The sequence below is a fragment of the Rutilus rutilus genome, assembly GCF_951802725.1.
Source record: "Rutilus rutilus genome assembly, chromosome: 3".
Classification (NCBI taxonomy): domain Eukaryota; kingdom Metazoa; phylum Chordata; class Actinopteri; order Cypriniformes; family Leuciscidae; genus Rutilus; species Rutilus rutilus.
Genome location: NC_140211.1, coordinates 53,629,991 through 53,682,580, shown reverse-complemented (window position 1 = coordinate 53,682,580; position 52,590 = coordinate 53,629,991). Strand labels below are relative to the sequence as shown.

General features: G+C 37.3%; 2 protein-coding genes and 1 long non-coding RNA gene across 4 annotated transcripts; 2 read left to right on the top strand and 1 right to left on the bottom strand.

Moving 5' to 3' along the window:
* Nucleotides 1-10,879: 10,879 nt before the first annotated feature.
* LOC311288149 lies at nt 10,880-13,340 on the bottom strand. Its single transcript, XR_014626894.1, has 3 exons — nt 13,179-13,340; nt 12,436-12,528; nt 10,880-12,256 (listed from the first exon to the last, which is right to left on the bottom strand). It is a non-coding gene; the product is annotated as an uncharacterized lncRNA (long non-coding RNA).
* A 3,292-nt stretch (nt 13,341-16,632) lies between these two features.
* cyb5b (cytochrome b5 type B) lies at nt 16,633-21,498 on the top strand. Its single transcript, XM_084405774.1, has 5 exons — nt 16,633-17,034; nt 19,263-19,391; nt 19,515-19,541; nt 19,661-19,692; nt 19,782-21,498. The coding sequence occupies exons 1-5, from the start codon at nt 16,846-16,848 to the stop codon at nt 19,870-19,872; spliced, it is 468 nt and encodes a 155-aa protein (XP_084261900.1). The 5' UTR covers nt 16,633-16,845; the 3' UTR covers nt 19,873-21,498.
* A 2,665-nt stretch (nt 21,499-24,163) lies between these two features.
* dhx38 (DEAH (Asp-Glu-Ala-His) box polypeptide 38) lies at nt 24,164-51,471 on the top strand. Of its 2 annotated transcripts, none has more exons than XM_084405772.1 (27): nt 24,164-24,339; nt 25,082-25,457; nt 26,655-26,866; nt 26,950-27,111; nt 28,981-29,143; nt 29,267-29,385; nt 30,197-30,276; nt 31,324-31,479; nt 32,991-33,152; nt 33,248-33,355; nt 33,456-33,577; nt 34,624-34,761; nt 34,881-35,067; nt 36,102-36,287; nt 36,756-36,896; nt 36,973-37,083; nt 38,768-38,884; nt 38,965-39,072; nt 39,159-39,271; nt 42,525-42,733; nt 44,373-44,527; nt 44,613-44,768; nt 45,242-45,376; nt 45,470-45,595; nt 47,177-47,272; nt 47,577-47,698; nt 50,262-51,471. In XM_084405772.1, exons 2-27 carry the CDS (start codon nt 25,132-25,134, stop codon nt 50,341-50,343), a joined length of 3,792 nt encoding a protein of 1,263 aa, XP_084261898.1. In that variant the 5' UTR covers nt 24,164-24,339; nt 25,082-25,131; the 3' UTR covers nt 50,344-51,471. The 2 variants fall into 2 exon arrangements, with proteins under 2 accessions (XP_084261898.1, XP_084261899.1); XM_084405773.1 differs by having other exon boundaries at nt 24,185-24,419.
* Nucleotides 51,472-52,590: the final 1,119 nt, after the last annotated feature.

The following is a 52,590-nucleotide window of genomic DNA, read 5'->3' as shown; positions in this document are numbered from 1 at the left end:
TGAAATGCAGCAGGGAGATCGGGGCCTTTTCTGTACTTCAGATTGGTCCGTGAGGCTGAGAGAGAGAGAGATCTCTCAGCCTCATGTATTTCTTAAAGTTGGGTTTGCATCTTCTCTCTATTCCAGAGCATTTGATGTTTTGTATCGATTATCTTTGAATTGATTATGAAATTGGCATGATACATTTACCTGACATAATAAATTGTTACATTTGATTATTCTAACTGACTTTGATATTATTTTCATTGAAGAGTTAAACGGAATAGTCAAACATTCGCTCACTTTTAGTGAGGCACAGATATTATTAAAACCTTTTCATTTATGGAGTCTGTTGGATTACATTTTTATTAAAGGTTTAATTTAGTTTTTCCACTGCAATAGTATATAAACTGACAAAGTCTCCTTTCCTGCCAGACCTGTTTTCTCTATTGTGTTTTAAATGAGTCAGATCACTTGATTCTCACCTTTCGAAGCCCAGATGTTGAATCGTTAGGTTGATTTACTTTCACCTTTTCTCTTTAATGGCTCTGGGATGGCCCTTGGAATTGGAGCTCCTGGCCAGTATCAGCATGTGAATAGTTATGCTGATTCAATTGGACTCAGAGTAGGGTGTGTTCCTACTTCATTTGCATGCTTTGTTCAGAGTCTCCACCTCTATGTAATCCCTCCCCCTTGGAATGTATATAACTACAATGCATACTGTATTAGAGTTAGATTATGTTGGACGAAACCGCAGCCGCGCTCAAATAAAGAAACTCTTCTGTTTGAACGTGATCCCAACGTCTCCTGGTCTGCTTTGAAGAAAGAAAAACTTTACAACAGATGGTGCCGTGACCCGGATGGAGAAAAAGGAAACTTAACTCAAAGATCTCAACAAAGCCTGACTAAGTTCCAGACTGAATCTTCTGAATCCAGATTGAAAACTTCAAGCTCCAAAAAGATCTCAAAGACTGAATTTTTTCCAGACGGAATCTTTCTCTACAAACGAAAGACTTGGTGAGTTTCACTCCATTTCAAAGAACCTTTGCAGACCAGTACAAAAATTGTTTTCCTCTGCGCCGTTCAGAGAAGTAGTTAACAAACAGCTGTAGAGTTTGGTTAACTAAAGATAAGCCTCTAAAGTTTGCTTTTAGAGATGAAATTTACCCTCTGTTGTTGGCAGGGAAGATTAACAGTTACATGTTAATATTGTGTGTATGCTCTTGCTAGAGAAGTTAGCATCAAGTGCTAATAGTTGGTATCCTTTGCTTTAGGCAGAGAAGAATTAGTTTTACGTGCTAGTTATTTCTGTTGATCCTCTGTTCTTGTCAGCAGGGAAGTTAAGTGTGGTAATTTGGAAAGTTAACAATAGCGTCATGTGCTAATAAGATTGTACCCTCTGTTTGTAAGACAGTAGAGAAGTTTTAGTGTTTTGTGATTGATAAGTAACAAAGGAAGTCACAAAATGGTTAGAAGGAATGCTAGGCTGATACCCACAACATGGACAGACAATGAGTTTAAGTCTTTGTTATCAGAGCACATGGACACAATCGTGACTGAGAAAGTCAGATTGAATTTAACAAAGAAATTTGACATTGATGTAGACAAAGTATGGTCAATTGAAGAATGTAAGAAGGTACTAGGAGAAAGTATTCGCAAGAATGATGTAAAAGCCATTATCTGTTGTCAAAGAGAATTTAGCTTATCCATTGCACAAAAACAAGCTCTGTGTATTGCTAAGTTAAACGATCAGAACAAACAATTGCAGACTCACATGTCCTGTCTCAAGACAAAGGTAGGCCATAACAAAGCCTCAACCAAATGTGATTTAGAAGACCAACAGTCAGATGAAAGCTATCCTGATTTACAGTCTTTTGATAGAATAGAGGACAATGTCAATGCAGATGTAAATGCAGATGTAAATGCAGTTGAAGTGTGCGTAGCTAGACAAAAGCCTCAGGGAAAAGGTATTGATACAGTTTCATTTGCAACCCCCATATTGCAGCCACAAGCAGTCAAAACATCTTTAGGTCCTAAAGATATTGAGAGAATTTCTGAAAGTTTGCCATCAGTGCAAAGAAATTTTTCTGAGTTTAGGAGAGAGTTGTCCAAAAAGATGCGGCTCTATGATATGACTCTAGCTGAAGTCACTCAGCTAATATCACAGATCTTGACTGAGTCAGAATTCAATGATTTTGAAAGTGCTGTAAACAATTCTGAACTGCAACAAGCCAGTAAAGATGAATTGAGAGAGGAAGTTCTGAAAATTTTAAAGAACATTGTTGGACCGAACGTGGACTGGTCAAAAATAACCAATTGTGTACAGAAGAAGGGTGAAACTGTTTGTGAGTACACAGAAAGATTTTGCCAGACCGCTGCCGCTTACAGCGGGATTGCTGACACTTCAGAGAAGGTGCTAGGTGATAATGGTCCCCTAGTTTGCGCATGGTTTCAGGGTCTTCTGTCAGAACATAGAAATGCATTGCCTTACTTAGAATTAACATGGTCCAGTAGAACCCTACAAGATAACTTGGACAGTTTAGCTATTTGGGAAAGAGACTCTGATGTCAAGGCAAGAGTAAAAATTGCAGCAGCATCCTTTAAAGGGATACTCCACTTTTTTCGGAAATATGCTCATTTTACATCTCCCCCAGAGTTAAACAGATGAGTTTTACCGTTTTAGAATCCATTCAGCCGAACTCCGGGTCTGACGGTACCACTTTTAGCATAGCTTAGCACAGATCATTGATTCTGATGAGTCCAGTAGCATTTCTTTCAAAATGACCAAAGAGTTTCAATATTTTTCCTATTTAAAACTTGACTCTTCTGTAGTTAAACCGTGTACTAAGATCGACGGAAAATGAAAAGTTGCGATTTTCTAAGCCTATATGACTAGGAACTACTCTCATTCCAGCGTAATAATCAAGGAACTGTGCGGCTGTACCATGAGTGCAGCAGGCGTAATGATATGACGCAGCGCCTGAAAATAGGTCTAATAGGTTAGACAAACTTAGTCCCGGTCACGTTGGAAGAAGTTACCGAGCTGGGGACTATTTTCAGGCGCTGCGTCATATCACTACGCCTGCTGCACTCATGGTACAGCCACACAGTTCCTTGATTATTACGCTGGAATGAGAGTAGTTCCTAGCCATATAGGCTTAGAAAATCGCAACTTTTCATTTTCCGTCGATCTTAGTACACGGTTTAACTACAGAAGAGTCAAGTTTTAAATAGGAAAAATATTGAAACTCTTTGGTCATTTTGAAAGAAATGCTACTGGACTCATCAGAATCAATGATCTGTGCTAAGCTATGCTAAAAGTGGTACCGTCAGACCCGGAGTTCGGCTGAATGGATTCTAAAACGGTAAAACTCATCTGTTTAACTCTGGGGGAGTTGTAAAATGAGCTTATTTCCGAAAAAAGTGGAGTATCCCTTTAAGGCCAACTCAGAGAAGCCAAAGAAACGCAAAAGTCCTAGAGAAGCCAGTTGTTCTTACTGTGGCAAGCACGGACATTTTGGAAAAGAATGTAGAAAAAACAAAAATAACTTAAGACAAGTTGACAATGTTATGCAGCTCTTACTACATTTGTTTGCTACTTTAAAGCAACCCCTCCCCTCGTCATTGGACTCGTGGGTAAGCTTTTTGAGGTGTTAACCATTTGGGCTGTGATTGCTTTATCTCCCCAGTAACTTCCAACAAAGATGAAAGACTTAATTTTGTTTAATAGAACAAAAGGAAAGTGACTGTCTCAGCCTTTGTTTGAGGGACATTCAGTATACTCACAGCCTTAAATGTTATACAGCCTTAAATGATGCCACCGAATATTGCAGTCAGACAACCATCCTCTGTTAATGATGTTTATTAGGACTGATGTTTCACTGGAGAATGGAAATGTGCCAATTTTCTCACACACTGTACAGTGTGTACACAACACAGGGACAGGATAGGACACGGACAAGTGGGGTGCCCTGGGAGGATCTGAACGCAACATGCGTTCGGGGATGAACCCAGGGTGAAGACACTACCTCATAGGCCTTTCCCGATTTAGTCCATCCTTACCTCACTGGTCCATAGGTGTCAAATAAATTAAGAAATAGGGAAAGAATGAAATGACAAGAGTAGACTCTGAAAACGATAGAACCATAGTGTTTAAACTGCTACAACCGTAGTGTTTTGAAGAAATACTGCTCTCTGTTTTTCTGTTTTCTGTTTTACAGTGTGCAGATAAAACTTGAGGGCTTTTACAAGATCCATATGCAACGACCGTCTCATCTGCGTATGAAGCCCCAACCTCAAGAAGACAACCAGACCCACTGCTGAACGAACTATCACCAAAGAAAATGAAAAATACACAACGCAGAAAATTCACGGACCCTAATTGCATGTTATGTTTCTGTGTCAGCATGCAATTACAGATGAACAACACAGATCATGCTTGTGCCTGTAACTTTTTCAAGTTACAAGAATGAACTTTTAAGTGTACTTTGAAAAAAGTTAGACTTAAAACCACTATATGATCAAATGACTTATGGAAGGATGAAGTCTATGCATGAATATTGCTGTTCTGCTGTTTCTTTGTTTGTTTTCTTGTGTTACTCGTATGTGTTGATGTCTTCGCAAGCAGAAACCTGGTGTAAAGCATCACCTCAGATTTCCATGAACAAGTCCCATGAGGGACGAGTCATCAGAGCGACTCTACGTGGGAAATGGACGCTACAGGAAACAGACTTCACAGCTATTCAGGCGCCATGGACTTTCAAGAATTCCACTCTTATGCTACATGGTTTTCTGTGTAATCATGTAGTTTATATGACATTTTACACCCTGTGTCGCAGGTGTCAACAGTTATGGTTTTGAGAAGAACTATGACACTCATGTAAATCAAGGACACAACACAGAATAAGTTATACGTACCTGTAACTTACACAAGTTACAAGAATTAACTTTTAAGTGTATAAATTTGTATTTTTGTGAGAGTTATTAGAACTCTCAAAGGGGGAAGTGTTGGATTACATTTTTATTAAAGGTTTAATTTAGTTTTTCCACTGCAATAGTATATAAACTGACAAAGTCTCCTTTCCTGCCAGACCTGTTTTCTCTATTGTGTTTTAAATGAGTCAGATCACTTGATTCTCACCTTTCGAAGCCCAGATGTTGAATCGTTAGGTTGATTTACTTTCACCTTTTCTCTTTAATGGCTCTGGGATGGCCCTTGGAATTGGAGCTCCTGGCCAGTATCAGCATGTGAATAGTTATGCTGATTCAATTGGACTCAGAGTAGGGTGTGTTCCTACTTCATTTGTATGCTTTGTTCAGAGTCTCCACCTCTATGTAATCCCTCCCCCTTGGAATGTATATAACTACAATGCATACTGTATTAGAGTTAGATTATGTTGGACGAAACCGTGGCCGCGCTCAAATAAAGAAACTCTTCGGTTTGAACGTGATCCCAACGTCTCCTGGTCTGCTTTGAAGAAAGAAAAACTTTACAACAAGTCAGATGAAATAACGAGTAAATACATATGATCAATGTATTACAAATTTAACCAACCAATACTTTGCATGAGTGAGGACAGAACACGTGATACCTTCCCCTTGTATTGGCGAACCGGCAATTGGACCAATATATCGGGCCTTACACTAGTATCGGTGGTATCAGTTATCCTGATGTTTCTAAGCAGGTTTTAAATTATCAGTATAAAATGTGTCCTGCTGTTGTAGTGTGGTGGATGTATGACAAGTCTATAAAATGGTGCTGAGTAATGGCCAACGACAACACAAGAGGAAACCAGGGAGGAAGCAGAAACAAGTACAACCTATCATGGAACCTTGAATAATTATCTGATGAGAAATAGAAGCTTCTGTGTGCCCCGTCACAGAGTAATGTTGTGCAGTGTAAGCCGTACAGCAAAGCCGTGTAGTGTGGCACCTTGCCTTGCATTACCCTTTAGAGTGTTGAAATCTGTACAGTTTTCTGTTGCCGTCTGCAGAAACCGCAAGCATGTTGGGTGTACATGCTGGGCAGGTGAAGTGCTCCACATTTGCCATTTTCTCACATAGAAACTGGCAGAAAGTGTATTCCACAAAGCTCCTCTGAAATACATCTCCATGTATTTTACCCCTCTGTAAATGTGAAAATAGTTCAGAGAAAAGTAAAATGAAATAGCCAATGGTCTCTAATTAAGGAAATCTTCATCCACACGGATCATACCCTTCCAAACTGCTCTGTCCTCTGCTCTAACAGCCGCAAAAAGCCTTGTCTTGACAAACCCGGAGCAACGGTTTTCATCTCCTCAAATGTGCTGAATACATCCACCGAAAACAATGTTTCAGCGTTCACAGATGCTCGCCAATACCCACTTCTTATGAGGTCGCTTCTGTCAGGTGTCCATTGTGATAGACACACTCTGCATGCCAAATTGGGCAAGTACAAGTCATAACGACCTAAAAAGAATCAAACGTATGAATATCTTGTGACACTTAACTGCAAAACCAAAAAATAAAGGCTAAAACCTACCTAACATTTTATGCAAACCAAAATAGTTGCTCTGCCAGCAGATTCTGTGATGTTTGTAGGGTCACAGGTACACAGTCGGTCAGGTCTCACAGTAGGCAACAGCCGAACTAAAAATAAATTACACAATTTTGAAAAGAGCTTAAAGACAGACTGTCTGATTGAGAAATGTAAATACTACATAGAAGTAGTTCACACACACACACACACACACACACACACACACACACACAAAATTTGACCAAAATAATCAGAGCAGTACCTTGATTTTTTAATGTATATCTGCCATTTTCTTTCACACAGCACACCGTTGGCGGAATGGGCCAGTAAAATCCATCAATGCAGGACTCCCTGTTATGGAGTACCAGTTTTTTGTGGCAAATTAAATCACACTCCATACACAGCCACTCTTCTGACATGCAGGCTCTGCAACGAATAATGGCAGGAGATGAGCACTGACTGCATTTATTTTCCTTGACCACTCTGGGGAACAACAAGCAGTCCAGGTGGTAGGGCCTTGCTTTCTGCCACTCATCTTGGGCTGCAGACTGTCGCAAGCTCCATGATGATGATGTTGAAGAAGGACCATCTGAAGCTTCAACAGTTGTTGCCAGAATCTCCTGCAGTTTCTGCATCTCACTGTCTGAAAGAGGGACATGAAAAAAGCTCCTTAGTGGTTCTACAAAGACCCCATTGTGGTTCTGGAAAGATTAAACTACTTTGCTACAATATAGTGAAGTAGCAAACAATCATTTCACACTGTTAATTTGATTAAAATAATGGCAATAAGGAGTCATCCTACCAAGTAAGTGTTGAGACAAGTTTTGTTCTGTCACCATGGGTACCTCCTCAGCTGGTTCACAAGGATTCAGGACTGAAAGATATTGGGATAAAGTCTCCCTTAAATAATTTTGCAGTTTGGTGCAAGTAAGTAAATCAGACATGGTACTCTAGCAGAAAGAAACATAAGTACTGTAATGTTACTGCATCACTCATTGATGCGATGTTCAGACAAAGTTTGTTTGGAAACATTACTAGCAAGGGGGCATAGGCATCCTGGAATGTGTAGGGATTGTAACAGTCAAAAGCAGTGATAGGCTACATTTACAGGTGATTTAACCTGAGAAGACACAGACCAACCTAGCCTGGCTCCACACACACGCATTCAGAATATAAAATGTGAGTATAATTCAGCTGGTCATGTGATCTCAACAAGGCGGCGGCCCCCATGAGAGGACTTCTATTAGGCTTCTAATATGAATATCAGTATGTTCATCTCATGTGAATGTACATCATTTTAAACATTTTCTTTTCCAAAAAGTGCCTTTCATTTCTTTATATGTCAAACTTTTTTCATTGAGGAAAAATTGATTGAGTGACCTGTGGTTCTCAACCAGGGGGTCAGGCCCACTAAGGGGTCTCAAGACAGCTTAAAATGATTTTAAGAAAAGACTAAATATACTTTAAAATAAGCTTAAACCCAAGATGTAAGCTGATGTCATATTTCTTATTTTAATTAATTCCATCAACTCCTGTCATTTTAATACTCCTGTCATTTAATAACCAGGGTTCCCTAGAAAACCTGAATATATGCACTGTCAGAAAAAAGGGTACGGTTGGGGTACATTTGTGAACACTTAGGGTACAAATGGTGAAGTTGTAACCTCAATGGGTCATAGTTACACCTTAGGGTACAAATATGTACCATTTAGTGGTAAAAAACTGTCAGAGGGTCCATGTTTGGACCATTTAATACCCAAACAAAGGTACAATCTGTGACAAAAGGAGGAAGCCAAAGGGTATGAAATGGTAAAAGCTTATTAGGCTCTGCATCCGCAGTGATCTCAACAATTCAGTGAACACATAATTGTCAATCACCCAAAATAGATTAAACGTAGAGCAAGATTTTCATGTTCATGAGTTGTTGGTTATATAGAAGATGGGATTGATGGTGGGATTGAGAAAGATTAAGAACCGGAGAGGTTTTGGGCTCTTAGCAACAACATTTAGTGTTGGTTTAACTTTTGTGGCATCTTCTATATAACTGGCTGAGAATTTCACAAGGTTTTTTTTATTCTTGTACCTCCATGCATCATTGATCTGCTGAGGTCTGTCGGATTCAACAGCACTATTCCATCACGACAGAACGAACAAAACCTTGACAGCCTAGAAAAGGAAGATGTGTTTAATAGCACTATCCAGCTCGCTGCTACAAAAGATGCTGTATTAAAGACCGTGGGTGGATTTAATTATCAATGCTGTCACGCCTCTGCAGTGAGCTTTGACCTTGGGTGTTTTTTTCAGGCCTGTGTTCCTATGATGTTCTCTGACCCGTTAGGCTGTGGAGACGACGATCCGTTGCTGTGGTGACACATCGAGTCACGCCACATTTCGAGATGAGATTTCACAGTTTGTACGGAGTTCAATAAAACCTCAAAACATCTCACATCTTATCTTTGCACACTCTGCTACCATTGACCATAAGGAACAGATGATGGTAGAAAAGGAGAGGATAAAGCGTTAAAGACCTGGACATGGCATAGGGTGTACAATGACTTATTGTCTAATTCAGATAAAGATTCACAGGTTTTTACTACGAGATAGCACTCTAATGACCATGAAACCACATCCGTGGCTGCATCATAACACAATGGATTTTTATGCATCTTGATAAAATTCATAGAGGCATTGACTTGTGATTCATCTCTCGATTTATCATAATGCATCACTCCATATGGCACAAGGGGGAACAGAAAGTGAAGATCACCATCCAATTTCCTGTGTAAATATTACCAGCTGTTTAGTAGCGCTAATCAGAGATCCCAAACGCTCATTTCCTTAAAATAATAATAATAATAATAATAATAATAATTCTTGGACGGAAATAAACAGGGTCATTGAAGACCGGGACCACCTTTCTTCTGTTCTGATACTCCATTGTCAGCTTGGCTCCAACTCAATTGTTTTTGTCTGCATGTGCCATTATGCAGATTATGTACGTATCATTAGGTTTTACTAGGTTTTGCCCACCGTCCTTCTGCCCGAGAAAGACATGCAAATATTTACTGGAATGAAGGACAAACGGTTGTGTGATGCCATAAAGCACATAGAGGCAGCTGGGTTAGAGCTCACAAAGAGTGTTCAGTGTTTAATATTACAAATAAGAAGTTGGCCTTGGAGTTAAAAAGCTTGAGAACCACTGCAATAAGTAAATGTGTGACATGCGACTCTTTGCACAGATGGTCAGGTCCTGAAGCTCAAGATGCTCTTTGCATGATGGACAACATGATCATCAGGACTGACAAACTTAGTTCATGTAGTTCAAGTGATGCTGCCATGTAAGCAAAAGAGTTCGGTAGATCTATTATATCATAAACATACCTGTCTGAGCAGACTGGTGGTGTACATAACAGGTCTGTTTGTGTTTGTTCCCATGACAAACGAGTGTAAAGATGCACACTAAATGTACTTATTGCCACCTTGTGGCCAATTTTAATATTGGACAAGGACAAGGTCTTCTATTGCACAAACCCCATTGTATGGGATCACATTTTAGGAATCCCCATGTAATATTAGGCAAAGCCTAACCAATTCAATGCAGTGCCAGATGGTTTGTTCATGATACAAGTAAATAACGCTGCATGACATCAAAACCACAGCCAATCCAAACAAATTTGATGCTTAATGTGAATCTGTAGATGAATTAGATTTCATCCACATGAATTAAAAACAATGTGACAAAAAAATAAAAATAAAGTTATGTACCAGAAGAGCTGGATGTCACCTTATGTATTTTGTTTGGTTAGGTCTCAGATTGGTGTAATTGTTAACCAGAATGAATTAGTACACTTTGTCCAAGGTCCCAAGTACACATTTAATTTGCTTTAAAAATTAATGCACAAAACCCCTTTACTTACATATGGTCAGCCTCAGCCAAGGTGGTTTGGCAAGGCCACTACACATAGCGGAACAAAGTTCTTTAATTTATTGGGGTATGTTCGATTTTAAGCAAATACTCAACATGACAGCCAGTTCCTCACAAAAAGCTATACCTGCTTAAAGGTTATTGCAATTAATAGTTCCATTAAGAACTATTACTGAAACGACCTTTACTGGCTAAATGTTTCAATTTAGAAAATTAACCACTAAAAGCTTTTTTGGAAACCCAAAAAGGATCTATGGCATCAATTGCAAACCCCATTTCATAGCTTAAAAATAAAAATAAGTGTACTGCTTTAGAAAAGGCTGGAACTAGTAAATATACTAGTACAGCCATCAAATTGTGCAACATGAGGGGTGGAGAAAGAAAAAGGGGCAGAATTTAAAGCAGATAAAATAAAGAACTTGAAACCATTTGTAATTTTTATTTTTTTATTTTGTGAAGTGACTTTAGTGTTAAACAAAATCTGGGACACACTGGACTGTGAAAAGTGATAAAGGTGGTTGAGGAAAGGACTAAACAGGTGCAAAGTTAAAAAAAGATTTGTTGGTTTATCTTAAATGTTAAGTAACCTGGTTGCCTTAATTTCCAGGTCCTTAAATTAATACAAAGAGCAATCTTTCCTTGTATTAACTCCTAAGTTAACTCAATTAAGGAAACCAGGTTACATCAAGTTAAACCAACAAATCATCTGTTGAAATCCAAAAGCCATTACATAGATAGAAGTCAAAGTACACTGAAGGATTAAGGCATGCTCTCCTTGGAACACACTCATGAATCATTCACAGTGACAGAACATGAAAAATAAGGGTAAACTTTGATCTCATGAGCAGAACACACTGCAGATGGGTCTTTCACATGTCCTCAGTGTGAAAACTGTACACAGTGAACCGTCTAGTTAAAACAATTAAAAGCAACAGTGACAGCATCTGTGACATGTAGGTGATTTAAAAATAAAAACTAATGTGAAAGTTCACATTACAATTTGTAATAATTTATTCTGTGAAGTGACTTAAGTGTAACAAACAAATCTGGGATGTACTGGACTGTGAAAAGTGATAAAGGTGGTTGGATGGAAAGGACTGAACAGGTGCAAATGTTAAAATGATTTGTTGGTTTAACTTAATGTTAAGTAACCTGGTTGCCTTAATTGTCAGGTCCTTAATACAAAGAAAGAGCAATCTTTCTTTGTATTAACTAGATTTCATTAAATGAACTCCATTAAGGAAACCAGGTTACATCAAGTTAAAATACAATTAAAAGCAATAGTGACAGTATCGGTGACATGTAGGTGATGTGAACATGTAAAAACTACAGTAAGAGTTCACTTAGAACAGATATTACCCCACCGTGGCAACCCAAAACTTCACTCTTGTAGTCCGAGTGAGATGGCAAACAAATCCATAGTGAAGTCAAACCCAACAAGTGTTCACATTATGAAAGAGTCATTGTTTCTGCATCTGAGAGAGAGATCTATGGAAACAAACACAGGAAAATGCACACTGGAGAGAAACCGAACACCACCCTGTTCAAAACAAATCAATTAAGTCAATACTAAAAACACAGGGCCAGTATCGCCAATAGCAATACTTTTTCATTTTCATCAGAGGAAAATTGTGTCCATGTCAAAACCGTGATAACAGAAGCCGTGTCCTAGCCGTGATGGTTGGTAACCGGTGTAGCTGGCTCAGGGAAGGCTTGAGGTGGTCCAGTCTGGGGCTCATTCAAAACACCTTAGCTTCAATAATGGCCTGGATGAAGTGAGGCAGCTCAAGCTTTGTGCCGGTGTCAGAGAGAAGATCATCCCGCAAAACAGTCATCTAAGTACACACAAACGACACCAATTTATAATGCATGCGCCCACAAGACAAGTTGTCATTGGAATCTTTCACTTGCATAAACCGCAGGGTCCCAGTGTAGACAACTGTGACTAAGGTCACTTTATACAACAGTCAAGTAAACAAAATAGAGTAACTTAAACGTCACAATTTCTACTTACGGTTTCTGCTCCGCCAATGAAATTAGTTCCAAGCCAAAGCAGGCTCAAGCTGGGACGCTGTGTCTCCGAGCAGCACATCTTGGCATTTTGCTACTGCATGAATGAGCAGAAATGGTGATTTAATGACTCCAAAGAGAAGGCTCAATTCAGAATGGCAAATTACAAGAAATTTTACCTTTAATATCATTGCCAAAAATAACAGGTGGTAAAGAAGTTAACATGATCACAATTAACTTTTCCAGAAGCTGAGGCAAACACTAGGTGCACAGTGTCATACAAACTGTTTTTGACACCAAAATAATTCAATAAAACTCTTAAGATGCAACAAAACCCTAAGATAACTTTAATGAAAGCAGTCAACTCAGGGAATACCAACTTGTTTTTCACTGTAAAAAACAAAGTTGCATGACAAAGTCACATTACTACAGTTTTTCAATGTATAGCATAAATAAACTTGCCTATTTACTAACAGGTTTACCATAGGATTTGTATAGTCTCTTACCTTTAAAAAAGTTAATCATTTTATAGTGCATTTCCATGGCAAATATAGCATTTCAAATTCAGCCAGTCACTGTGACTCAACTGTATTTAACAGCGGCATTTTGGAGGGCTATGGAGTCAAACTACATACCTTAAAAGACTAAAAGTGTAAAACTTTGATCAGTGCACTTAAAGATCTCTTAAATGTCTTCTAAATTCAACCAAAATTATTTCCCAAAAGGTAATTAGCAGAGTTGTCTCACCTGGTATTAGCACAACTTCACCATAGATGCTGTAGGTCCAACTTGTGAAAATGTGAATGTGCACAGATGCAGCGTTGGCCTAAATATATGGGCCTACATGGGCTTTCTTAATGAGCCATTTCACAGATGAGACCAATTACGTCTCATCTGTTTTCCCTTAACAGATATCAGTAAAGTACACATGGCACTCATCACTAGCTGATTAGATATGCAAATGAGCGAGGTTGCACTCCAGCACTCTGCAAAAGTCATTAGCAAATTCATATAGTGAAGATATTGGTGAGTTATGGTTTCAGGGGGGAAAAACTCCCTTTTATATACCTGCTTGCTACAAGTAGGCTAAAACAGTGGTTCCCAATTCCAGTCCTCGTGACCCACTGCTCTGCACATTTTGTATGTCTCCCTTATTTAACACACCTGAACCAGATCATCAGCTCATTAGGAGAGACTCCATGAACTGAACTGAGTGTGTCAGATAAGAGAGACCTACAAAATGTGCAGAGCAGTGGGTCACGAGGACTGGAATTGGGAACCACTGGGCTAAAAAACAATAGCAGCAGTTATATGTATTTTGAGATGGCAAACCTGAAACCTTTAAATATTAAAACATGTGTATAGCTGATAATTACCCTTCAGATTAATTGTACTTCATTACGTACCAATTTATTTTGGGGTGTTTTTAAATTACAGTACTTGAATATGCATGCTAATTTTTTTAGGCTACTCCTTAACCCTTTCGGACCCTGCGGCCATTACAATGGACATCACATGTCAGCCCCCCTTTTTTTTTTTTTTACTTCTGGAGCATTTCACCTTTAAAGCCTGCAGTCCATGAGATTGGACGTTTGTCATCCAATCAAATGGCAGTAAAGCTCTGCATGTAGTAAAAAAAAAAAAAAAAAAAACACTACTTTGAAGAGAAGCATGGCAGCACTTCACTCCAAACACAGAAGCAAGCAACATTTTCTATGGTTTTATTACATTTTTTTGATATGTTTACCAGTATTTCATAGTTTGGATGTAAAATAGAAAGATTGAACTTATTAATTAAAGTTAAAAATCGATTGCAGAATTGCAAATTTTAAATCAGGACTTTTTCAAATGTGTCTGTCCATTAGAATGGACAGTGGGTTCAAAAGCCTGTTACTGAAATCACATTCCAGTAACTGAAGTCCAGTAATGCTGATTGCAATTTCTTATATAAAAAATCTATATCACAGTACCGATACATTTTTGAAACTTTTTCATATGCAGAATATATAGTTCTTGAAGTGCTTGAACATATAGCTGATGGAAATATCTCAGATGTTGACTTTATGTGGAGTGATGAGGAAGATGGAGATGTAAGAAAAATATCCGTATTTAAAACTTTATAAAGTAAAATGAATGGCTCCCGGCCAAACGAACATACGTATTTGACTTAAATCTAAAGCGTAACTTGAATATAAATATTTTTCTTACACAAACGCAACACTTCGCTTCAGAAGGCCTTTATTTACCCCCCAGAGCCGCATGGAGCACTTTTATCATGGATAGATGCACTTTTATGGACTTTCAAAACAGAAACAACCATTCACTGCAATTATAAAGCTTGGAAGAGCCAGGACATTTTTTAATATAACTCCGATTGTATTCGTCTGAAAGAAGAATGTCATATACACCTAGGATGGCTTGAGGGTGAGAAAATCATGGGCCAATTAAAATTTTTGGGTGAAATATCCCTTTATAGCTATAGTACACCCAAAAATTATATTTGTCATCACTTAATTATCCTCATGTTGTTCCAAATCTGTATGAGTTTCTTTATTCTGCTGAACACAAAAGAAGATATTTTTAAAAATGTCAGTAACTAGACAGTTGACAGTAGCCATTGACTTCCATAGTATTTTTTCCTACTATAGCCTATATAACTACATATATTATTATAATATAATATTATCAGCATTACTAATTATTTTGAAAATTATAATAATATTTAGCAGTAATGTATCAAATTACAGTACAATACCGTATTAATTACAGCAAAAGCAGACCAAATTACGAAATACAGTAAAAATACAGTAAAGTATTATTTGGTAGTTTACAGTACTGATCTTGTGTACTGTAAAGTGAATTACAGTACAGTTACTGGAAATCGAAACACAGTAACTTGCTGGCAACCGTGCTGCCAGTAATGTACTGTAAAAATACAAGAAAATCGTTTACAGAGAAATTGTTTCAAAGATGCACACAGGAAATTACTGTAACGTGAATGCATTGATTGATTCCTAGGTTTATTTTGTTATGAATAAACAAATGTGCAATCTATAAAGCAAAAACCTTACAATTAAAGTTGAAATGTTGTAATGTTCAAGTTTTTTGTCTAAAAAAAGAAAGATGCACAAAAAAATGACTCTAACATGACCATATTGATTGATTCTAAGATATTTAGTTTGTTACAAACAATGTGCAATCTGTAAAACAAAAACCTCAAAATTAAAGTTGAAATGGTATACTGTTGAAAAGTTTTTGACCTTGAGAAAATGCTTTAACTATATACCAACCATTTTTATGTTTATTATTTAATTATATGTTGGTACATTTTTGTGAAGTACACCTGTTTTGACCTGACATCCATTGAAATGGACAAAAAAAACCCAAAATACTATGGAAGTCAATGGGGACCAGCAACTGTTTGGTTACCAACATTCTTTAAAATATCTTCTTTTGTGTTCGACAGAAGAAAGAAACTCATAAAGGTTTGGAACAACATGAGGGTGAGTAAATAATGATAATCTTTTAACTATTCCTTTAAATAGCCTATTAAAACCATGTCATTCACCCATTCAAAGTCCATGATGATTATTCATTCTTGTGAAGATATGTATCAACAAAGATATATAAGGGACTTTGCTATCAGTAACCACACCACAGACGAATATGTTTCAATCAGTCTGTGATTTTAACACCTGTTGTGTCATAAAACGTTTCAGTCAGGATTTTTTTTTGTGGAAAAAAAACAAAAACAACAGGCAGCTTTACAGAGTTTGTGTATTAAAGTTACTTTATTATTTATCATCTTTCAAAGTGTAGCATATGTAAAAAAAAAAAACAAAAAAAAAACCTTTGCTTTTACATAACCCTTATTGTATGTTTGTTTTTAGACAACCTACTTTTGATTTGGTTTTTGATGTAATGCTCAATATCTTTGTGTTTTTTACACTTCTAAATAGAAAATTGATGATAAACACAACCCAGTCACTCAATATACACGGTACACACAACCAAAAAGGTGTTTAGGACTTTTCAGCATTAAGGACTTTTGGGGTTGTGTAACGTGACGCCATTGTGCGTAAAACATGCGTGTTACGTTCCACGGTCTCGCGATGCTCTGCTCATGATTCTGATTGGCTGCTATTGTGTTCGTCGCTGGCCGTGTGCTGAGTGAACTGAGCGCTGATTGGCTGGTTTGGTTGAAGCGAATGGATTCAGTCACTCATTTCTCGTGACTCGTCACTGGTGGTGAAATGGTGTGCCGGTTGGACTAGAACTAGGACAGGTTGCGTGTAATAATAATAATAATAATAATAATAATAAAAAAATAAAAAAACACAGCTTCAAGCAAAAAGATTACAAGTAAAACCTGCGCACTGAATTCCAACAGAGAAGCGACAGAGACAGAGTAAAGATGGGGGAAGAAACGGAGAGCTCAGTGAATAGAGAGAATCCGATCATAAAGGATGAAAATACAGGCACATCGGAGGAGAGCGGTGTGAAATACTACACAGTCGAAGAGGTTCAAGCCCATAACATGATCAAAGACACATGGCTCATCATCCACGATAAAGTTTACGATATCACAAGTTTCATGGAGGAGGTAAGACGGTTGGAGTTTCATCATCATGTCCTCCCACACCTCAGCTCACACTGCAACCACACAGCACTAAACCCTGCATGATTTTACTTGACTTTTCTATCACATATGTATGTTTTACACAATCTACTCTTACTAATTTATGCTGGAATGTCTCTAGACTCGAAACATAAGCTGCTGTCAAGTGTCAAGATAAGCAAAGTTTGTGTGGCCCGATCAGTGTGTTTAGCATAACTTACTAGATTCAGTGCAGTAAACAACACTCTGAAGGATTAAACTAGCAAACACTGTTTATAATTTATTTTAATTTCAATTTTTTAAAGCAAAATTCAATGAAGACTTTGCATGATTGGGTATTACCCACAGGCAAGCCCAGTCACGTTGACCTTTCACAGAGAAATGAACGATTCCAGTGCTGGTAATCTCTTGACACATTTATTTTCCTTCAAATCCTGTGTCACGTTTTGGAGTTTTATACAACCTACATTTCTTTTAATTTTAGTATGACACAACGACTGTGTTGCTTACAAGAAGCGTGTAAAACCGAGCAAGTCGGTAATCAAATCTTGTGAATTAGGGCTGTGTAACTAACGATTATTTTGGTAATCAGTCGATTATCTTGACGATTAATCGAGCAATCGGATTTTTTTTTCTGTGGAAATAAAAATAGACCCAAGCAAAGACCTAAGCCTTTAAAATGAATTACACATAAATTAACAATTGGGTTAAAACACATTATCGAAAGCAAGTAATCATGATTTTATAGAAAAAACAATATAAACAATCATCTTATGCACATATGCCTGCATAGGGCATCAATGGCCTGGTGGTCTTACACTTGATCAAATTCTTGTTTAATATTGTCCGAACAACATTTAATTCAAATAGTCACTTCTCTATGATAGAAATGCTACAGCCACTGTCATTTCTTGAACATGAAAAGTAATATTTGAAAGAAAGAAGAATTCATATTGCACTTACTGCCCTCGTTATTTATGCGTTTCTTCTCATATGTTTACGTACAGTTAAGACATAAACCGAACGTTTATTGTGAATACTTGCCTTTGGACATACCTTTTTGTGTATTTATTTCGTTCAAGCACAAGAAGACGCCAAAGAGAAAGTTTATCATTTGGATGTATTTTTAAGTCTTGTCAATTCAAATTTTGTTATTGAATTGAGTTCTCTTTCACGTTGCCTTGCGCTTGAATCTGAATGGTTAAAAATCGCTTGTATGTTTACATTGACAAGACTTAAAAATACATGACAATGACAAACTATCATGACTACGCGGCACTGGCCCGATTCCGTCAACTGTCCCGAGCATCATTCACGCGGGCCATCGGGCAGTCCTTATTATCGAGCCCTGTAATTAATAATTCCTGATTCATTTAGTGAATATGAATTTTTTAGTAACTGCTGCAATTGAATCTGAAAGTGTTTGATTCACTAAAGTAAACTGGTTCATAGTCATTTGTTCGGGAATTGGTGTACTTGCCCTTTGTTTTTGATCCACCTAAAAAGTATTTAGTTCGGTGTTGTGGCAGAACCGTTAACAGGACCGAACTTTAGAAAAAAAACAGGAACTGAAATATTTTACCGAAGGCGGCATAAAACAGAAGTTGTGATAGTCTTTTCTTCCCTATCGTGATGTATATATCTGAGTGAAACGGTTTCTCGAACATGAAAAAAAGTAGGGCGGGACTTGATTTTGTCCATGGGGAATTAATTTGGATGGTTGTGGTTTGCCATTGGTCAAACTCATGTGAGTGACAGGTTGCCACGCAGTCACGTCAGTAAACACGTCATCAGAGAAGAGAAGAGATGTCGCTGCAAGATGGAGGGGAAGTTACTCTGATTAAAGATTACGAAGCAAAAAAAAAAAGTGTGTGTGGATGAATGATTTATAATAAATACGGCAATATTCCATTGAAAAACAATAATTGTCTATTTTGATTTCATAGTGACTAAATTTAGTTTTTTAACCTTGCAGTTAACATGTAATTATTATTATTATTATAATTTCTTTTTTACAAAAGTCAGTTGCTTGGATGGTACACTTTCTCACCATTGTGTAACATCAAAATCAGAAATTGTAAAATTAGATCAGAGGTTACATTTTGTGCAACAGATGTGTCTGGAATTATGGGATGTGCAGAATAGTTGATCAATGAAGAGTGCCTGTCTGTGTTCAGAGGATATAAACTTTTCTTTCTCCTTTTCTTCCATAGCATCCAGGAGGTGAAGAGGTCCTGCTGGAGCAAGCAGGTTCAGATGCGACAGAAAGCTTCGAGGACGTGGGTCATTCCACAGACGCCAGAGAGATGCTCCAGCAGTATTACATCGGGGAACTCCATATGGTAGTGCTTGGTTTTTTTATAATGCATTTCTATGGACAAAACACATCTGCACATATGAGTAGAGTGATACAATTTAATCATTAAAAGATTGCAACTTTAATAAAGCTTTCTTTCCTGTTTTAGGATGATCGAAAGAAAGAATCAAAAAAGGTAAAAACAATTCCAAGAACTCTTTGTGAACCATTGTGAGCGATGCGAAAACATATCGACTGTCCTGTGTAAGTTGCGTTTTGTTAATGTTTCCTCGCTTTGTCACGTTTCTGTTCTAGGAGGTCTACATCACAACTTCCACGGAGTCCAGGTAAGAAGTCCGATTCAGTTCTGCATGAACTGCAGTGCTCAGGTTTGGGTTTTTTATTCTTTAACCGATTTTTTTTGTCTTTTGCTCAGATCATTGACCACCTGGTTAATTCCTGCCATAGCGGCTGTGCTTGTGGGCATCATGTACCGTTACTACATGCTGGAACACAAATCTTCCTGAACTTTGTCACCGCCGTACTTCTCTTGTCTGGAGGCCTTGACTTGTTTGAGAGAGTGAATCTATAAGAACGCTCTCTAAACTCCTGCTCATCCTTTCTTCTTTAGTTTCTACTCATCTGACTGGAAATGGTCCATAGCCCATTGGCTCATTTTGACTGGGTTTTTCTACCAGCCTTCACTTCAGAATCCACAATTCTGTCTATTCTGTCTTTTTAAATGTACTTGGAAATGACTTCAACTCCTTTAAATTAATCTAGAGTGTAGTTGGAAAGGTCAGGTATGGTCCAGCTTTTGCTGATGGATCCTATTTTGCGGAGCATTTTGACAAATCGCATGTCCACAGCCTTCACATAGCTGCTAGTTTGATGTTTGTCAGTGAATTGCCTTAGGTTTATTACCTGAGGCTTTTGACCAAATGATTCAAGTGGAGTTGAAAGTTGCCTCTCCAAGAGAAGAGCATGGAGTCATGGTACTAAAAAGAAATTTCTATTTTAAATGGTTCAGGAAAAAAATGATCATTTACTCACCCTCATGTTGATCCAAACCGGTATGATTTTATTTCTTCTGCGAAAAACACAAAAGAAGATATTTTTGAAGAATGTTTGTATTTTATGGGGGAAAAAACATTTCTTAAAATATATTCTGGTATGTACAGGTGTGGCACGATATGAGGGTGAATTTTCATTTTTGGGTGAACTATCCCTTTAAAGGGATACTCCACTTCAAAATAAAAATTCTGTTGTCATATTCTCACCCTCATGTTGTTTCAAACCTGTATGAATTTCTTTCTTCTGCTGAACAGAAAGGAAGATATTTAGAAGAATGTCAGTAACCAGACAGTTTCTGGTCTCATTGACTTCCATAGTATATTGTTTTCCTACTATGGAAGTCAATGAGACCAGAAATTGTCTGGTTACTGATATTCCTCTAAATATCTTCCTTTCTGTTCAGCAGAAGAAAGAAATTCATACAGGTTTGAAACAACATGAGGGTGAGTATATGATGACAGAATTTTCATTTTAAAGTGGAGTATCCCTTTAAGGAAAACTAGAAAATAATGTCATTGTTTCATACTGTCATAACACTTTTGCATGAATGTTGTCATTCAACATCAGACAATGTGCAAATGCTGAAATGTAAGAAATGTAGCATAGAGTTACAGTCATACAGTGCTTTACCGTTATGTATGCTTTTTTTCTTTTCTTACAATGAAGATTTCTAGTGTACCTGTATCTGCAAACTCGAAATTGACTCCATTACTCAGTCCATTTGTAATTATGCGTTTGAGAGATGTTTTCTTTCTTTTTTTTTTTTTTAACCTTTTGTTTCAATGTTGGTGGGAGAATTTTTTTCAGAAGTGTCTGAACTGTTTGTGAGTACCTGTTCATATAGTCATTGTTCTTATATGCTTCTCTAATGAATTGCTCTTAGCATTGCTTGCATGTTTTTCTAGCTCGACTGGCTTTAGCTGAAAGGGCAGGTCATGAAAAATCATTATATGCAAGTGTTTACTGTTCAACTGCCTTTACCGTTCAACTTCAAAACTATTAAGTAAACCAAAATGTCTACTTTTGTTTGCTTCTGTTGTGTACTTCTGTTATTAAAGCTTCCATTGTATGTCCTTCTCAAACAATATTGCATTTAATTCAGTAGCTTTTAATGAAACATAAGCGAGTCATTCTCATATATATATATATATATATATATATATTCCTAGGCCAAATTCCCATGGTTTCTTGAGTGTCGTTAAAAACAATATATTTTTTTTATAAATCATTCCTGCCCCAATATCTGTGCAAATTTTTCCTGCCAGGCTGTGTCAATGTATTCAGCTTTGTCTAACAATTGATGTTCAGATTTTCATGTTTGTGTGCATTTTATATGCATAGATGACATTGTCATAGTTTTCATTGGATCACATATTAATGTCATAATTTAATTCTAGCGATGGAAAATATAAAAAACTTAGTCCTGAATTGAGTACAAATGTTTCAATAAATGGTTAAAAATGCAAATATGTCTGTGCACTATGTAATTATTGTATATATATTGTATTTTAGACTAAATTAGGAACATGCATTTACATTTAAAATGGGCAGGTACAAGGGTATCATCCACATACAAAGTTGGCTGATAAAAACTGCAATCATGTAATATCCTGGTTAACAATTACTTGTTTACTTAGGATATATGATGTATTTTATATTATTTAAGCACTTAAAACCTTATCAGTTTGACAAAACCTCAGGTCATTTTCACACAAAACTCATTAATTTAAAAAAAATATTAAAAATTGAGTGTTCATCGGAGTGGTCCAAGACGCAAGGAGCTTAAAAAAGAATTATTAAGTAGCCTACATCTGGTTAATTTGTCTGTACTTACAGCCACATCATGAACACTGTAGGTGACCACTGATCTATATAGAATGACTGGATAGCTCATGACGTTCTAAACTGCCACTAGGCCGTGAAGCCACCGGAAGTGTTCGAGCGGCCATCTTACGATTCCCTACCAGCAGAGGGCTCCAATGCCTGTTATACAGAGATTGGTAGCTCCGACGGCACTTTTAAGATGACCCGATGTGCAGCATACAAGTGTAAGACGACGTTCACAAAGGGATGTAGAACAACTGCCCACAGGTAGTAATTCAAGCCCTATTGTAGTAATTTATATGCAAAATTGTCGCTATGCCCATGTTGTTTTCTCCGAGGCAAGAGCTGCTGCTTCTTCAAAAATCAACGATAAAACAGTCAACAGTAGCCTATAAGAAACCTCAGAGCAGCAATAATCACAATTAAGTGTCCAATAGCGACACCATTTGACAGCTTCAAAAGAGCTTCGTGCAGAGTCCGTTTATAACCCGATACAATTTGTATTAAGCATTTCCTGAACATGTAACTTGCTAATCAAACACTTTATATGAACAAACTACTAATCTATAAAACACAATCGGCCTTCCGACCTTTTAATATTGTGTGAATTGATGTTGATATGCGCGAGGGAGTTTGAAGGCGCTGAGAGTGCGCGCGCGCGGCCGTGGCTCTCTCTCTGCTTGTATGCGCTCTGTCCACTGATCTAAATAATTCGTTGTTACGACGACTTGTTCCCTCGTTTTAATAAATCGTGGACACGTTTAACTAATTCCCTCCCTCATTTTGATTTAACGAATTACAACGTGGCCACAATATAATAAAACGAGGGAACAAATTAGTATTGTGCTGAGGTATTATTAATTCGGACGTGGCTACGAAACAATATTCACATGAATATTCACCAATTCAAAAAAATATAGGTCTTTAGCATTCACTATTTAATTAATAGTATCAAACTGTTTTTCTTACCTGTGAAGATAGCTTTTAAGTGAAGGCCGACTAGTGTTCTCGTACAGCTTTTAATTCCTTTTGCAAAGAAAATGCCGTTTTTTAATAAGCAGGAAAAATTTCCGACTTTAAACAAATACCCATTTAAATGCTAAGGGTGTTTGCGTTGTAAAAATGTGCAGGGAGACTTTAGATTTTAAAACGGTGTCTCGTTAGGCAATGTTTTTTCAGTCAAATCATTAAATTTCCTATTGATTCAATAGAACGCATGAGCTCACTAGGGAATACCAATATGGCGGCGCGGTGGCTTCACTGTTCATGACGTCATGAGCTATCCAGTCATTCTATATAGATCAGTGTAGGTGACCCATCTGTAAAGTTGCCAGCAACTGAACAATTTATGTATCTGCTCCATAGAAATAAAAATATTAGGATGGTTCTACGCGTTCACAAACTTTACTACTACTACTACTAATAATAATAATAATAACAATAACAACAATACATTAAATATGCTGGAAATTGTTGTTCTAAAGAAGAAATCGCTTGGTAAAAAAAGTGCTGGTGAGTCTGATTCATTAGGGAGTCGGTTCTTTCGGACGGATTGTTTCAAATAATAGGTTAAAATTCACTGGCAATCACTCAAACATTTTTCCGAGGCGCTCAATTTTATTGTGTAGTTTGTTTAAAACATGCTGTTATCGCCACGTTTTCAATAAGCTTTATAAACAGCAAACTGAATGAGGTGCGACATTTCGCTGGTTAATGAAACGAACTGAAAAACACGAGGTGGTGATAAAACGCGATAAATCTCACAGAAAGGTCCAATGAATGAACGAAAAAGACTTATCCCTGCTTACGTTACTCCCAAACTGTAGTTTCTTCGTTTACTAAAGCTTTGCGATCAAGTTGACTGAGTCATTTAAAACGACACCGGTTCAAAACATTCGAATCGTTCAGGAATCGATTCGCGAAAACCACAGGCGTCACTTCCCTGTGAATGCTGGGATAGCAATGGCGGCCTACTGTACACATTGTTGACGTTAACCGCTATGCTATTTCACTTAATGATTTTTTTATTTTATCATTCAGTACATAGCTTTTATTATACAGTGTAGAGCAGTTTAGAGGAACCTATCGTTTCGAAGGTAAACCCGTTTTTTTTTTCTTATAAATGAGTAGTACCACAGCGCTGCTTTTGCATTAACAAATTTGAGAGATTTATCATGTAAGTTACATCAATGACCGCGGTTTAATCAGCTTCATTCTAATTAACGTACATATCGACAATACAGCGGCAGTGCTGGTTTTATTATCAAAATGCTATATGATCAGTTCAGTTGTTAATGTTTTCTGACCTTTCAGCAAACTTACCGTGGCAACCAAAATACTATTGTTACTACAGTTATTGGTGATATTTTAAGGCGCACCCCAAACGTTAAACATTAAATTGAATCCTTAATTATGTTGCGATCCCCTTTAAAATGATAGGTAGTTAAACAAATATCTCCCTATCGTTCATTGTTGTTGTGACAGTGGTGGCCATCATGGCTAATGCTAAGAACTACATTTTTATTTGAACAATAATAGCTGTAGTAACTGGTATTGTGGTAGAAACAGTGCCAGAAATGACTTTTTTTAGTGGCAAGTGGCAAAACCTACCCGTTGTATTGTTTAGGGTTTATTTATGTAACAAGATTTTTTTTTTTTTATGTAACAAGTTAGCTAACAGTTAAACATGTCCATTTTCCATTTTTTACTTATTATTAGTTCCATGTACTCCTATTAATCACATATTCGATATTGTATCAGCATGTGTTTACTTGACTTCTAACACAAAGTCTGTGTATTTTTGGTCCTCGTGAGTAACCTTTGACAATGGCTTTTTAGATACACCAGAAATCCATCAGCTGAGTGCTGTGATCGACACCTCAGCAGAGATGGAAGAGATGGAAGATGATTCCTCCCTGCATCGACTAGAAGGCAGTGACCCCAGTGTGCAGGTCGGGGGGCTGATAGTGAAGAAGAAGATCGCTTCAACAGAACAACACGTGTTCAGAGCACCCGCTCCACGCACCTCGCTCCTGGGCCTGGATCTGCTGGCCGCCCAGAAACGCAAGGAACGTGAGGGGAAGGAAGGGCTGGACGATCAACCCAAGAAATCCAAGGTGTCGTCCTACAGGGACTGGGAGGAGGGAAAAAGCGATTCAGGGTCTGATGATGAAACTGAAGAGGATGGCGAGAGCAGGAATGGGAAAAAAGAAAGGTGGGTTGTTCTTCAAGAAAATTAGGTAACACTTTCTTGTTACATCTGTACTTACTTACTATAGTAATAATAGTAAATTATGCATAAAATGCAACTAAACCAAACCCTAATGCTAACATTATAGTAAGTTCATGTAGTACCGAACTTCATGTAGTAATCAATGTAATACTTAACAAAGACACCTTAAAATAAAGTGTAACCAAAAATGATTTGTGCCACGTAGACCGAGTCTGTAATCACGAAACATCTCAAGGCTAAAAGTAGCTCCTGACTTGCCGGTTTAGGAGAAACTCTTAAAAATTAGGGATGCACTGATTTTTTTGGCCGATACCGATAATTCTTTGAAAGCCGATAACCGATATATTGTAATTTTTATATATTTTTTGAGAGCCTGATTACAAAAAAAAAAGTCTCACCATTAAAAGACATGTCCCAAGCACACAATTATAATGTTTTTATTATAATTTTATGTAGCCCATGTGACAGACTTGCGCTGCACACCGTATTTTCCTTTTTGAAGTGATTTCAATCATATTTCAAGTGATTCAAAACCATCATGTTGAACAGTGCACATCTGAAGTGTCTCAGCCGAACGAAATAATCCATTTATCGGCTTTAATATATATCAGCCAAATTTTCAAAACCGATATGGTGGCCGATATATCATGCATCCCTATTAAAAATAATGGCGTGTCATTCCTAATTTTAGAACTCCTACATTTTTGCTCTAAGAGTATTTCACAAAGCATTTTAGTGCTAAAACCAGCCCCTTACAATCCTTTACACATATATTTTTTTAATTGAAATGCAGATATGCTTATGTACAGCTGGCTGAGCTGTAGTCTGGGTTTTTATAAAAGGTGTTTATTGAGTTTGAACTGGTTTTGAGCAGCTTTTTATTTTTGTAACACAGACATAATCATACTGTGTGGGTGAAAAGATTTTGTGAAGCTGTTTTATAATCGTTGTCATTTAGGAATAAGATCACATGGGCGTTTGAATTGAGATTGTGAGCTTTTAATGATTATTCATGCAGCTCTACTTTTGGATATTATATTATTATTTCTGTAATCTTTTTTCTTTATTATCTAGATTCTAGAACATTCCTGATACCTTCCGTCTTAAATATCAAGGCCACAAGCAAATTAATAAATGCTATGCGTCATGAGTTTACTGTTTTTTTTTGTGCCTTTACAGGAAGTACCGTGTCACTGGCTCAGAAACTCCGTCAAACCCAGGAGGGGTTAGTGAGGAGTTTAAGCTGAAAAATCAACAGAGGGAAAAAGACAGACGTGAACATGGGGTTTATGCATCCTCCAAAGAAGACAAGAGCAGAGACAAAGACAGATCCAGAGACAAGGACAGAGACAACGACCGCTTCCGTGACAGAGACAGAAGAAAAGACAGAGGTAAGTCAGGTGGTCTCTCTTCGCCTGTGAGATCTCAGCACAGAAGTTCAGGCTCTGATCATGGTTTTATGGGCTGTGTGCAGAAGAGCGGGACGGCTGCCGCAACCGTGGACCCAGCAGCAGTCGCTCTGAGCGCGGTGAAGGCAGCGTGAGGAGTGAACGCTCTCAGAGGGACGGCTCGTCCGAACGAATGAGTCGTGGTACTCGACGTGATGAGCCAGATTCACCCCGCAACAGAACCAAAGGTCAGTGTTATTGTTTTAACAATACTGAATGTCAGTTGTCATTACATTTCCTGTGTTATTTGTTCCGGAGATTGACCCAAGTAGAACCTTTCTTTCTGTGTATTATGTATGCATTCCTAACCTTAAAGGGAAAGATCACGCAAAAATGAAAATTCTGTCATTAATTACTCATCCTCATGTTGTTCCAAACATGCAAGACACACAAATGAAGATCTTTTTGATGAAATCTGAGAGCTTTCAGTCCCTCCAGTTGACAGCTACTCGACTACCACTTTGATGCTTCAGAAAGTTCATAAAGAGAAAGTTCAGTTGTGGTAAACGGAAGCTCAAGCATCTTCGGTTGACGTGCGAGAACCAATGAGGTTCATTCTCGCGTTACGCATCACGTTTGAGCTTCTGCAAGAACCAATGAGGTTTGTTCTTGTGCGTCAAGCAGGTTCGGTTGAGCTTCTGTTTATTTCCGCTGATCAATGTTTAAATGTGAATAAAAACCTAAAAGTCTCAAATTCAGAAAATTTGGGCTAAACCGCTCAATTCATATGAATTAGTTTTACGATCTCTTTATGAACTTTTTGAAGCGTCAAAGTGGTAGTTGCGTAGCTGTCAATGGAGGGACAGAAAGCTCTCAGATTTCATCAAAAAGATCTTCATTTGTGTTCTGAAGATGAACGAAAGTCTTACTGGTTTTGAATGACATGAGGGTGAGTAATTAATGACACTCACCTTTGAACTATAACCTACTATTGAAACCAGAAGGAAATGATAGGTTGAGAAGAATGTTGTTGCATCCCTCAAACCCGACCCTGGTTTTACCCTAACTAGTGATTTACTAGTGATTAATAAAAAAAAAACACTGAAATCACAGTAGGGCTAAAGGCCTCATTATACTTCTGCGTCGGACCTACGCCGGAGCCTATACGCCGTAGGCAACGTGTTGGTTTTAATTTATACTTCTGTGTCGTTGTCCGCGTTGACGCGCACCTAGGGAGCATGTGAAACCCCGAGGGAGGGGTTCTGGCAGACCAATCACAGCGCTTGTGTCCGCGTAGAATAGACGCGTTGTTACATTTTTGGAGAGGTGCACGTCAGGGTACGCCGTAGGGTACGCGCGCTACACACAGCCTACGACGTAGCTACGGCGGCAGTTCGACGCAGAAGTATAAATAGGCCTTAAGTGCGATTATCAAATCCAAAAGCCTGCGGTTTAATTAAATAAATATGCGCTGCGTGTTTTAGAGTGAAGCGCAGCACTGTTTTACACGCAAGCAGATCATGATCCGCTATCTTCAGTGTTTCGGAGCGGCTCAGTTCGCAGTAAATGCTGCTCCACATGAAACATAAAACAGTTTTTTATGTAGTATTTTTTTGTTTTATTTAATTTAATAATAATAGTAATAATAATTATTTATTATTATCATCATTTTAAAGCCGTATTGATTTATAGCCACACATTTTGGGCCAAATTGCAAAATACAAACAAGCACGGCAAACCTTTATTTTATTTTATTATTATTACATTTTAAATCGCAGTTCACAGTTTTATCAGAAAAATGGCAATTATAGTTTTTTTCACCCTAAATCGTGCAGGCCTAACCTTAGCTATAAACATATAAACCTAAACAAATCTGAGTTAATAGTGTTAACATGTTATTTCCCCTCTACACTGTTCATTACGGCATAAGGTGCTTCGACACTGTTGTGTACGGCACGGTGTGCTGGTGAGCACATTGATATGCAAGTGACGGTGATGGTTGTGGTATGAAACTTTGCCGTGCACGGAGTTTAAAACGTCGTGTTTATTTTGAGTAACAGATAGCAATGCTGTTTCAGGACCAACAAGTGTTAAGTGTGTTTCATATGTCCACGCAGGCTTGGTCACTCCGTCACGCTCCAGCTGGGATGAAGATGACAGTGGATATTCCAGCTCACGTCACTCACACTGGGAGAGCCCGTCTCCTGCCCCCTCGCACCGGGAGACTGACCGCTCCGAGCGCAGCCATCGCTCAGTCCGGGACAGTGAGAGGAGAGACAGGTGTGACTCACTTCCTCAAAGCCTCAGTGATCAATGTGCGGTTGAAGGTTGTTTGTGGTGACATGGTTTGTGTTGGTCAGAAGGAATGTTAATAGATGTTTCCTTGTCACTTTTGTTGTTCAGGTCAAGTAAACCTCAATATCCGGCAGATACTCCTCTACCAACCCCATCATATAAGTACAACGAGTGGGCCAATGACAGGAAGCATCTTGGCTCCACTCCACGCCTGTCCAGAGGAAAAGGTAAAGACACCCCTTACAAGGTCTTTATGTGGAGAATGTGGTACAATTTGGACCTTTTAACTCAAATTTGAACATTTTAGATTTATCAGATTTTTTTTTTTATGCGTTTGTTTGTTTTACTGTTTATTACCATTTGATTATTAATATTTTTCCTATTTTATGTTATTATATATTTTATAATCTTTTTTTCATTATTTTTACCTAGAGTATTTCTAATAGCTCCCATCTTAATACCAAGAACACATATTAAGGAAACTTTTGTGTTTATTTTTATTTATATATTTTTGGAAGAAATTGATAAATTTATTCCACAAGGATGCATTCAATTGATCAAAAAATTATAGTAATTTACACATTTACATTCCATGTTACAAAATGCTGTTGTTTTGAACCTTTTCATCAAAGAAAAAACACTTTTCACACAAACGGCACATTTTCAACTAATATTGATAATAATAAATGTTTCATGAGCATCAAATCAGCATATCAGAATGATTTCTGAAGGATCATGTGACACTGAAGACTGGAGTAATGAGGCTGAAAATTCAGCTTTGATCACAGGAATAAGTTACATTTTAAAATATATTAAAACTGGAAACAGTTCATTTAATTGTAATAATTTATCACAATATTTACAATACTGTTTCACAATTTTCACGATACTGTTTTTACTATATTTTGATCAAATAAATGCAGCCTTGGTGAACAGACTCTTTCAAAAACTAAAAAATCGTACCGACCCCAAACCTTTGAACTGTAGTGTATGTACAGCGTCTATAGTGCTGTATTTATATGGCTTCTTGTTTTGTAGGAGATAAAAGGGAGGATAGAGAGGACGGCATCCTGTTTAATGATGAAGATGAGAAGGAACAGTGGGAGGAAGATCAGAGGGTGAGTGCTCTTTAAAGTCAGCAGGAAATCAGAATTCACCCCTTTTACATCCTTCAGATTCTTAATATATGTTCCTGGTCTTAATGTGCGTCACTTATTGACGCATGCTATTCCAATGTTATCAAAGTGTAATAACTAGATCCATCTTTGAATTGATTTTCCATTTCCACTGAAATGTGATGTGATGTCACTGATGTATAGGCCAAATGGCTTATTGGAAAATAATAAACAATAGCCAAATATCTATCGAGTCATTGTTTTAGCAAAGTCACATTCAAAACTCTGACTCCATTCTGGTTAATAATGCCCACTATTCATAATTCAAACAACTTCTTATTAAATATTCGGTTACATTTCATATTAAGGTACTGAATAATATTAATTAACATGCTATGTTTAGCTGCTTTTAATTATACATAATTTACTGTTATTACTGTATAGAAGGTACATGTAACTTGTATAATATATATATATATTTTAATTACACTATACAGCAAATCTCTTAATTGTTATATCATCAAAAAATGTTAAATATATTATTGCCCAGTGATATATTAAAATGTATTAAATATAAAAGTATATAGTAAATATTAAATATAGTATGTCCTACTTTATCTGTAACCATACAGTATACTAACAGAAAGTAATATATGCTAAACAGTCTTGCTTATGTCATCACAATGTGCAAACTATCGCACAGCTTTATATATAAATATATATATATATAATGTATGTGTGTGTTTAACTACATACTGTATACTCACGCAGGGTGAAATATACAATATAGCATATCTCAACTACTTGATTACTTGATAAATGTGACTATAAGGCATGAAAATATGAAGATATTCTAAACATTAACCTGGATATTTTCTGTAAAGCTGCTTTGAAGCATAAATTTGACTTGACTTGACCTAAAACAAAGTGTTATCAATATCCTGTTTCATTTATTAATCCATCATATAGAAAGTAAAATGGGCTTCGGGTTTTATTTCATGTTCACGTTGGGATTTTGTCAAGTACTAACTAACTGTCGTGTCCAAACAGCAAGCTGATCGAGACTGGTACATGATGGATGAAGGTTATGATGAGTTTCACAACCCACTGACGTCCACTTCAGAAGAATATGTGAAGAAGAGGGAGCAGATCCTACAGAAGCAGACCCAGAAACGCATCTCAGCGCAGAAGCGGCAAATCAATGAGGTACCAGTAACACATCCTCACCCGTCTGCACTGTTCAGGGTCAAACGTTTGGAAGAATTAAGATGTCACTTTGAAAGAAGTCTCTCATGCTCACCAAGGTTGCATTCATTTGATGAAATATACAGTAAAAACAGCAATTCTGTGAAATATTTGTACAATTTGAAATAATTTAATAAATACATTTGATAAAAAACTATTATTCATCAAGGATGCATTACATTGATTCAAGTGACAGGTAAGACATTTATAATGTAATTTTTTTTTTTATTTCAAATACATGATGTTCATTTGAACTTTATATTCAACAAAGAATCCTGAAAAAACATGTATCACGGTTTCCGCAAAAATATTAAGCAGCAAAAACTGTTTTCAACATTGATCAAATTTAGAACCATTATTAATAATTGAGCACCAAAAATAATTAATAACTGAGCAGCAAATCCTCATATTAGAATGAGTCCTGAAGGATCATGTGACACTGAAGACTGGAGTTTGCTTGACAGTAATAAATTAGCCTACATTTTAAAATAGAAAACAGTTATTTTAAAATGCAATAATATTTCACAATATTGCTGTTTTTACTGTATTTTTGATCAAATAAATTCAGTCTCGGTGAACATGGTCAGCCTTTGTTATTTACTTTTTGTTGTTAAAAATAAGAACTAAGAAGCAAATTACAAACAATAGCATAAAACACTGCATAGTCTTCTCTGTATGAATTAAAAATAAACGGATTCTTATTAAAGATACGAGTAGTGAGTGATTTTCACCTCGTCTTTTGTTGTTTGATTGACATTAATGACACAGACAGCAGCAGGTAGCCTATATTAGGCTGCTGTCACTTTAAGAGCCGTGACACACGGCCTGTCTGTGTCAGTGAGCGTCTGTTGGGATAGTTTTTGCAGTGTGTTCCACACTGGGGTCACGTCGATGGCAGTTCACTTGATTCGGCATGTTAAATTGGCAGTTCAGCTTAGCTAACGAGTCAGTGCATGAGAATAAAAGCAAGCAAAGAAGTCAAGACGGCACATACAGAAGGCTGTTATAATTTTACGTCATCTTGCATAAGAATTTGAATGCACAAATATTTTCATAATAACATGAGCAGCCTGGAATGAAGAAAGGGATCAGCATGATTGATATTCAAATTGGTAAGCAAGCGCTGCTTTGTTTGCCGTCTATATATCTGCAGTTCTAGTTTGGTTTTTGCTTTTTGAATGACGAATATAGACTATAGAAACACTAATAATATACCTGCTGATATAGACAGTTATTTCCTCACACACAGGAGCAGAACACACTTGCTATTGGCAGTCAGCTGTAGTCTTTAAGAGCAGCTTTTTGGCCGAGATGCAGCCGTCGTGAGGCGTCAATAGAGTCATCTTTCAGCGCTACTAGTTCTGTGACGTCAGCTTGGTGTGTCAGTCTTAAGACCGAATGCACGGATCTAATATACTGATACACATCCGGTGTTCACCCCGCTGTTTGCTCACATGTGTGTTTCACTCCAGGATAACGAACGCTGGGAAACCAACCGCATGCTCACCAGTGGAGTGGTTCAGCGCTTGGAGGTGGACGAGGACTTTGAGGAAGACAACGCGACCAGAGTCCACCTACTTGTCCATAACCTTGTGCCACCCTTCCTGGATGGGAGGATTGTCTTCACTAAGCAGGTACAGACGTCTCTATGCATGGATGTGCTTATTTGGTGAGTCGCCAAACTTGCGAGTCTTTAATTGATGATTGTACGTTTGTCCTGCGATTCCAGCCAGAGCCGGTCATTCCAGTGAAAGACGCAACCTCAGACATGGCCATCATCTCCCGCAAGGGGAGTCAGCTGGTCAGACGACACCGAGAGCAGAAAGAGAGGAAGAAGGTGCATATCTGGTTTTTATTGTTTAATTTGGACTCCACTCTTACTCCAGGACAGTAGTGTAGATGTAATTGTTGTTGTGTTTGGTTCTTCCACTTGACAGGCACAACACAAACACTGGGAGCTCGCTGGCACCAAACTGGGTGACATCATGGGCATCAAGAAATCAGAGGATGAGGGAAAAGATGGAAAAGCTGTTGGAGAAGATGGAAATGTGGATTACAGGTAGATTTTGTGTCTCACAATGTGTGTGTGTGTGTGTGTATATATATATATACACCTTTAGTGATTCATTTGCCCACTATATTGCTTTGATTTATCCGTGCTCTCGTCATTTTCTGATTAAAATAAAAATATAACAGAATTGAATATTTCACAGTATATCTGTCAGGGGACAAATCTCTAGATTCATTCACTTTTGTAGATAATTGGTTGTGATCCAATTATGATACCTTGATGCATTTCAAAGTATTAGAAGTATGACATATTCAAAGTATGACTTGTGTTGTATAAACGACCGTTCAAAGGTTTGGGGTCAATAATATATGTTTTGGAAATAAATTCATACTTAAATTCAGCGAGGATGCATTAAATTGATCTAAAATGACAATGAAGACATTTAGAATACATATAATACATTTACAAAAAATTTGTTTCAATAAATCCTTTTCTATTAAACTTTATATTCATCAAAGAACCCTGAAAAAATCTGTCATGGTTTCCATAAAAGTATTAAGCAGCACAATTGTTTACAACATTGATATTAATAATACATGTTTCTTGAGCAGCAAAACATATATTAAAATTATTTATGAAGGATTATGTGAAACTGAAGACTGGAGTAGTGATGCTGAAAATTCAACTTTGCATCACAGGAATATATTACATTTTAAAATATATTTAGATAGAAAAGTTATCCTAAATTGGAATAATATTTCACAATATTTCTGTTTTTACTGTATTTTTGATCAAATAAATGTGTCTTTGGTGAGAATAAGAGACTTCTTTCAAAAACAAAATCTTTTAAAAAGTATTGTAGATATTTTTTCTTTATGTGTGTGTGTGTGTGTGTATATATATATATATATATATATATATATATATATATATATATATATATATATATATATATACACACATATATACACATATATACACACACACACACTCCCCTTGGCACATTTCGGCATGTTTAAATTCTTTCCACAGAATTTTGTAGTCTGTAGATTCTTTCTGGGCCTCTTCATATTTCTTATCTTCCATCTTTTCAGAGCGGAGCAGAAGTTTGCTGACCACATGAGGGAGAAGAATGAAGCGAGCAGTGAGTTTTCTAAGAAGAAGACTCTATTAGAGCAGAGACAGTATCTGCCCATCTTTGCTGTCCGCCAGGAGCTTCTCAACATCATCAGGTCTGGGTGACACTCCAATCAATTCACTTACATCAGCTTCCTTACACAAGCTAACACTAAACGTGTCTGCCCACCCGGCATGCTGATGTTTTCTTTGTGTTGTGTATCTTCTCTGGCAGGGATAACAATATTGTGATTGTGGTGGGGGAAACGGGCAGTGGTAAGACGACTCAGCTGACGCAGTATCTTCATGAGGACGGTTACACCGGCTATGGCATGGTGGGCTGCACACAGCCTCGCAGAGTGGCAGCCATGAGCGTGGCCAAGAGAGTCAGCGAAGAAATGAACAGTAACCTGGGAGAAGAGGTTGGTGCCCAACATCTTGTGTGCTTGGAGCAATTTTCTGTCCATGTGCTTGACAAAAGATATGGATTTTAAGGGACATACTGCCACCTGGTGGATTTGAGGTGACTTGTATGTTATGTATTTTGCCCTAAAGAGATTATCAGGGTTATTATTGTTAACAAAAACTAAACCAAAACATAAAAAACATAAAAAAAAGTGTTAATTGAAATTAAAATAAAAAATGCCCAAAAGGTCTGCACTCTAAGAATACTTAATTTGTTACAAACAGGAGATAAAGAATTATACAAACGTTTCGTCTCTGTGCCTTTGTCAGTAGTTACTTGAAAAAATATATGAAAAACCTTTAAATAAAGTTACATTCATTTAAGTTTAAGTACTAAAATAACTGACATAAAAATTAAAAACTATATTTGTAATGTATCTATGTATGTGTGTTTGTTTGTGTGTGTGTGTATATATATATATATATATATATATATATACAGTCGTGCTCAGAATTAATCATACCCCTGGAAAATATTATCAAAAATGGCTGTAAAAAATAAATCTGCATCGTTTATCCTTTTGATCTTTCATTCAAAAAATTGGCAAAAATCTAACCTTTCATTCAAGTAAAAGAATTGAAAGTGGGGGGAAATCACATTATGAAATAAATGTTTTTCTCCAAAACACGTTGGCCACAATTATTGATACCCCTAGAATTTTTTACGAATAAAGTATCTCTGAAGTATATTCCCATTAATATTTACCTTTTTTTTTTTTTTGCACACCAAGGTGACTAGGAACATGAAATTGTCCAGCTATGACTTCTTGTTTCACAGGAGTTTATATATGAGGAAACACAAAGGCCAAATTCCCTTAATCATCCATCACAATGAGTAAAACCAAAGAATATAGTTCTGATGTGCAGCAAAAGATTGTTGAGCATCACAAAATAGAAAGTGGCTGTAAGAAAATAGCTAAAGAATTGAAAATCCCCATTTTGACCATCAGGGCAATAATTAAGAAGTTAATTTTCAACTAAATCTTTCCAGGTTGGTTATGCCATCCGTTTTGAAGACTGCACATCAGAGAAGACCGTAATAAAATACATGACGGACGGGATTCTTCTGAGGGAATCTCTGCGGGAGTCAGACTTGGACCACTATAGCGCTGTCATCATGGACGAGGCCCATGAGCGCTCCCTCAACACTGACGTGCTCTTCGGGCTGCTCCGAGAGGTGAGCCACGTCTCCTCACACACTTACACATGAACCCAGGAGAATTGTATTGCATACTGTTTTCACCCTAGTGAACTGGTTTTCGTACACCAATTTGATGTACATGTACATTTAAAGAGTGCTGTAAATCAACATGCACCAATGCTACATTTTTCTAAATGTCATAATCATTTGTTAACAAACAAGTATTCATTACTTCAGTGAGCTCATTGTTTCTGCCTTAAATGATCACATTGTTTAAATTAATAAATTTTTAGTTAACTGTGATACTTTTATTCTGAAATGTATATCTTGAACAGTTACCTCTAAATTGTAATGTGGACTCATGCATTTTCTGTAACGCTGCTTTGAAATGATATGTATTGTGAAAAGCGCTACACAAATAAATGTGAATTGAATACTGTTGAGTTTAGATGTTGATACTGATGAGTCACTCTCTCCCTTCTTCCTTTATTTTGGATTATTTAGGTGGTGTCTAGACGCTCAGACTTGAAGCTCATTGTCACATCTGCCACCATGGACTCTGACAAATTTGCGGCATTCTTCGGCAATGTTCCTATTTTCCACATTCCCGGCAGAACGTTCCCTGTGGATATCTTGTTCAGCAAGGTGAGGTGTTAATAGCATCTTTAGTTAAAGCTGGTTGGTGTGCTATAGACTGACGCTGAGTGCTTGTGTGATTCAGACTCCTCAGGAGGACTATGTGGAGGCGTCTGTGAAACAGGCCTTACAGATTCATCTCAGCGGGATGGGGGGTGACATCCTCATCTTCATGCCTGGTCAGGAGGACATTGAGGTGAGGAGATTCTAGTTGTGCAGAAGATGTTATGAATGGAATCGCAATTTATACACTATTGATATTATATAAACGCTGCCATTCAAAAATGTGGGGTCTCTTATGCTCACCAAGGCTGCTTTTATTGGATATATTATTAACATTTCAAAATAACTGTTTTCTATTTGAATATATTTTAAAATGCAACTTATTCATGTGATGGCAAAGCTAAATTTTATCACCTGATTCTAATATGCTGATTTGCTGCTCAAGAAATATTTCTTATTATCAATGTTGAAAACATCCCATCAGTAAAGCCAATGAAAACTAGCGGGCTGGCAGAGAATGGGCCCAGGACAGTGTGACAGGTTTAATGCATCCTTAATAAATAAAAGTATTAATTTCTTTTAATATATTACTTGCCTCAAACTTTTGAATGGTGGTGTGTCACGGTTTCTACAAAAATATGACGCAGCACAACTATTTTCAACACTGATAATATTGTTTCTTGAGCATAAAATCAGCATATTATAATGATTTCTGAAGGATCATATGACACTGAAGACTGGAGTAATGATGCTGAAAATTCAGGAATAAATTAAGTTTTAAAATATATTCAAATAGAAAAGTTATTTTATAATATTTCACAATATTACTGCAGCCTTAGTGAACATTATAGATTTGAAAGTTAAAAAGACAAAAAAGACAAAAAAAATTAAGAAATCTTATACACACACACACACACACACACACACACACACACACACACACACACACACACACACACACACACACACACACACACACACACACACACACACACACCTACACACACACACCTATATACAATCAAAGCAAAAAGTATTCAGACACCAGATATATTGTTTTATTAGTGGGTGCAGGACACTATAGTTAATTTATGTAAGTGAGAATAGCAAAATAAAGTAAACTGTGACATATTATACCCAAAAATTCTTCATACAGTGACTACCAGTCAAATTTATTAATATTTGGGACCAAAAAATTATTCAGACACTTTAAACTGACCATGTTTTGCTTAAGTGTTTTTTCTTTAATTGCTAATGCGACCTTTTTACACCACAGACTGAACACAGTTAAGCATTGCTTGGTAATTGGTTGACCTAAATTGGTATTGTCTAATTGTGTACTTAAATTTAACAGCTGACAGCTATTCAACCTAATGTATTTGTCAGACAGTCAAACAGACGGATGGACAAAACCAGTGAAATATCAACTGGTTTGATAACTCTTGAGTTCTTGTCATATTTTATTACCATTTTCTAAACTATAACAAATAAACTGTGATAATGTGAGAAATGTTTTAGGTGTCTGAATACATTTTGGTTTGAATATATATATATATATATATATATATATATATATATATATAGATAGATAGATAGATAGATAGATAGATAGATAGATATAGATATTCAAGAAAAAACAGATATTCCAAGAAATCTGACTCCAATTGGCATATATATATATATATATATATATATATATATATATATATATATATATATATATATATATATGCCAGAAATATACCAGAAATATGCAAGAAACATACAGATTTCTTGGAATATAAGAAGTTTGAGGTTAGTTCGAAATATATTGTTTGGTCAGTTTGTGCTGTCTAATGATGCATCGTACAACACACATGATGTCTGTGTTCCTGCAGGTGACATCAGATCAGATTGTGGAGCGATTGGAGGATCTAGAGAACGCTCCGGCTCTGGCAGTGCTGCCCATCTACTCCCAGCTGCCCTCTGACCTGCAGGCCAAGATCTTCCAGAAGGTAAACATCTGTCTCTGTTGGACACAGGAAGATCCTGATCATGAGACGTTTGTGAACTAAACCTGTGTGTTTACGGACAGGCTCCTGATGGAGTGAGGAAGTGTATTGTTGCTACGAACATCGCTGAGACGTCTCTGACAGTGGACGGCATCATGTTTGTGGTGGATTCTGGTTACTGCAAACTGAAGGTAAATTAAACTGCTATGAATGAGCAGTCTTTAATAGAGGAGTTGCACATCTGATGCTAACAGCAGTATTACTTTGTGTTGTTTAGGTGTTCAACCCTCGCATTGGCATGGATGCTCTGCAGGTGTACCCCATCAGTCAAGCCAATGCAAACCAGCGGGCTGGCAGAGCCGGCAGAACAGGCCCAGGACAGTGTTACAGGTAAGATCAGTCAGTGCCTCCCTCAATGCCCAACATCAAAAAAGACCATCCAAAAACATCATGATATGTGACCCTGGATCACAAAACCAGTCACAAGTCGCACGGGTATATTTGTGGCAATAGCCAACAAAACTTTGTACGGGTCAAAATTATGGACTTTTCTTTTATGCCAAGAATATATATATATATATGTGTGTGACCCTGGACCACAAAATATATAGTATATATATATATACTTGTTTATCCATATTTAGACACAATGTATCACTCTCTCTCATTTCAATGATTTCACCATGATTTTGTCATTGTATGTTCTACTTTTTAGGTATGACCAGATTCATTTTCGATTTGCAAACAAATCATTCTTTGCCATCACAGGAATAAGTTCCATTTTAAAATATATTCAGATAGATAACAATTATTTTTAATTGTAATAATATTTTACAATATTACAGTTTTTACTGCATTTTTAATAAAAAAATGCATTAAGAATATAATAAAAAAAAGTATTATTCCAAATTTTTGACCGATAGTGTATTTTACTACAAAAATAAAATATAAAATGCTATGCAGTGCCTTTTTGTTATTTCAAAAGACAGAGATGCTTCAAAGCAGGCTGGAAGTTGAAGTCGTGCTGAAATGGAAGTAGCGACAGATCTTTTCTTCCATATTGTGTTGTACATCTGAGTGTAACAGATTATCGAAAAAGAAACACTGTAGGGCCGGGCTTGGTTCTATACAGTGGTTGGTGATGTGTTTATTTAAAAGTGGAGGCAGATGAACGTGAGCTTGTAAGGGGTGGAGTTTAAGCACATCAACTGATTGGAGAAGTCCTGCGAAATTCACCAGAGAGAAAGTCTGTCATTTCACCAGAAGATCGACAATATTACCATAATTTGATGAAAAATTACAAGGTCAAAAAAACAAACATGCACGGATACATATTTATTTCATGCCGACTTTAAGGTGAGACAGACTTGAGTGATTAATCAGTTTTTTGTTCCGGTACATTGAAATGAATCATCCAAAGGAAGTGAATCATTCAGGTGTCTCTGTGGTGTTAATACAGGCAGATGAACAGTGTGTTCATGAGCTTTATTCTTTTTTTTTTTTGCTCACTCTTTTCTGAAACCTCAATCAGTGAGGCTGGGCGACTGCAGGAGGGGGACGGGACGGTAATCTTAAGAGGATTTAACGTAGTTTATTTTTTGTTTACACCTCTGAGGATTTGATACAAAGGCTCCTGTGGGCTTTTTTGACTGTGACCTTTTTCAAATCTGCACAGCCCCAAAGATGCGATGACACACTGTCTCGCTGTTTCACTGTCACACAAGGGATTGTTGTGCCTCACTGTGAGTGTTTCTGGTTGCTTGTGAAAGTGTGTGGCTCATGTCGGATTAGTTGCATGCATCCTTTACCAAACATCTGTGCATCAAGAATCAATTCTGTTCAGCCAGACGCTTTGTAATGTGGCCAAGAGCTGTGTGTGTGTGTGTGTGTGTGTGTGTGATGAATGCATAACTCAAAAGCTCTGGCTGTGATTGCGGCACAAGAGCCAGAAGGACAGATATACATAAATGCATATGCTGTACTACAGAGCTTCCCAGAGTTCCTTCTTCACGCCATCTTCTGAGGGATTACCGATTTTGTTGAATAGTTTTCTCAGATCTGTCTCTATGGAGCAGCAAGGAGAGCTGTGATATTTTAAGATCCTCAGAGGTAGCTTGGAAATGACTCATTGTTAAGAGCTTCCCTCTAGCTCTTCTAAAGGTTGGAGGTAGAAAACTTTTTCATTAATGTGCTGCATGCATATGTCATGTATACGTCTTTATTTGTACCTTTAGCATTGAATGTTCTATTGAATGATCTATCTTGCCCGATTCTCTTTTATGTATTCCATGACTTTTGCATGGCATTTAATTAATCAAACTGGTGCAGTGAAGCAAATCACTGCCAGTCAAAATGCCGAAATGGCTTCGGATGCCACGATGCCATCAAGCGGTATCTCTGGTCGTAATCAGTCCTTCACTGACCAATCAGCGTTCATTAGCAGAATGCTAGCGTGTTATGGGCAACAACTCAACTTGTAAGAAATCGAAAGGACATAAGTACTTGTTCATTCAACTTTCGACCTATAACCCATGTTGAACTTGCAAAACCTCCAATCAAATCTGAGATTTCTCAACGGCAATCGGGTGAAAGAGACAAATTTAGCCGTCTAGCCCCATAGACTCCCATTCATTTTGCACTCATGGGCGATCGCCCCCAGTGGAATTCTGGTGGAACTACAACCAAAGTTCGGTACAATAGGACTTAATAGGGAGTTAATAGAGAGTACGCTCTCCGTAGACGGGCTCTGCTATGCCCTAATAATATGTACTGTTTTTAAGGTTAAAAATACATTCTTTTGAGTGTGTAGCAGAAGAGTAGGCAATTGCGTCTTTAACAGACCGTAAAGAAGATTTTTAGCTGAAACCGTGGTCCTTGGTGATTCGTATAATGCAAGTCAATGGCTACCGTCACTTTAAGAGTTGAAAAATACATACAGGCAAGACAAAATCAATACCCGTGGCTCCTGATGATCCATTGAGGTCTTATGAAGCGAAACGATCGGTCTGTGCAAGAAACTGAACATTATTTAAAACCGTATAATACCTGTAATCCACAGCCTCAGCAAACGGTCCTGAACGCGTTCATGGTAGTCGAGCGCAAGCTTCTTGTTGCGTAATGACGTATGCTGAGAAAAATGTAGAAAATAGTATCTCCAGTCTGATATAGGAATATTTTAGTGTTATTTTAGTATTATTTATATACTATTATAGTATTCTATAGTATACTATTAATTTCAGCTGTAATTTTAATTTATTGTAAGTTTTTGTATTTTTATTTTTTTTGTCAATTTTATTGTTATTATTTTTTTATATTTCTATTTAGTTTTAGTTCGTTTTTATTTCAGTTTTAGGAAATTTAGTACTTCAACTTAAAAAAAAAAAAAAAGTTCCCTTGGCAAGTTTAAGTTTGATTGAACAAGGATAACTGCGAGTCTAGTTATGGTTTTGGAAATCTAACTGATCCATCTCTTTTCATATCCAAATATTACGCAGCGTTCTCTGCAGTGTGTTAGCACCCTAACAAGGAATACACTGGATTTTCCGCTCGCCACTGTATCACATTGTGTCAGGGTGGGACATATAGATGTAATGTTTACTGAAAATGAATGGATCTTTCTTTACATTATGTCTGTTCATTTCAGGTTATACACTCAGAGTGCCTACAAGAATGAAATGCTCACCACCACTATCCCAGAGATCCAGCGCACTAACCTGGCCAATGTTGTGCTGCTGCTCAAGTCACTGGGAGTGCAAGACCTTCTGCTCTTCCACTTCATGGATCCCCCACCTGAAGACAACATGCTGAACTCCATGTACCAGCTGTGGATCTTGGGAGCTCTTGACAACACAGGTGAGACCACTGAGGCAGCATAGGACCACGTCAATCTCTCTCTCTTTTTAGTTTTTTGTTCCTTCTGGCACTTTTTTTCATATGAAAAAGTAGAGAGTGAATCTGGTCTTTAGAGTTGAACTGTGTGAACTATTAGATGGTATCAGGAATGATCAAATAACGTGTACATTTATAATGTAGTAGTTTTTTTCCAGTCAAAAAGTCTTCAGTATGCCGTGGAAGGTCACATCCATAATGGGAAACCATTATGTTTATTCTACAAAACTGTATTTTTAATATTTTTTTTTCTCTGTATCATCTACAATTGCAATGTACATGATATAGAGCTTTTAAAAATACTTTTATTTTGGACGTTGTTTAAAGCAGCGTTTCTCAACCTGCGGGTCGCGACCCAAAAGTGGCTTTGAGTGGGTCGTGGAGTGCGTAGTCTAAGAAACGACAACAACAAACGTAATTCTCAATGTTTTTCTGATGCGAAACTTTCATTTTGAAAGACGTGCATGAAAGCTGTTGACTCTTCTGTCAGACGCAGTTTAAGTAAAGAGTGCCTGAGAGAAAAACGTGCTGACCTAATTCAGTATCTGCTGTCAGATGAGACGATGTCAGGAATCATCTTATTTTTCTAACTTGTCACAAAATTAAAAGTCTCTCACCTCAGAAAACAAACTTTCCTGAGCTTAAAATCACTTCACAATATCCTGTTTCTTTTACTGCGGTTTAGTTTATGGGGGAGGCACTTCCAGTTTTGGTGAAGTTCCACTCAAAAACACAGAAACAAATCATTTCAAATCATAAAGTTGCGCTACAAATAATCCTCATCCGTCTGTTTGACTGAAAGAGCTGTAAAATTTCTAGAGAATACCGTAACGCTTGGTATTTTAATGTGATGTGGTATAAGAATATCTAGGCAAGAGCTCATTTTTTTTCTCCGTTTATTTTCTTTTTGCTGTAACAGTGAGAAAAAGAGTATTTAAACGGTTAGTGTCTTGAGGACTGTTCCACAGGTTTGTTAATGGTTATTTGAACAAGCATGAAAACCATTGTTCAAACCCTTTCCAAGAAAGATCTTTAAAGCTTGTTTGTTTTGCTGAGTATATATTCACTCGCCAGTGTTTGGCTATATCAGTGTTTAAAGATAACGGATGGTAGTGACATTATTTTTATTTTAGGAAAAATCTCTTGAGTGTAACTTGCATTCTAGTTGAGTAGACTTAAGCTTGTGAAGTGCTGCAGTGAAGTATTAAGGTCTTACGCAAAGTTCAGCTGTAGCAACTGAAGTAAAACTGTCTGTGTGACCAGAGAGGGATCTCAATCTCATTTCCTGCGTATCTCTCAGGGGTTTGTGGGGGATTTGACTATGTGGAGCGCTTTTCCCTCTAGCTCTCGTCTCGTGTTAACAGCAGATTATTTCTGATTAAGGCTTACCTGCCCAAATATCTTCTCTGCTTTTCACGGCGCTCTCTCACTAATCTTCTTAGTCTGTCATGTAATCTTTGAAATCTGAGCTTCTGAAAAGTTTGATCAGAATCTCAAAGTGGAGTCATTTTCCCACCATCAGCACTTTGGAAAGAGGTGCTTTCTAATCCCTTTTGACTTTTGCCTGTGTTTGAGGATGCTTTCTTCTCGTCTCTGTCTCAAGGCGCTCTGACGCCCACCGGGCGGCTCATGGTGGAGTTTCCCCTGGATCCGGCTCTGTCCAAAATGCTGATCGTGTCCTGTGACATGGCCTGCAGCGCTGACATTCTTATCATCGTCTCCATGTTGTCAGTGCCATCTATCTTCTACAGACCAAAGGTACGTTAACTACAACCTACTTACAAGCATTCTGTACATGCGGGTTCAGTTTTTCGAAGTGCTCAAACTGCCGTTGCTCGTCTAGGGTCGAGAGGAGGAGAGTGACCAGGTGAGAGAGAAGTTCTCTGTGCCTGAGAGTGATCACCTGACCTACCTCAACGTTTACCTGCAGTGGAAGAACAACAATTACTCCAGCATCTGGTGTAACGATCACTTCATCCACACCAAAGCCATGCGTAAGGTATGTCAACCTGAGGTCGTCACCCTCAACCAATCAGATTCATGAATTCCATGACATGTTATTTTAAATTTCCCCTGAAGTACACTTACAATAGTCAGAATTTGAATTTGCATGAAAAATGGTCAAAGTCTTGGACCATTACAGCTAATGTGCATATTCTTTGCTGCTGTACCTTTAAGACTTCTATGTAAATATTCCCTTTGCATGGGAAATGTGTTGTAATATAAGTTGCCTCTGTCCCATCTTGAAGTTTTTTCTTTCATACATTCATTATTTATTTAATCAAGGACAATGCACATTAATAATACATATGATTAATGCAAAATGTGCTGGAAATTTAAACCTTTATAAATGTGTATAAATATAAATATTCACAATTTATATTGTAATCAACCAAAATTTCTAAATGCAAAATTAAGCATGCTTTTTCTTTTATTAGACATTGCACTAAATAATGTGTGTGTGCGTCACAGGTGCGTGAGGTTCGATCTCAGCTCAAAGACATCATGGTGCAGCAGAAAATGAACCTGATCTCCAGCGGCTCTGACTGGGATGTGATCAGGAAGTGCATCTGTGCTGCGTACTTTCACCAGGCTGCTAAATTAAAGGTTAACAGCTACTTTGCATTTTTGGCAATGCAATGATTCAATTTCATCAAGTAACACCTGAAGTGTCTTCATGCCTTGTATTTGTGTGTTTAGGGAATCGGGGAGTATGTGAATGTGAGAACTGGGATGCCCTGCCATCTGCACCCCACCAGCGCTCTGTTCGGGATGGGTTACACCCCTGACTACATCATCTACCATGAACTGGTCATGACCACAAAGGTACTTCTTCCTCCTCAATGTGAAGTGACATAATGCGTATGAGACGTGATGCAAGTTTTAATTTAGCTTGCAACATTTTCTGATCCTGTTCCTCTATTTTCCTCTGATTATTTCCTGTTGCTTTTCCACTGTTGTATTTATAAACTATTTGTATTTATGGTTACACTTTATTTTAAGGTATCCTTGTTTCAGCGCAATTCTAGTTGAGTAGTACCTATTCTAGTACTGAGTAATATTAAATAACATGTACTTACAATAGGTTTGGTTTAGGGTTAGTTGCATGTAATTATGCATAATTTTTAGTTATTACTATAGTAAATACATGTAACTTGTAACAAGGACACTGTAAAATAAAGTGTTATATATATATATATATATATATATATATATATATATATGTGCTGTAAAACTAATTAATCACACATTTTCTGCAATTAATCGCAAATAATAAAAACTAACATTAAAGTTTTTAATATAATTTTATATATTGTAATAATTTCACATTTAATCTCCAAATTAACGTAGAAACAACATAAACAAAATTGTAATGCCATCTTTTTATGAAAGAAGGCCAGTATCACAGATACCATTCCGTTACTGATGTCTCTATGAAATGTATTATTATAATTTTTTTTAAATTGGCCATTACTTGTATGCATTCAGCATTACGATATAATTGAAAGCTATCATTTTTAACATTTATTAGGTTTTAAATAATATAACAATTTTTAATTTAAGTGCACTTAAAACAATCTTCACATAAACCCATTATAATAATAAATGTCACATTTCCGTGTGCGCTTTAACATATCAGAGCTCAATTTTTTCTATTGGCCCAGTCAGACTGGTTCAGATTTTGACTTGCCCTGTCAAAATGCACAAAGTTATTGTTTTCGTTGTTTTGACCCATGTAACCTTGTAAACAGTGCTTTTTTAGGTAGTCTAACAGGTAGGATATATACAGAAATTGAATAAAGTTATCAAACACTTCACAGTCTTCACTGCATAAATTATAAATTAAATATAGATCCTTCTTAAAGCCACAAACGTTATTCAGTCAAGAGCAGTGGGTGAATTCATTTCTCTGTCTTTTGTTCTTTGATTATCCTTGACAACAGACGGCAGCAGGATTATTAGGCTGCCGTCACTTTAAGACCTGACACACATGATGTGGATCTGATACACATTTTCTCATAACTCTTTACGTTCATTTAAGACTTAATTTAACTCATTTAAGACTGTGCTTGCGAGCATTTTGGCATAATTGTGTGTTTTTGTCTGTACCAATATAGCAGTACATGGTAATAAACATGTTAAAAACATGCTTTTTAGTGATTAAAATGTATTGAATTGAATGAATCAATTAAACATTTTGAATTGATTTGTTAACAGGCCGAACAAACTGATTTGCATAAACTTCCATACTGTCACCCCCCCCCCCCCCCCCCCATCTAAAAAAAAAAAAAAAAAACCTCCATGATATTCACTATAATCAAATATTATTCAGTATATTGTGAATATTATATCCCAGAGCCCTGGTGAAGAGTTATTTAATGACACGCATGTGTGTTTGTGTTTCAGGAGTACATGCAGTGTGTGACGGCAGTGGACGGCGAGTGGCTGGCTGAGCTTGGGCCCATGTTCTACAGTATCAAACATGCAAACAAGAGCAGACAGGTGAGAAACATCCTTCCTCAATATCACAGATTCAGCGCTTCCGGTACATATTCGCCTCTATTTTTACATTTATTCATTTAGCTGACGCTTTTATCCAAAGCGACTTACAATTGTTATATATGTCAGAGGTCGCACGCCTCTGGAGCAACTAGGGGTTAAGTGTCTTGCTCAGGGACACATTGGTGTCTCACAGTGGATTTGAACCCGGGTCTCTCACGGGTCTCTCACACCAAAGGCATGTGTCTTATCCATTGCGCCACACCACCCCTATTTTGGTCTCGCTCACTTCTGGTCCCTCTTGCAGGAGAACCGAAGGAGAGCCAAGGAGGAGATCACCATCATGGAGGAGGAGATGTCCCTTGCACAACAACAGATCCTGGCACGGAAAGAGGAGCAGGACAGGAAGAACAACCTGGGCAGCGTCAGGTACTTTAGCAATCACAAATACTGCTGTCACTTCCTGCTCACACTCATGAAATCTGAATCATCCTATTTAGTAGGAAGCCATCAAACGGCTGCCGTGCTGAAATACTAATGTCGCAATTTTTGGGAAGACTATTATCCCCCTCACACCCTCCTCATCTCTTTCCTCACCTAGCGTCTCCTTGTCTTCTCCGTGATGAGCTTTTCTCACCTCCCGTCTCCACAGGAGAGAAAAAGAAATAATATTGACTCCTGCCTGACCCCCATTACTGTAGCAATTTAAATTGTACCGCCTCGGACGGGGAAGAGAGAGACAGACGCTAATTTTTCAAACTAATCCGGGAAATTAATTTTACACACACCTGTCAGCTCCACAAAAGCGGGGAATGTGTCCTGTAAAATAACACTTCATTAATTAATCAGGACTTTTTATCTCTCGTATCAAAGCCTTCGGCTGACTGTCCGCTTGATGGACGTCCTGACAATAATCACATTAAAAGTGGGGATTAGACTTTTGATTTGCATGATGGGGAGATGGATAATTAAGGTGCCGGCCTCCCTCTTGGGTTCTGATGCCTTCATGGGGTTTTAAATAAGCTGATAGGAAAACACTGTCTGATCTAAGATAAGATCACAGCTCATCTCGTCTCACCTGACCTCAATCCTCCCGGACCCACAGGTCACTTAGAGGACATTTTACATTTCATCTAAAGAAAATGCTTTGAAAATCAGTGCCATATCCACCTTACTTTTCAATGCGGAAATAAGCTAGTTTTCTGGTAACACTTTACAATAAGGTTCATTAGCATGAACTAGTAATGAACTGCACTTATACAGCATTTAGTAATCTTTGTTAATGTTAATTTCAGCATTTACTAATAATTTATTAAAAACTTGTTAACATTAGTTAATGCACTGTGAACTAACATGAACAGCTTTATTTTAATTAACTAACATTAACAAAGATTAACAAATACAGTAACAAATGTATTGCTCATGGTTAGTTCATGTTAGTTAATACATTAACTAATGTTAACTAATGAACATTATTGTAAAGTGTTACCAGTTTTTGTGAATGTGCAAGGCTTCCGATTCATTAGCCACTATAGGGAAATAGTGCGTTTATAATTAAGACAATACATTAAAATAATATGGTAAGAAATACTAGTTTGCTGTATCAAGCAGCATAACAAGCATATAATAAAAAATAGGTAACACTTTATTTTACAGTGTCCTTGTTACATATGTTACATGTACTTACCATAGTAATAAAAGTAAATTATGCATAATTACTATCCTAACCCTACCCTAACCCTATAGTAAGTACATGTAGTTGCTTAATATTACTCAGTACTTAAATATATACACTGTAACAATGACACCTTAAAATAAAGTGTAACCAAAAAATATAGAATGCAATGCAATACAATGCTGATTGAGAGATGAACATATAAATGGTCCTCAAAAGCCTGATGGATCATATTTGATACTCACATTTGTTCATGATGTATGGATAATCAGGTAAGCATAAGTTGCTTAGGTCCAGTAAGTGTTCATCTTGAAATATTACTAAAAATATAAAAGTTGTTCTTACGTTTACTTTATATAAATAATGAAAGATTTCACAGCAAAAAGACACGCAAACCACGTTTTTCAGAATGATACTAAAAAGGCCTTTTACTAGCTAAAAAAAGTATAAACTGTCAATCAGATGACACCAGGCATGTAGTAGATTGTGTACAACAGGTTTTTTCAGCAAAGTTTTGATCATATTTAGAGGCCTTTGAAATTTGTGTAATTTCTCTTGTCAAACTCAAATCTCAGACTTAAGGTCTTCCAAAAAGGTCCGAAATTGTCGACCGAAATTTTCACGCGTTAAAAAATCGACACGACCTCAAGTTGCGTCAATCACGTTTACACACTGCCTCTGAAAATTTCGTTCTTTGTGAAAAAAAATCGGATCAGGTTCGATTTTCTGCGTTTTTCGTAGCAGGCGTTTTGACAAATCAGAGCGGTTCAATGACGAATACGAAAAAACTTGTATGAAAATTTTGGATTCAGTGTGCAAAGACCTTTAGATTTGAAGGAGAGATTCATGCAATATTAATGATGTCTTAATAATAACGTCTAAATTCAATTGCGAATTGTGGCAGAGAGTGTAAATGTGAATCAGAGGATGTACAAATCTAGTTAATTGGAATGTTTGATTAAATAAAGGTCTAAAATGGCTAAATGTTGAGCAGGGGGCATCAGAAAGTGAACTGATGGAGGTGTGTGTGTGTGTGTGGAGCTGGAGGGTCACGGCCTGATGGATGTGTGTGAGGAGGAGAGCGCTGTGCACGGCTGTAATTAAAGATGATACATCGCCCTGTCAGCTACATCAGACCCGTGTCCCGCAGGTCCCCACAGACACAAACTGGCCTTTCCTCGCTGTCTGTTCTTCTCATTTAACCTTAGAGCAAATCGCACAACTTCTGATGCATGGCACATTTACAGTCACATACACAACCTTTCTATTTAAATCAACATCTTGTAATAAAAATGTCTTTTCATCATTTTCAATCAGGTCGATCAAGATCTGCACCCCAGGAAGAAAAGAAGAAGCGCCTATGACTCCGAAACGGACACCGGCCCGATTTGGCTTATAGTATCAATAATTTCACCCGCATAATATTGCAAATATGATGTTATTATGTTCAGTTGCTGTTTTCAGTGTAATTTTTTTTAAATATGATCATCATAGTGTTTGTCGCATGCAGCTTCCAGGTTTGGCCAGCAGTAGGAGCAATTGTATAAGGAGAAAATTTCCAGTCATCATCTCTTCCTCTCAGACAAAGTGTATTTTATTTTTTTTCTTTTGGACTGTCTGGACTGAGACAAAAAAAAGAAAGGAAAAAAGGTGGATGCTTGCACGGTTGCACAGCACCTGATCTTACATCGATTCAATTCTTAAATTCAAAAACCAGACACCTTCGTCATTCTTAGTTTTGAAGGCACTTGAACTAAAGAAAACAATCTTTATTTGACATAAGTATACTTAGCCCAACAACAGGTTTTTTTTTTTTTTATGTTTGAAGTGTTTGTATAAAACAGAGCCGCCAAATTTATTCATGCGCTTCTGTAATATTCACTTTACCCTGGAATCGTAATTCGCATCCTCTCATATTTCGGCTTGTGAAATGCAGCAGTTGTATCATTCTTTCAGAGAACACAAGAGCGTCCATGAATATTAACTTCCTGTACTTTGATAGGTTAATCCCCTGTGGATGAAGCATGTCTTTGTTATTCTGACAAAAAACATTGCTAGAATATTTCATCATACTGCTGGAATCAACACTGACCAGGCGGCGGTCAAACCCTGTGTCGTCTTTGATGCAATTGGGCTGCAAGTCATTGAACAGATCTACTGTGTACTGACAGAGATAACAGGCCTCTGCTGAGAATCCACAAAAAAACACATGATCAACTGCTTTCCACTGAGGGTCATTTCGCTTGCTTTCTGATTTTCAGGCCTCTGCTGTTCTGTTTGTATTTCCGGAAGCTTTGAAATAGTTTGTTGAACTTCATTAGTGTACAGCATATCTGTATATTGTGTTTCTTTCTTCTTCTTTTTTTTTTTGTATGATTTAGATATGCAGAAGTCAAAACATGTCTAGACTCTGGCAAATTATGTTTTCGCTGGAAAATAGGAATAACCATATTTTTGAAAATGTAAAATTCATTCTGTGATTCAATTTTATGGTTTTATCTTCAAGATTAAAGAAGTGAACACAGCGGCACTTTGTAATGTGGTAATTGGATCACCGCACTTTAATACATTTGCACAAAACTTTGTCAAACATTGCATGAAAAAACAGGAAACTGGTCTCATCGCTTTCGCTTGTCGGAGAAAGTGTTAACGGCAGTGTTAACTGATGGCGATATCTATGGACTTTTTAAAAACTCTTTCCCGCCATTGACGGAATTTTCTTCTGTGTTTTCACTGTTATACGGTAGAGGGCGCTAATAATCCGTATTAAACAAGGGTGCAGGGATTTGTATTATTTTGAAGCACCCCCGGACGCCGCCATTGGCTAACGGAACCCCACCTGCAGTTAGCATCCCATTGACTCCCATTCATTTTGGCGTCACTTTGACAGCGAATAACTTCACATCTGAGGCGTTTAAAGACTCCATTTGTCCATTATTTATTTCTAAAGAAACACGAAAATGTATAAAAGGCTCCATTACCTTGTAGCTTACGTTATGGCCCTGTAGAAGCAGTTTTTGTAAAAGTAGGCTAACGATTGCGTCACAGCCACGCGACTCTCTGTCGCACAGTAGGAAATTACCGTATGGACAGGAAGAGAAGCTCGCGGGCAATCGGGAGGACGTCGAGGCAAAATGACAAAGTAATTAATCAGAACACCTACAAAAAGTTTCTCCTGCTCCAAGATCATGGACAGCTCCTACTCACGCTCTCCGTCTCTGCGAGTTTCGGAAGGTAATGATTCAGATTGATCTTGGCACAGCCACTAGAAGACAGACGGTTTGCTCACGTCACATCTACGTCGTCGAGCTCAGTTTGAGTCTGCCCAGTACGCTGGACCCCCAGGAAGTAAAAGTTTCTAATGGGCTTCACTTTGTCTCCGTTGAATCCAATGGGGTCGCTGTGTCCATTTCTTTTACTGTCTATGGTATTAAAACACATGTAAAGAAAAAGCAGAAACAAGCGATAAAAGCATTGCTTATGCACGTTGTAGTCTTTAAAAAAAAGGAAAAAGCTTTTTCTTCACAAAATTAGCTTTTTTTATATAAATGAATTTATAAAAATCACTATCTTATCTAGTTATTTAGAAACAATCATGAAAAAAATGCTTTCATTTGTTAATACTGAAAATTTAAATTACTAGGGA

Coding starts and splice junctions, on each gene's coding strand:
- cyb5b (XM_084405774.1), top strand. CDS start 16,846: ATGGGGGAAGAAACGGAGAGCTCAGTGAATAGAGAGAATCCGATCATA. Junction 19,392..19,514: donor ACATCGGGGAACTCCATATG/GTAGTGCTTGGT, acceptor TTCCTGTTTTAG/GATGATCGAAAGAAAGAATC. Junction 19,542..19,660: donor GAAAGAAAGAATCAAAAAAG/GTAAAAACAATT, acceptor TTTCTGTTCTAG/GAGGTCTACATCACAACTTC.
- dhx38 (XM_084405772.1), top strand. CDS start 25,132: ATGGAAGAGATGGAAGATGATTCCTCCCTGCATCGACTAGAAGGCAGT. Junction 38,885..38,964: donor AGGCCAAGATCTTCCAGAAG/GTAAACATCTGT, acceptor GTTTACGGACAG/GCTCCTGATGGAGTGAGGAA. Junction 44,769..45,241: donor ACACCAAAGCCATGCGTAAG/GTATGTCAACCT, acceptor TGTGCGTCACAG/GTGCGTGAGGTTCGATCTCA.